Here is a 50,763-nt window from a genome sequence, read left to right on the forward strand (position 1 = left end):
ACAGCCTCCACAAAAAGCTGTTAGCCTGTCAGTGAAACAGTCAGCTTAGCATTCTCTGCATTTTTTCCATACTTTGACCCTATGATCTAACTTCCATAGACAGAATCTGGACTCATCGCTGGACATAACATTCCTCCGTATGTTCAGTGTAAAGGTATCTGATGGTGAATGGCACTGATGGCAGACCTCTTGACAGCCCTATGAGACTGGAGATTGACATGGAACTTGGCCTTTAGTTTGGAGATGGTGCTAGGGCTCATTCAAATTTTTCTGCAACGTGGTTTTGCTAAACAGCTTGAAGTTCTCCAGTATCACAGACGCTATCCAGATCAGTCAAGTATTGCATGCTTGGAGCAGGCACCAACAGATTGTTGTAGCTGGGTCTATGCTAATCACCTGTTAATCAAGCACCAGATTATCAGCACCTGGGTTACCAGCAGCTCAAAACATGAGTAAATAACAGAATGAGTTGGTCGGCACTGACAGAGAACATTTGGCATGTTTTTAGTGTGCACAACCCACAAATGCATTTTCCTTACAAATGTGGCACCGTTTAAAGGGAAATAAAATGGCTTTCCAACAGTACGAGTTTTATGGTATGCGCCAATGAAATAATCATTCAAACACAAATTTACTTACTTTTGTTTATTCAAGTTTCTTTGCTACCTAGTTTAAGGTATGGTTAACAATGTGTTTATATATACTGTTTCGTTGTTCATTATTATTCTAATTATTATTGTTGTTCTTGTTGTTGTTTGAAACAAACTATTAGTTACTCTTCTTTTAAGCCAACTTTTTTCTGATTGGCTGCTCACTCCCAGAGTTGTATGGTTAACCATATTAGAGATCTGTATCTGGAGGTCGCACAGGATCTTACCATGGTCATTCTCGACCACCCTAGGGGCATCTCCCATTTTGTCCTCGGGACTTCCAGGCCATACGTGGCACAGATCTTCCATTATACAATCCCGGCAATTTGGTTTTGGCATTTCATACATGCCATGTACACTGACTTCATTTAATTGCCCATGTTTAATCACCGCTGTAACAGTATATCACAGAATACTGAAAAGCATAATAGGTCACCTTTAAAAAAACTATACTCAAAATGCTGCAATCATAAAGAATTGTTTTTTTATTTTTGTTTGTTTTTTTGGCTTCATCTATTAATGTGATGGGTGTTTTTATTTACCCAAATACATATCTGATGTTTGGGTGTAATATTTGATGTCTAGTTCTAGTTGAAAAACAGTTTGGAAATGAAAACCTCAAGGTGCAATGTACTCTATGAACATTATCTGAAAGTCATTGTAAAGCTTTCAATCAAGAGGAAGCTGTTTCAAGGAAATTGTTGTGCTTTGTCACCCGTTTTATCTCTGCAGATCTCCCATGAAGGAATGGGAGATCTTTTTCTTACTATGTTATTGGTACAGCTACTGTTTATATCAATATTTTAACAATACGAGCTGAGCTTCCAGATAAATGTAATGTGTTATTAAGATTAGTTTAAATTCAGGTTTTTATTTATTGAAAGCTGGTATTTGTCTGTATGTGCTAATCAAGATGAGAATTTGCTAATTAGTGAGCCAACACCACACACCACAATACACATGTGCCAAAGTTATTTTGACAATATAATCTGATAAATGTAGCTATGTGATTGACTGGCATGATTGACATGAACCTAAACCAGAATTGTCAAATTAGTTTTATATCATGGGTCACGTATAGGATACTTTGATCTTATGGGCCGGACTAGTGAAAATAAATAGTAGTGATGTACATACTTCATTAGAATATACTTTAATACACTTTAATATTTCATATATTTATTAAAATAGCAGCCAATCACCATTATTGATACTATCAGGAAAGTGCACATATTATTTAAACAATACACTTTTAAACAGTCTTGTAATATTATTTGGTAACACTGTTATTTGTTGTATGCAGAATTACTGCTTTGATTGGTGCTGTTTCTCTTGGTTTTATTGGTTTTTAAAGCATTTAGTTATGTTGGAAAAAATGGTTTGTGTTAAAATACATCAGCTACGACTGAGATGTGGCAGGCAGCTGTTCATTTCAAACAGCAATTGTTCCATAACTTTAATGTCTTTATTGTTGTCCACGTGATACTGAAAGTTTTCTCTTTTTAAACAGAACTATTTTTCCTACATCTAATCTGAGAGAATGGATTGTATTCACAAAGATAAGACGTGTTGTGGACTTACTCATTCGAAAATGACAATTAGCACTTATTTTTATTGTTGATTGTCCTCATAGGTGGACAAAAGAATGCTAAAGTCCTAAAGATGATTACAGTAACCTCACATATCAGCTCTGAAGGTGTTATTTTGTGATCAGTGATGTATTACACTATTACTCCACCCCCACTGCCTTTTGATTTTTGTGAAAAAGCAATAAGTATTTAAGTCCACCAAATTCTTCCATAGCTGTTTTCACGTGCACCGTAGCCCTTAAGTTTTCTCAGTATTACCTTGCAGAGTTGTGTGTGAGAATGAAAAAATGCACATCAGAATCAGAATCAGAATCAGAATACTTTATTGATCCCTGGGGGAAATTATTTTTTGTTACAGTGCTCCATTTTAAACCAACATTAAGACAAGACAGACAATACGCTAACTAAGAATAGTACAATATATACATATCATACATACATACATAAGTCACTTATAAATAAATATTTGGAAAAGAAACATGTGTAGTTGTAGCAGCAAACAGTGTGTTAAGTGGATGCGTTGTACAGGGAGATGGCCACAGGCAGGAATGATTTCCTGTGTCGTTCAGTGGTGCTTTTCGGTAATCTCAGTCTCTCACTGAACGAGCTCCTGTGACTGACCAACATGTCATGGAGTGGGTGGGAGGTGTTATCCAACATTGTCTTTATCTTGGACAGCATCCGCCTCTCCGACACCACCTTGAGGGAGTCCAGCTCCATCCCCACAACATTGCTGGCCTTACGGATCAGTTTATTAAGTCTGTTGGCATCTGCGACCCTCAGCCTGCTCCCCCAGCATGCAACAGCATAGAGGATCGCACTGGCCACCACAGACTCATAGAAAATCCTCAGCATTTTCTGGCAGATGTTGAAGGACCTCAGTCGCCTCAAAAAATAGAGACGACTCTGGCCCTTCCTGTAAAGTGCTGTGGTGTTTTTAGCCCAGTCCAGTTTATTGTCAATGTGTACTCCAAGGTATTTATAGTCCTCCACAATGTCAACACTGACCCCCTGGATTGAAACAGGGGTCAAGTGTTTCCTGGTCTTCCTGAAGTCCACGATCAGTTCCTTGGTCTTTGCCACGTTGAGCTGCAGATGATTCTGCTCACACCACGTGACAAAGGAGTCGACCACAGCCCGGTACTCTGTCTCATCATCCCTGCTGATGCATCCAACCACCGCAGAGTCATCAGAAAACTTCTGAAGATGGCAGGTCTCTGTGCAGTGGCTGAAGTCTGTGGTGTAGAGGGTGAAGAGGAAGGGGGAGAGGACAGTCCCCTGTGGTGCCCCTGTGTTGCTAATCACCTTGTCAGACACACACTGTGGGAGACGTACATATTGTGGTCTTCCTGTCAGGTAATCAACAATCCAGGACACCAGAGAAGCATCCACCTGCATCGCTGCTAACTTATCACCCAGGAGGGTCGGCCTGATGGTGTTGAAAGCACTGGAAAAGTCAAAAAACATGACCCTCACAGTGCTCGCCGGCTGGTCCAGATGGGTGTAGACACGATTGAGCAGGTAGATGATGGCGTCCTCTGTTCCGAGACGAGGCTGATAAGCGAACTGAAGGGGATCCAGATGTGGTCTTACTATGGGTCGCAGCTGGTCCAGGATGAGCCTTTCCAGGGTCTTCATGATGTGGGAGGTCAGTGCCACGGGCCTGTAATCCTGGGGGCCACTGGGACGAGGAGTCTTTGGTACAGGGACGAGGCATGATGTCTTCCACATCACCGGGACCCTCTGCAGACTCAGACTCAGCATAAACAGTTTATGAAAGACTCCACACAGCTGGGGGGCACAGGTCTTGAGGACAAGGGGACTCACTCCGTCTGGTCCAGCAGACTTGCCTGAGTGAAGTCTCCTCATTTGCATCTCAACCTGGTATTGAGTGAAGGTGATGGGTGGGGGAGGGGTGTCAGGAATCTCACAGGAGGCAACATGTGAAGAGAGAGGCTGGCACAGTGGTGTGGCTCTGGATTCCAGGCTGACTGCAGGTGAGGTTGTGGGGGTGGGAGCAGACACATGCCCAACTTACTGGATTTTATTTTATTTATTTATTTATTTAAAGTTAACCTGATGGCCGATGTGAAAATAATGTAGGTAATAGTGTTATGTGTTCTGCCTGTTATGCAGTTTTATGGAAAAAGGCCAGAGAGGGATGAGGAGGAGTCTGTCTGAGGGATGATGCAGAGGCTGACAAAGCAGCATCTTTGCCCTGAGCAGACAAACTGTGTGCATGAGTTACACACATAACCCATGTTAAAATGGGTTATGTGTGTAAAATATCCATCCATTGATCCATCCATCCATCTTCTCCCACTCAGGGTCCTGGTCACAGGGGGAGCAGTCTGCACAGACACCAAGACTTCTTTCTCCCCAGCCATCTCATTCATCTTTTTCAGAGGGAACACCAAGCCAGTTGAGAAATGTAATCCCAACGTCCCGACTCTGCCCTGAGGCTTCCTCCTAGTAGGACATGCTCAAAACACTTCAGCTAGGAGGCACCCGGGAGGCATCCAGGTCAGATGCTGTAACTGGCTCCTTTTGATGAGGAGAAGCAACTCTACTCTGAAACCCCATTGAAGGACCAAGCTCCTCACCCTGTCCCTAAGGGGGAGTCAAGACATCTGTTGGATTTTTTTTTTTTAACTGTTGATTTATCAGTCAATCTTTGTTGTTATGTCCCTATGATCACAATCTCTGGGTAACTTAAGACTTTAACAATCTAATGGGTGCTGAAATTAAAACTAAAAACTAAAGCTGGAGTCTCTGTCATGACAGCCTAAACACGAAAAACATCACACATTCACACATTTCTCTTGACTCACTAGTGTAATGGTTGGATATCTTATACAGTTTTATTTTAAACAGGAAAATTGTTGTTGTTGTTGTTGTTGTTGTTGTTGTTGTTGTTGTTGTTGTTGTTGTAACAACTAATGAGCTCTAGATGAAGAATAAAAAGCACAGCTTGATGTTATCTTATTTAACCACAACCTAAAGCAAATACACTACTGTTAGTCTGAGGACATGAATCTGACTCAGCTACATCTTTGGGTTCACCAGCACTGGACTCAAGAAGGCTGCAAAGAAACGTCCCCCTGAGATGGTAAATCAACTGGTTCTTTTCTACTGGAACACTCAAAGCTTTTTATACTACATGTTTCATTCACCTATACTCAAACAAGTGCTTTCTAACATTCACACCCATTCATCCTCCGATGGACAAATCAGAGAGCAACTTGGGGTTGAATATCATGCCCAAGGATATTTTGACACACTTCTTACATGTTTGCATCACAGCATGTGGCATTTGTAATTCAAAGCAGCTGAATGAAAATTAAATGCTTTTCCCATGCATTAAATTTGAAGGTAAAAGAAGGTGCTGGGTGAAATTAGCCTTACCACTAGTTGCACTTGCAGTCCATTGACCTGTCTCTTTAAGAAAGAACTGAAACTAAAAACTGACAGAGAAATTGGAAAAGGTGTCCACAGAAGAGACAGACGAGTCAATGAAAGGCATGGATGTTGCATTTAAATATAGTCCTATTGTATCATTTTACTGTTAAGATGTACTGACACAAATTTGATCCCGATCCTTTTCTCAGATTCTGTTCAATAATCCAAACACCAAAAGGTTTGCAAAAAACCCCCACATAAAATAACATTTAATATAACTTCTTTTGACTTTTAATACCAATTATGTTCAATATTTCATTCTAAAGTTTTATCTTCAGATCTTTTCAGTCCTGTGTTCTTTAGTTAAATAGTACGTAAAACAGGGACAGAGAAGAAGACAGAGGGAGGGGAAAAAAAGAAAAAACTGACCCAGAACCTCTGGGCATGTCACGAAGCCATTAAAATTAATTTGAGACTCAAATACGTCTCCAAGCCCATCATTTAACTCTCATTGCCATTTATGTTCTTTTCAATTACATGAAGGAGTTTTAAACTGTTATTAATCTAGAACCTCTTCTCCTAAAAGTTTTTTTTTTCTCTCTTTCAGTGAGAGGAAAGCTCCCCCAGAAGATTTCACCCTCAGAGGGCCAGTACCAAAGATAGTGAGGGCGTTTTTAAGCGTGTACCTCCCATCTGATCTGATCTAGCAGGTTTGCAGTGGTGAAATTGATCCCAGTGGTAGATGCGCTGACAGGCCTGAGGAGCCAGTGTTCAAATGAATTAAGAAAAGGAGAAGAAGATGGCGAAAGGCTTTCTGTTGTTCGTCCTCTAAATAATACAGCGCAATGATAGCCAGCAAACAAAAGCATTTGTGCTGTGAAGGAGCGATACTGGGGATAGGATAGAGGCAGAGGAATGCTTGAATTACAGACGAGAATGGAAACATCTTTTTTTATACGTTTTGTTGTCTGTTAAACATTAATGAGAGAGGATGGCGACAGCGTTCCAGTGTCTGACCATCCAAAAGAAAAGCTAGTGAAAAGACTGGAAGCCACTAGGGTGCGTTCCCAAATGGCCACTTTTTTAATATTTGCAGCATAAAATATATATATTTTTATACTTAATTTTATAGCTTGAGGGTGAACAAAATAAATGAAAGGCGAGCGATTGTATCCAAATTCCCTAAAGGTGATTAAACTTAAATGTGTAAAGTCTCGGCAGGGAGATTTAGCCCTAAATAATTAACAATGCCGTATTATATTGCTATAAGAATAATTCTGCCTCAAAAATGCTGCATGTGTTTTATAACATTCATGCATCTTAAAAATAATTGAAGGGCCTGTGCGCTACTTAATATTTCATCCCCCTCTGCCTTTTTCCAAATTTTCACAGGCTGAACGATGGCTTTTGCACCCCCAAAAAAGGATATGAATTTTTCAGGCTTTTTAAATAATTAAGCTCAAAGTGTTTGGGGGGGGCAGCAAAGCCCTGATAAACTAATCTGAGATGGAGGAGCAGGAATAAGGTCTGAGAGGGACATTAGAAATTTATTATTTTATCAGCAGCTATTTATTATTAACATAGAGAGATCCCATTAGCATTCATAGACAAAGGGACTCCTGGGAGGATGCCCTGTGGATTTCAAGGTGATACATTAAAAGAGAAAAGTTTAAGGAGGGGAAAGTGTCTGCTCCAGCCCCTGATCTGCATATTAGCCAACATCTTTCAGTCAGTGAAGTCAGCAGGATTTCTCTTGGTGGATTTTGTGAGTGGATGGCAGATTTAAGATGTGGAAATGAATCGTTCTGACTTCACAAAGTCAGCTACTGAATACTTGATGGTAGAAACTCAGAAGAAGTAAAGAAACAGGGCACAGAGCCCTTTCAGATCACTGCCATCACAGTGTGTACAGATGTTTTTGTTACTATGATGATAAACCTTAAAGACTGTAGTGAATTTACACCACCACTACCAACAGGTCTCCATTTTTCTTGTTAACATTTTAGCATGTATGTATGCTAACGTTCAGAGTAGATCTAGAAGACACATTTCACCTTCTCTTAATCCTGTTACACCCAACATTGATTGCAGTTCAACTGGGGTTGCAATACAGGCCCTCAAGGTATGAATGGAGTCAAATGACTAAAATTATTATTTACACCTGCATCTAGACGAAAAACCCCTTTCTTTGTCTTTTGCACATATATTATTAATAATATATGCAAATTTCTGATAAAATAACAATTATGTCCTTCAGTTTTTTTCTTACAGGGAAACTGATTTTGCGCATTGCATTAAGCATTTAAGACAGAACACACTAACATGATGGTTCAGATACAATAACTAGATGTTGGAAGCCTGATTGTTTATAATGTTTTGTACAGTCACTATGCATTGTACTTGTATGACTACGCATCTGACAAAAAAAGAACCTTGGATCTGATTAAATCAAAATACTCATTTTATTGAATACACCTGTTCAACTCCTGGTTAACACAAATATCTGTCAGCCAATCAATCAGCCAGGAAAGGTGATTTAAGTGACTTTGAATATGACGTGGTTGTTGGTGCAAGATGAGCTGGTTTGAGTGTGGGCCATTGTGGCTCAAGAGTTGGCAGTTCGCCTTGTAACCAGAAAGTTGCTGGTTCAAGCCCCGGCTCTGACAGTCTCGGTCGTTGTGTCTTTGGGCACTTCACCCGTTGCCTACTGGTGGTGGTCAGAGGGCCCGGTGGCGCTGGTGTCCAGCAGCCTTGCTTCTGTCAGTGCACCCCAGGGTAGCTGTGGCTGCAATGCTTGCCATCACCAGTGTGTGTGGATGACTGAATGTAAAATGTTTTGGGGCTATATAAATACAGGCCATTTACCATTGAAGAAACTACTACTACTGATCTAGGATCAAACCTTTAGGAAGGGCTCAGCCTTTAATCATAATATGCATATATTGTCTTGCTATTAATATTAATGGAATATGCTGCTTGCAAACACATTCAGTCCCTTTCACCTTTGCAAACCTAAATTCAACTGGGTACACATTAAAATGTTGCAAATATTCAAAAGCAATCTAATTAGTTGACCTACAGTAGTGTATAAGAATGTTTCAGAATAAATAATGACAGTTTTCAATATAGCATTAATTTATTAATTTAATTAAAAAATACACACACATACATTGCCACTCCATCTGGACAAAATGCAAACTAGTAATAGAATTTCTTTCACATTAAAGTTTTCTAACACATATAAATCCTCCCTTTAATGTACAGAATTAACTCGGCATATCAGATATGCAGATATGGGGTGAAGAATAGATTTGTGGTCTGTCACTTCAACATAATGGAAACTATCCTGTTCAAGTCAATGTATAATGAAATGGATCCTGTTAAATGGTACCGTTCATATCAATTCATATGTTTGGTTTAGAGTGTGAAAATATTACATCTTTATAATTTTGTTGACTTTTATTCCACTCGTACCTGTTTCTTTTTGCTCTCTCTCCTTTTGCTGTCATCCAGCTCTCTTCTAACCTTTTCGATCCTCCTCTTTCAAGCTTTGTGCTGAAACCAAAAAGTAAATGTAACAGTGAAACAAAATTTACCACCCAATAAAAGGCTCATTTATAATCACTTCACTAAAAATATTCTTACTGAACTAGACTGCTGCTGGCCACTGACAGGTAACATCACTCTGACTTAATCTCTAGAGATCTGCTGTAATATAAACAAAAACTGAAGCTCAATTCGAGCAGAACAGGAAGCTAACAAAGTACACCTGCTCCTTGGTTTGCAACTAGTGATATACCAACAGACTTATAACTTAGAAAGCTTAATTAGCTAATAATCTCTAACAATCTGGCCTACATTACATTTTTGGTGCTATTTATAGAATAAATATATATAACCAAGACTGGACTTATTTTCATTGTAACCTGTTTCCAGTGGACAAGTTGGGAAAAGATAATATTAGAAGACAATGTTATTTTTCAGGATGCTATATATCTAATTTTGGGATGATTGAGCACTCACCAATGTCCACTGGGATTTTTCCATACAGCCACCTCTATGGTTGACAGACAATGTTTGGTAAAAGAGGAAATATCCAGTAAGTTCTCTGGGATCTTGTTGATACCAGTCATTACAACCAAAGTATCCAGAACAGTATCTGTGAATGCACTACACATCAAAGCTTGACGCAGCAGAAGACTAAATCATCCGTTCTTAAACTTAGAATTTACAAAACGGATTCAATATGACTTGAGATGAGTGGCAGAGCTCATAAACTCAACAGGAAAATCTTTACAGGAGAGAGGTGAAGAAGAAAGCGCAGGAAGAGCGGAGTGGGTGGTGACGAGCGTCAGGGGTGACTTGTGAGATAAGGATAGCAGCAAGTGTGAAAGGGAAGGTTTACAAGATGGTAGTCAGACCTGTTATGATGTATGGTTCAGAGATGGTGGCAGTGACAAAAAGACAGGAGGTGGAGCTGAAGATGCTAAGATTTTTGTTTGTACTAATCAGAATGAACATGATTAGAGAGGAGTATATTAGTGGTACCGCTCAGTTCAAGCTGAAGAAGAAGGTGATAATATTGGGAGCGATGGCAAAAAGTACAATCTTCACTTACACAGAAATATATATATTGTGTGAAAAATACTCAAGTACTTATTCAGTGAATCAATTTCCTATTCCCGACATTTTAGTTGAATGGCTTTGCCTCCCTAAACATACAAATGAGCACAGTTAGGTGTTAAAATTGGATTTGTCAGATGGAATCCAAAGTTTAGCTGCAGTGGGTCAGGCAGGTAAAAAAAAAACAAATAGAAATAACTCACAATCATTTCTATTTTGAGCTCCAGCAGCGTTTCTTTGTGTGCAGGTTGTCATCAGCTGACGTGTGCTGCTACCATTCTGAGATTTACTGCTCTTTTGTGGATTTAGCCAACTGAATTTAACAATCTATAAGCTGGCAATACATGAGCTATATCATGACTGCTTTCCAAACCCTAGTATAAAGCTAGTGCAAAGGTGGAATTCAGTGAGTGACTCTAACCAACATCATCAGCTTACATTCAAATTATATGTCTGCTACTCCTAATGTAAGCTAACATTGATTATGAATACCACATCTTCTCTGTACTAGACCAGCATAATGCAACCAAAGTACAAAGTACAATGCAGTCCAAACCAACCTGTTTGGCCTGCACTAAACTGCCTAGTATATTCATGCAACCTATGAATAACACAGAGTCCAAATACTTCGATTTGTTTTGCAAAACATTTCACAATATGAAAAAAAACCCTTCAGCAACACATCATGTGTAGATATACGTTCAAAAACCTTTAAAATCAATGAGGACATGTAAGCTTTAAATTCCTAGTTTATCAAATGTTACTGAAGGGTGTTTACCTTTAAAAATAATTTCCTCTTTTCTTCTCCTCTTCTGTCTTTCTTTATATTTAGAAACCTCGGATTCTTTTTTCTCCCTGGGAAACAACAGCAGCCATAACTTTAGCTAGCAGACATGATGTGTGACAAACTGCACACATTGTGTTTGTGTAGTGTGTTTGCCGAAATTTGCTGATCAATTAGACATTTTGCATTTGAAATTACCTTTCAACTTTAAAAATGTTACTCCCTGTATGCTTGCACTTCTTCTGTAGTGCTATTTAAGTGCTTCTCTGACTATTAGACATAAACTACTGCAAGTATAAAAATACAATTATTTGCTAAGATGTTTACCTTAATAAAGTGGTATTAACAATTATCTCTTAATCAATGTTATGTTTACAGGGTTTTTCTGTTTCAAATATTTTTATTGAGAGCAAGTATCATGATTGTAGTTTTTACAAATTGACATAACATAACTTATGCTCCTTTTTTTCTAAACTAACAAGGCAAATAATTAAACAACACCAACAAAAAAAAAAAAAAAAAAAAAAAAAAAAACCCGCAGTCACCCATAAGGGGTCCCAATACCCCGGCTGTCGGCAAAAGGGAAGAGAAACAAGTAAACAAAGTTTTATATTTTCCCAAGGTATATGAGTAAAGGGTGCCAGATTAATTCAAACTCTTTTACATTGTCATTCATACTATATCTTATTTTTTCAAGGTGAAGAGTGTTTATAAGTTCAGTAAGCCACATTTTTAATACAGGAGTCTCATTGCCTTTCCAAAGCTGCAGGATCAATTTCTTTGCAATAATCAAAGCATATGCCATAAACCTTTTTTGAGAGTGTTGTAAATTTTGTGTTTCGTTGGAAATCCCAAAGATGATTACTGTCGGATTTGGTTCAATCTTACTTTTAAAAATATTAGACATATAAGTAAAAATATCATACCAAAAACCCTGAAGCCTTGGACATAGTGCAAAACAATGTAACAGATTTCCATAGTGTATCTTGCATTTTTCACAGAGGGGGGAACACTCTGGATACATTTTGTGAAGTTTTTCCCTTGAATAGTGTAGTCTGTGTATAATTTTGTACTGAATTAAACAGTGACGGGAATTAATAAAAGGCGTATTTATGTTGTGTAAGGCCTCCTGCCAGAAATCTTCTGATAGGAGAGTCCCAAAATCTTTTTCCCACTCCTCTTTGATTGAAGTAGTTGAAGGTATACTCATCTCCTGTATTGAATTATAAAATAATGAAATTCTCTGTTCAAACCCCCTTCCATCACTAAGACATCTGTCCAAAGGATCGGACGATATGTTTTCAAATTGTGGCAGGTATGTACGGATATAGTCTCTTAGTTGAAGATATCTAAAAAAATGACTGTGAGGCAATCCAAATCTATCTTTTAAATGTTGGAATGACATAAAAGTATCATTTAGGTATAAATCTTTTAATTTACAAATTCCCAATTCCTGCCATATATTGAAAGCTCCGTCTACACATGATGGAAGGAAAGAGGGGTTAGCTGTAATGGATGTACACATTGATAGTTTTTTCAATTTGAAGTGCTTAATTATTTGTCTCCAAATTTGTACGGTATTATAAATCACTGGATTCGAATTGTAATATGAGTTTGTCAAAAGAATAGGAGAGAGTAGTATTCCACCAACACAGTAAGGAAGGCAATCCTCCCGCTCCATCTGTAAGCCGTTAGGGAGTATTGCTGTGTCATCCAATAGAAGGGAAATTATTCTTAAATTTGATGCCCAGTAGTAGTACATAAAGTTAGGTAGTGTAAGTCCACCAAGGGATCTATGTTTGCATAAGTGGTCTTTTTTTATTCTATGTGTTTTATAATTCCATATAAATGGCATAATGATGGCGTCCATCTTTTTAAAAAAAGATTTGGGCAAGAAAATTGGGATGTTTTGAACCAGATACAAATACTGCGGGAGGAATACCATTCTTATTGAATTCACTCTCCCTATTAAAGAAATAGGAAGTGTCCTCCAGTACTGAATGTTATTTTTAAGTTTCTCCAGTAAGGGAAGAAAATTCTCTTTCATTAGGGAGCTGTGTTTTTTTGGTATTGTAATGCCCAAGTAAGTGATTTTTTCATAGGTTATTTTAAATGGGAAAGATGTAAGCCATTGTTTATTCTCTAATTTAATGGGCAGTATTTCGCTTTTTCCCCAGTTAATCTTGTAGCCTGCGAAAGTACTGAATTTATCAATCACGGAGAGAATTGCTGGGAGAGATATTAATGGTTTTGTTATGTATAATAATATGTCGTCAGCATAGAGCGATATAGAATTAGAAGTGTATGTTGTATCATAACCGTGTATATCCATATGGGTTCGAATTGTCTGTGCTAAGGGTTCCAAAGCCAGGGCAAATAATAATGGACTAAGAGCGCATCCTTGTCTTGTACCTCTGCTGAGTTTAAACTGAGTTGATAATGTCTGATTTGTAAGAATTCTGGCTGTGGGATTATTGTAAAGTAGTTTTATCCAAGAGATGAAATCTTGTCCCAGTTGAAATTTTTCTAGGACTGCAAAGAGGTAGGACCACTCCACATGATCGAATGCCTTTTCGGCATCCAAGCTAAGTACAAGTAGGTCCTGTTGTACCTTGGGGGAATAGATTATATTAAATAGACGTCGAAGATTATTAAAAGAACTCCTGTTTGGAATGAAACCTGTTTGGTCTGAATGCACCAATTTATCTATTACTGTATTAAGTCTACTCGCTAGTATTTTAGCCAGAATTTTTTGATCAGAATTTAATAGAGAAATAGGTCTATATGATCCCACTTCCTCCAATGCTTTGCCTTTTTTTGGAAGTACTATAATAGTTGCTTCATTCAATGTTGGAGGTAGGGTGCTCATTTTGTATGCATGGTTATATAATTTAAATAGATATGGACTTAATTTGATCTTAAAGTATTTATAAAACTCATTCCCTAACCCATCAGGGCCTGGACTCTTGTTGTTTTTTAGTAATCCGATAGATTTTGTAATTTCTTCAATTGTGATCTTAGCGTTCAAAATATTGGCATTTGTCTGGTCTAACACAGGAAGATCACATTTATCTAAAAATTCCTGCATTTCATTAGGCCCTGCAGTGGGATGAGAAGTATAGAGGGATTCATAAAACTGTCTAAAGTTATCGTTAATATCTTTGTGTGATGTGACCAGATTTCCGTTACTTGTTCTGATTTTATGAATCGCTCTATCATTTTCTAGTTTCTTTAGTTGTCTGGCTAGCAACTTATGGGGTTTATCCCCAAATTCAAAATAGTTCTGTCTCACAAAAGTGAGAGTTCTATTAATATTAATAGATAATATTTGGTTTAGTTTATATTTTAGTGCACAAATAGTATTATACTTATCTAAAGAAGGAGCCATTGCATTATTGACGTCTAGTTCGTGGATTCTTTTTTCTAAATTTAGCTGTTCTAATTTATTCCTTTTGTTCCGTGACGCTTGATATGATATTATAAACCCCCTGATATAAGCTTTAAACGTTTCCCATAGTATATCTGGAGAGGTCTCAGCATTATCGTTTATATCAAAGAATAAAGACATCTGAGAGTTTATATATTGTTTAAATTCTAAATCGTTCAGTAATTGTGGGTCAAATCTCCAATTTCTGTATGTTTTAATGGGGTTACTAAGTGCAAAGGAGCAAGTAACGGGGCAGTGATCAGAGATAATAATATTATGATAGGTTGCATTTCGAGTTAGGGGGAGCATTTTTCCATCCACCAAAAAATAATCAATCCTTGAATAACTATTGTGTACGTGGGAGTGGAAAGAATACTCTCTACCTGATGGATTTAAAATTCTCCACACATCACAGATATTCATATTCTTCATATATGTTTTAATAAAGTTACTGCTTTTACACGGTGTGATTTTTTTGGTCAAGGATTTATCCAAATATGGGTCTAATACTAGGTTAAAGTCACCTCCAATTATTAAATTACTGTTGGGTATATCCGGAATTAAGCTGAAGACCTTTCTATAGAATTCTGGATCGTCATGGTTGGGCCCATAGACATTCAGTAGAATAATTGGAGTAGTATGCAGCTCCCCAGTCACTAATACATATCTCCCATTCTTATCAACTATAGTGGAGTTATGTTTGAACGGGGTATCTTTCTTGATTAAGATAGCTACCCCTCTAGTTTTGGCGGAAAGTGTTGAGTAGTACACCTGATTTATCCATCTACATTTAAGTTTATTGTGAGCCGCATTTTTCAAGTGAGTTTCTTGTAAAAAAATAATATCCACGTTTACAGGGTTTTTCTGTTGTATTTTGTTTGTTTGGGGGGGGGGGGGGGGGTGATATTTGGCTGGCTTTGCAATAAATTTGCCACAATGTTAACTTTTAAACTTATATTTTCATTTTGTGAGCTACTGTGGTGGTATTTGGATACTGGAACTCATGGCTTCCTGGCTTCTATAGAATCCTACTAGAGCCCTGTGTGGTCAATTAAGCAAATTCACACTCGTAGAAAAGCCTCTGGCGTCTTGTCACAATGTGCAAAGACCAAGTAAAGTCAAGTATAACCAGACAGAGGGGTCTTTAAAAAAAATATACAAAATCTGTGTGTCTGCTTAATGTGTGTGAGAGAGAGATGGATGGAGAAGTCTTCCCATCCTTTTGAAAATCCTATAAGAGACCAGCTGAGAAAGAAATCCAGCTCAGCTTAAACCGGTCCACATATGCCAACACACACACACACACACACACACACACACACACACACACGCACACACGCACCATACATATGGATGGCCTCTATGAAAATATCCTACAGTCAATCAGGATCTGCAAATTTCATGAGCTGTAGCGGTCCTTCTCCTGAATATCTTAGCAGGTTGTCAAAACAATCAAAGAGCTCTGAGCTCTGAATCAGAAAATCAGCTATTCCAGACTGAAATCGTCTCGTCTCTTCTATCACCAAGCCAATCTGTTCTTATCTCACACCCTCACAGCTGCTGTCCTTATACTGTAACCTTGCTGTGTGCCCAGTCCGAAAAATCTCATTACACTTGAAATTTGAGGGGAAAATGTAGCACCATAGGATTACCTCTTATCATCTGCTACTTGGAGGGAAATCGAAAAAGAAGGGAAGAGAGAGAGAGAGAGTCTACAGCCATGCTAAGTTTTCTGCAAAACTCAAAACATACCTCTGTGCTGAATGCAAATGTTAGTATTAGTGGGGCTGGAATTAAAAATTACTACTATTATGAATTCAGTAACGCAAAACCGAATGCTGAAAAGCATTTAACTTTTGTTATAACCACTAAGCGAGACTCAGCTTATTCAAGGGGAAACTGCAAAGCTGAAAGATTAAACCAAGGCAGAAGTACTGTGAAAAGCTGCAGTTCCTCTGGGTGCCACTTGAGGCTGCTTCAAAAGTCAGTCAAACCCAGTAGAGCGTCATATTAAAATGCAGTCTATAGTTCAAAAACGGAAGCTCAAAATCCTGTGCGGGATGCTATAACGGCTATGTCTGTTTTTAGATAAAACACGGTGAGGAGGTCCAGCTCCTGGTCATTATTGACCAATTTAAAGAACACAAAGTGACTATCTGGAGAAACCACAGCCAGGCCTCAAACCACTGCCTATGCAACAGAGACACAAATTTTGTTATTTAAAAAAAAAAATAATAATAATAGCAGGTCATCTTGTAGATGCTGAGCAATCATTGAGCATGAGCTTAAAGGAAATGGTAACTATGACAACATATATGTCCTTCATTGGAGGAAAATATCCAGAACATTTTATAAAAATAAATAAATAATGAATTCTAATTCTGAGAAGATATCGAGAAACACTGAATGATTTTCTTAAGCTCTTCTGGGCCTGTTCCCAGAAAGACTTAATTTTCTGAATAATTATTTTCAAGGAAAAACAATCTGCAGATAGTAGCAGTGTTGAGTGACCTGGACCTGAAGGCAAGGAGAACTTAGCCTTCGGGGTTTTAAAATATATTTTATATTTCAGTTTAGTTAGGGTTAGAAAATGACAACAGCTCAGGTTAAAAAAACAACAACAACTTTTTAACATAATTAATCACGTCTTACAGAACCTGTCTGATAGAAAGAATTTAAGGCAAACTTCTCCCATGTGCTGCCTGGAGTGGTGTAGCTCCTCTGTGACCAAATACTCATCTCCTCTTTCACCCCGAAAGAACCCATTAATATTCCAAATTAATGCAAATAACCTTAAATGATGAATAATTGCCCCCATATCAAAATTCAATTACTGTTAAACACTGACGAACTGCTGATTGAAAACTATGAATAATTTCTTTGACAGAGTAAGTCTCACACAAATGTGTCTCTCTTGTTAAGAAGGACGGAGTGGTAAAATGTGATAACGAAGGTGAGATTTCATAATAAAAGCACAGTGTAGGTCTTTCTTTTTAAAATACATTATCTTCAGCTGCTGCAAAAATGAAATGCGTTTGTTCCATTTCATTTGTTCATGCGTATGAGAAATGCCTGGAAAATATGTGAAGTGTGTGGAAGCTGATTTATACAGAAAGCAGTCTGAAATTACAACTTAAAGGATGTTCATAGAATCAGTGGCATTAATAAGTGTTGACATGATCTTGATTAGAAATGTAAGCTCTTTGTATACTCACTATATAAGGTATACTTGTTCAGCTCCTTGTTAATGCAAATATTAATGACTCAATCATATGAAAGCAACACATTCAGGTATGCAACCATGGTCAAGTTCTAATCAAACAGCAGAATGAGGAAGAATGGTGATTTAAGTGACTCTGAACACAGCATGGCTGATCCACTGGCACAATCTGCAGCAAATGAGTGATGTTATCATGTCAACATGGACCAACATCAGATGGCCACCTCTAAAAATAAAAAGCGTATTAGAGTAAAAGAGTATTAGCAAGATGTGCCAAATAAAGTGTCAGTAATATTCAAGTGCTGTGGATACAAATTAGATGTTATTGCTATGAAATTAAATGAAAAATGCTATAAGGTGTTATAGGTGCATAAAGGCTAAAGTCGGTCGTTTTAACACCTCTGAAATATATCAAAGGGAAATCACAAGAATTCTTTTGCACATGTGAGTGTAACCTTTACCAATATAGTACTTCCACTATTAAGGTTTAGACTAAAAACCATTTACAGTATAATACAAAATACAATAAATGTTTTTTATATACTGAATAGGATTTTTGTTAGTGATTTAACAGAAATAAAATGATTTAAGCATATACCACTGAACTAAACTCAATAGTAAAAAATCTTGTGACAAAATAATACCACAAATGCTAAATACAGTCATATTACCAATACCTGTTAGTTTAATGTTTCAACACAGCTAAAAACTGAGTGCAAAAGATTAATTATAAATTTTTAGTATAAAAAGAAAAGTTAAACACTGTATTTAGAGTGTGTTATGCAAAATTCTCATGTTGCAATGAGGTAGAATCAGCTGTTTACACAATGCATAAAACCTGGCTTATTGCAGCTGTTAGTGTTTTTATGTCCTTCTGTCTAACAAAAAACTACTAAATAAATAAATCCAATATATGTAAATCTAGATTTCAGCAAATTAATTTAGCTCCATGATTATAAATATTGTATAATTTTGTATTGACGATATAAAGATAAAGATGTCCTTTTCAGATAAATTGTTTTACAAGAGGACATATTTCTGTGATTTTTAAGCTAACATTTACAGAATATTAAGATTGTGATTTATGTTCCTTTAAATATGATAGTCTAATTGTTTTAAAAGGTTTAATATAACGAGTTACCCAGTATCCTCCTGTTCTCTCCATTAGCATGGATGACACATTAGATAAACAAGGCTGTACTTGAGGACAGAGTGGCTGCTTCATGCCTCTGCACACCTCGCTGGACTGATTTCCTTTCACATACTTTTTGGCACAGTGATCATAAAAAACACAAGTTTCAGCTTTTACACTTCCCAACCATTAAATTCATCCAGTTTGCTGCAAACTGGCTGTTCTTTAGCTGCATGGTAAAATGTAGGGCGTTTTGCATGAACTTAAAAGTCAGTATCACTAAATGAATGTATTTCTCTTTTCCCCACATTTCCAACTCACTCCCCCTCTGGACTGAAATCTGACAACATGGTGGTATTATTCATCTCTCTGTGCGCTGCACTTTCATGGAAACACCCGATGTAAGTGTTCACTCTGTGGGTGTATGTCATGTTTTTGCATCAACAAGAAGAATGTCCTCTGGGGGACATTACTCACCAAGCAGAGTGGCTACAAGGCCAAAGGGTCAATCCACCACACACATGATGCAACAGCGCCATCTCCAGGCATGGCATCTGCAGAACATCACTATCAGTCCATTCGTGGAATTTAGCAACGGGTATAATAAACGTCTCCTTGCCAGTGTACTGTTTGTTCTCACCATGCATCTTAAAACGATTGTTTGACTGTTCATAACCAGGACAGCTCGGCAGTTGGTACTGTGGACTAAGTAAGAAGTAAGAAGGTTCTGGTTTGACTCCAGGAGCCAGCTGGGGCCTTCCTGTGTAGAGTTTGCATGTTCACCCTCTTCCCTGCATGCTTTCTCGAGCTTCCTCTTACAGTCCAAAGACGTGCACATAGGTGTTAATGGGACTGTGAATGGCTGTCTCCCTATGTCGGGGATAAGTTCACCTGGAGTTGGGTAAGTGGAAAAAGTAGATGGATGTTCATGTCCACTTGGTAGAGCCAAAGCAATATTTTTTTAGAGTGAATATGTAGACTGGTTAGTATCTGTATATATTTGTGGGTGGTTACATGATACAGATCATACTTTATTGGTCACTCCATCTTTGAAGTATTTCAAATTAGTGTATTAGTGTTACATGATATTATAATAAAAGTCTGTTTTTATTGCAGCCTTTTAATCAATAAATGTATAGTACAGATATAGATTCTGAATTTTGACAGTGTGTATAAAAGTGACACTTATCTTCAGATGTTTTACAGTAACCATCATACAACAATACATCAATGTGTTGCTTTTTTCTAATTAAAAAAATAGTAATTAATCTTTGTTATAAAAGGTGGTGGCCACGGCTTTTGCAGTTTGAAGCCAGAAATGAGGAGACACTTAAACAGAGAGAAGACATTTAAACAGGTGAATTTAGACATTATTGATTATGTGACACTAAGCGGACTTTACTAGGACACAACTAGAAAACACTCAACACTAAACTCAAAACACCAGAGTCTTCGGCTTTTCCCAAGGGAACTCCTTCCTGCCAAAATGACCGTAGCAGGCAGTGGCCTGGTAAATTGGCTTCTTCAGTCCCAGCTCTCTGTAAAAGCGAAGTGCTACACTGTTAATAAAAGAATCTCTTATCTTTATCAGATGCAACTAGGACAAACTGCACATACTTCACAATCACTCCAGGCCTCAGATCAAAGTTCTTCTGTACGATCTGCAGCAGCTCGTCTTCGTCTCTGTTAGATGTGCCGTAGTGAAACACTGAGATGGAGAGTGGATGGCTCACACCAATAGCATAGGAGATCTTAAGAGCATGGCAGAGTGGACACCAATTATCACACGTTAGACACAAAAACAGTGATGCGAATAAAGAGTGAAATACTTTCTTTACACGTTGATCCCCTTAATGCCATTCGATTGTCACCTGAACGAGAGCTCGCCTGCACAGTCCAGCCTTGACAAGTGACTTGGCTACCCAACGTGCTGCATAAGCTCCAGACCGATCTACTTTGGAATAGTCCTTTCCAGAGAAAGCCCCTCCTCCGTGCCCACCCCATCCTCCGTAGGTATCCACTATGATTTTACGTCCTGTGAGTCCCGCATCTCCCTGTTGATGTATAAAACACGTCAAAGGCATATCATTCATGCCCTCACATCGGATGAAAATCACAATTTACTACAGGCTTTAGTCATTCCTAACCTGTGGACCCCCAAAAAGGAATTTCCCACTCGGCAGCAGATGGTAGATGGTGTTATCATCCAGGTACTTGGCAGGAATGACAGCCTTCACCACCTTCTCCATTAGGTTGCATCTGATCTCCTCCAGGGTGATGTCAGGACTGTGCTGTACTGAGATCACCACAGTGTGGACACGCAGGGGCTCCATGGCTCCCATGTTGTCTCGATACTCCACGGTGACCTACAGAAGAGAAACCAAAAAGCAGAGAGGGTATAGTTTCATCCATAATATTAAAGGAAAAACACAAAAAAGATGAAGTGTGCAAGATTTTCCTTGTGAAAAAGCTTACCTGTGATTTGGAGTCTGGCTGTATCCAAGGACAGTCTCCATTCCGCGACAGCTCCTTCATCCTGTAGTTTAGTTTATGAGCCAGAAGCAGGGTCAACGGCATGCACTCCTCAGTCTCATCCGTGGCATAGCCAAACATCAAGCCCTTAAGGGTGAAAGGCCAGTTACATAACAGTTTGTATTTAAATCTTTAATTGCAAATATTTACAAATTATGTCTCTGAAAAATATGAAGTGTTTTGCAAATAAGTTGTTGCTTGGTTTGCCACTTGAATATCTCAACAAATAAGCTTACACAGTCATTCCAAGTAAATGAAACCCTGTAGTGAAGGTAATGCCTTGACCCCCTTTTCCCATATTTTTTATTTAGTGCTAAAAATCAAGTTTTTCAAACAGTCCTTCGGTGAATACACCATTTAAAAATTCTAAAGGGAGGCGAGGGAGTAGCGCCAATCATCAGTTTATTCACGATTTCTGAAAAACTGGAAATTCCTTGTGGTTACATGATATACACACACACACACACACACACATTAATCTTTTATGAATATTATAGCAAAAAAATGTAAATAATAATTTACTTGGGAAGAAATAGTTCTACTTCATTAAAGAGATCAGAGACAGTAAGAGTTACACAAAAATATGTATGAAAGTTGTGACGTCGTTTCTTATGGGTAGTTTTCAGTATTTGAATGTCAAAAGAGTTACAATCAGAATTATGACTTTTTTCAATATTTTCATCTTTAAATTACAAAATTGTTGATTTATGAATTTCCTATGCCTTTGCTGCTGAACCAAAAACATAAAAAAAGGATTAATGTGTTTATTATTGGCCTCCTAATCCTAGCCCCAACTCCAAAATACTTATTCAAACATGGTGGCTGAAAATCAAATACTGAACCTGGTCCCCTGCACCGATATCCTCCTGATCCCTGCCTTCGAACACACAGTCTGAGATCTCCGCACACTGCGGCTCCAGAGCCACTAGTACATTGCAGGTCTTGTAGTCAAAGCCTGCACATCACAGTTGAAAAAATATCAGCAACACTCTTTGACTCTGACTTTCTGTAAAACCACGTAATCAAAAGAATACCAATTTCATCCATAGTTTACCTTTTGAGGAGTCATCATAGCCAATCTTCTTAACGGTGTTTCGCACAACTGTCTGGAGGTCTACCGTGGCTTTGGATGTTACTTCTCCAACTAGTAAAATCATGCCAGTCTTTGCCACACATTCTGTAAAAATTGAAACGAATACTGTGAGCGAGTCTCAGGAAGAGAGGAAGAAGATGGTTTGTTATCTGAAACTGCATTTATTTCGTCATCCAAGAGGAACCCAGAAGAAAAATGCTGACCTGAACTTTGATCTAAAAGGCAAACACTGTTTAATTATTAGTTACCAAATTAGCCTACCTTTGCAGCTACATTCAAAACTAATTGAACTTTATTCACTCTAAAGATCTGTTAGTACTATTAGTTCTGACACACCACGATCCATGCTCCATACTCCACCAACAACTCTCATCGTTCACATAACAATAGCAGATGATTTGGAATTTCTGTGTTGAATTCCTGACGGAAATCTTACTAAGTAGTGAAAACGTTATCACGGCAATCTAATAAAACTGGAAACTTACCACAGGCCACTTTAGAGTCAGGGTCTTGACTTAGGTACGCATCGAGCACAGCATCACTAATCTGATCACACATTTTATCTGTGAACACAAAATCAGTATGTAAAAAATTCTAATTGGGCAACAATAAAGTAAAGTGAAATAAAATAAATACATTCTGCAGATTTGTATTCAATTTGAATCCTGATATGTTGTAGAAGGATAATAATATATAAAATATGATAACAATGTTTATTTTTACTTTTTTTTTTTTTTAAATTTCGCCTGTCCCATTTGGTTCTTTAGCCATCAGAATTGTTGTCTGAAGACCAACAAGGATACCCAATGGATTTACTTTGCCAAATGGATCATCGTGGCATTGCCGTATTGGTCCATTTGGTCGATCTTTGTTTTTATTATTTATTATATTTTATTTTCAGATGTTACAGACGGGACAGACATGAGTGAGAGATAGGAAAGGGAGAAAGAAAGAGGAAGGAAAGGAAAAACAGAAGGGGAGAGGGACAGTGAGAAAGGGGGGGGAGAAAAAAAATAAAAATCTCCTGGATCACCTGTTGAGAGAAGAATAGAAAACAAGCAAAAAAAGACAAAAAAACCCCCAAAACAAAGCAACATACTAAACACAACACCATCGCATTAATCTAGCTAAGTGTAAACAGCAGTAAATACTAAATATTCAATGTTGTTGTGCAGCACGCAGGACAGATGTGCTTCGAAGTAGCAGCCAAGAAAGGTGTAATTTGGGTCTACGAGCAGTGAACACCCGTGTGCATACAATGTTTATTTTTACTAAGCGATGTATTAAAGAAGTGTGGGTCAAAATTCCTCCACAATGATGAAAAATTAAGTCATAGATTATTTCAAGTCACTACTAATAAAGGCGATTCTACAAGCTACTTAGTTTGCATCATAATTGTATACTTAATCATACCAAGAAAACCACTTAACATATTTTCTAAAATGCTGAACTTTTCCAATAAATATTTTTCTCCTCCCACCTTTTGAGATTATCATGCTTTCTTTTCAAAGATGTTTAAAGTATGTTTAGTATTGAAGCTTCAATCTTGTTTAAATATTAAAACTACTTTAAATAAATTTTTATGTCACATTTTTGGCAATTTGCATATTTAATTTCAATTTTGGTTTAAATTATATTTCACGCTCTAGTGTTAGTTATAAAAAACATCTTAATTATTTAAGGTTCTCATTTTATTTATATTTAAAAAAAATTGAATTTAGGATATAACATTTAATTATTCTGCCGCAAAAATAAATTTTTGAATATTTTAACATTCATATTCTCATTTAACGGAAATAACTGAAGTGTTAATTGACCATCATTATTTGCCCCCAATATCAGTTTTGAGTAAAATGATCTTCCATACACTTGTGTAGTTTGCTAACATCACGGCTGTGGTGAGTTACAAGGACAGACAATGTATGTGTGCATGTCCAGACATGTCCAAGTGTCTCTGATACATCCATGTGTGAATGTCTAGCTGGACATTGTTCGTTACACTGTGAGACATGAGTACAGCACTAGCCTACCGGAGTGTCCTTCTCCAACAGACTCCGACGTGAACAGGAAAGTTTTCCCGCTGCGGGTTCCGCTACCTTGGTTCATCTTCTGCTCGTCGACAGTCGCTGCAGAAAAGTTGAATTCAGCGGGTCAAAATGAAGCAAAGGGCAATCGTACCGATGTAGGTTTGCTTTATAAAGTGAAAGCTGCCTGTGATGTTCGCCGGCGCCGATTATATAAAGCAATGATTAACTCTGAAGGTTGAAGATAACTGTGATTTAGAAACTCCAGAAAGCAACTGATGAAACCTTTCATCAGTAGTCGTGCAGGAAAACACGATACATCAGCACACCGTAGAAGTAATTTCCGTTTCAGGATCTGCAAACAGCTGTAATGGCTGAAGAAGGAATGTTTGCAAGCTCGGGCAGCCTCAAGATGGCACTGTTGGGATGCATTTTCTTTTTTATATTGAACTTGTCACTCCCACTCCACCTAAAATGATGACAGAGGTCAGTAATTTGCACCAGAGGTACACTTCAACTGTGAGAGACAGAATGTGGAAAAAAAATCCATGAATCCACATGGTAGGATTTGTAAAGAATTTATTCGTAAATCAGGGTGGAAAATAAGTATTTGGTCAATAACAAAAATACAACTCAATACTTTGTAACATAACCTTTGTTGGCAATAACAGAGGTCAAACGTTTACTATAGGTCTTTACCAGGTTTGCACACACAGTAGCTGGTATTTTGGCCCATTCCTCCATGCAGATCTTCTGGAGAGCAGTCATGTTTTTGGGCTGTCGCCGAGCAACACGGACTTTCAACTCCCGCCACAGATTTTCTATGGGGTTGAGGTCTGGAGACTGGCTAGGCCACTCCAGGACTTTCAAATGCTTCTTACGGAGCCACTCCTTTGTTGCCCGGGCGGTGTGTTTTGGATCATTGTCATGTTGGAAGACCCAGCCTCATTTCATTTTCAAAGTTCTCACTGATGGAAGGAGGTTTTGGCTCAAAATCTCACGATACATGGCCCCATTTATTCTGTCCTTAACACGGATCAGTCGTCCTGTCCCCTTGGCAGAAAAACAGCCCCATAGCATGATGTTTCCACCCCCATGCTTCACAGTAGGTATGGTGTTCTTGGGATGCAACTCAGTATTCTTCGTCCTCCAAACACGACGAGTTGAGTTTATACCAAAAAGTTCTACTTTGGTTTCATCTGACCACATGACATTCTCCCAATCCTCTGCTGTATCATCCATGTGCTCTCTGGCAAACTTCAGACGGGCCTGGACATGCACTGGCTTCAGCAGCGGAACACGTCTGGCACTGCGGGATTTGATTCCCTGCCGTTGTAGTGTGTTACTGATGGTGACCTTTGTTACTTTGGTCCCAGCTCTCTGCAGGTCATTCACCAGGTCCCCCCGTGTGGTTCTGGATCTTTGCTCACCGTTCTCATGATCATTTTGACCCCACGGGATGAGATCTTGCGTGGAGCCCCAGATCGAGGGAGATTATCAGTGGTCTTGTATGTCTTCCATTTTCTGATGATTGCTCCCACAGTTGATTTTTTCACACCAAGCTGCTTGCCTATTGTAGATTCACTCTTCCCAGTCTGGTGCAGGTCTACAATACTTTTCCTGGTGTCCTTCCAAAGCTCTTTGGTCTTGGCCATGGCGGAGTTTGGAGTCTGACTGTTTGAGGCTGTGGACAGGTGTCTTTTATACAGATGATGGGTTCAAACAGGTGCCATTCATACAGGTAACGAGTGGGGGACAGAAAAGCGTCTTACAGAAGACGTTACAGGTCTGTGAGAGCCAGAGATTTTCCATGTTTGAGGTGACCAAATACTTATTTGCCACCCTAATTTACGAATAAAGTCTTTACAAATCCTACCATGTGAATTCATGGATTTTCTTTTCACATTCTGTCTCTCACAGTTGAAGTGTACCTCTGGTGCAAATTACTGACCTCTGTCATCATTTTACCACAGCTTTGGGCTAACAAATGAAGACTTTTCTAGAAAACACATTCCCAGCTTCTAAAATTATATGGAATATATTTAGACTGAGCCACTTAACAGGGCAGGGGCGGATCTACAGGTGCCCACCAGCTGAACCCACCCCCCACTTACAGTTTTATGTCCTTAAAAGTTACTTTAAAAAACTAACTGTTTTAACTTACCTACCTAAAAATCGGGTTTGTTTTCTTAGAAGAGATTATATTAGAATAAATCGTTTTAAAGTGTTTTTGTGGATATTTTGTTGACTCCACTTGCATAAAGGGGATTTTTACTACTTCACTGAAGAGACGTGCGACACTGCCTAGACCTCTTTGCCCCCAATGTAAAGTTTTCTAGAGCCACGTTTTCTAGATTAATTGTTCATCATGTAATAATAAAACTACAGACAAAACACTGGTTCTATAAAAGCATGCGCTCCAAAGAGAAATACACAGAGGCAATTTACTCAAATCTCTTACTGTGTGTAACTCAACTAATTATGAATACTTGCTTGCATTGTGATTGTAGCTGGATAAGCCTATTAAGACCATGGATACAACTTTTTTTAATGCTTCATATTAAAGAAAAGAAACATAATGTTTAGTGATGCAAAGACTTGTAATATTAGTTTCTTCTGTGATTTAGCTGTTCAGTATTCACTCTTTTAGCTTCTCCATCTGTCCACCAGATGCCATCAGACTTTGCTCCTCACCCAGTCACCTGATTCACTTATCTGCACTAACCCATGATCTGTAGCCACACCCATTCACACACCTGCTTCCCTTTACCCCTCAGTTTGCAGTCCTACCCATTACTTCATCTGGCAAGTAACCGACCTGTATCTGTCCTCTCCCTTTCAGCCTAAGGCTACCTTTTTTGTACCAGTGACTTCAAGCAAGCCAGCATTGATGCACACTTAAAGATTTGTCTTTATTATTTCCACTTCAGTAATCCACAGCTACTGTTAGTATTTGGCAAGCATTCTCCCTCTCAATGATCAGTTCCCACAACTCACACCCAGATCCTCTTTATTAGAGAAGTACATCCTGAGCTCAGTAAATAGAATTAATGGTTGAATGGCTTCAGTATTTATGTGTTACTAATGCTTTATTTTTCTTTGACTGCTACACAATCTTCAGTTATTCCTTGTCCTTTCAGCAGAAAAATGACACACAAATGAACACACATGCACACAAACACTACTGTGTTGCACTGTGGGGGAAGAAAGCTGAAACAGCAAAAAAGAAAAAAAACTGTAAATGAAGCACAATTTGGTGTGAAAACAAGACATACAAAACCTACACACATAACATATCCAGGCCCCGCAGGCTAACCCACTGTGTTAATCTAACGGTTATATTGTTAAAATAATATTCAACTTGTATCCCATATTGCAGCTTTATTTCTGAATCACCGAAGACGATTTAAAAAGGCAAAGGCCATGCAAAAATGACCAGAAATAGATATGATACATTGATGAGACAGCTTACAGACACTGGTAAATAGTGCGTCTTGTGACCTGTTTTATATAACATATTTTCAAAAGTTTTCTAGTAATTACATAAAAAGGGGCTAACCTGCACTAAACCGACGCTTGAATATGTTAGAATGAAGCATAATTTCACAACAGAACTTTGAAACTGTCATGTGTGGGCTGCTACACTGGTGAAATAACAAACTGCACAACACAGGATGAGGAAATGAAGTGGAGCAGCCGAGTGAATACACCCCTTTATTGCCTTGCAAATATCCCTCTGCCGCAAACACAGAGTACTTTGCCCAGACATATCAGCTCAACACTGGCCTGCATTTACCACTCTGACAGCTGATGGTATGTAAACCACACAGAACTAAAACCAGTAGACACTTATTTACCAGCTTAACTTCAATCTTCTTTGTCTGTAATAACTAAACAGGGTGGCTGTTTTTGCTCTTATGTAGTGATCATATAGCGGCCTAGTTCCTCAAAAGCAGGAAATGAAAGTACTGCATGTTCATGTTCGACTAAATTTAGTTCTCTCTGGTGATGGCGACTTGTTCTGGTAAAACAGTGAGACTTTGATTGCGGCAACTGTTAGTTAATAAGTAACTGTGAAGAGGTGCAACCTTCAGGAAACGTTTGTCCAGCTTTTGCTGTATGACCCGAAACACAGATCTCTATGTTTGTTTATTAAATTAGTTGGACTGAACTCGTCTGAAGATTTCCTTTTTTTGTTCGAAGCTGGATTTTGCTGTTTTGACCAGGAAACAGTGTTGCTATGGTAAGTCGATGTTATTTTTAGACTATAACTTCATTTTTGCCTAATATACTGCTCTTCTATTGATGACTGAGGGTGACTTGATGTCAATCTTGACATTATTGAACAATCCCGTATCAAAATTTTGAAAGTAAAATTTACTTTGTGACAATGGTGCTCATCTGGCAGTGACACAGGCCTTGGTAAACTTACTGACACTTGACAGCACTTTTTCCTGTTAGCACAGTTGCAGGAAGTAAGGTTTGGTTCTTAGAAATAACTTATACAGGGACTGTAGCACCGCCATTTGCCCGGCAGACCTGTAGTGGCATACACATGGTAGTAAATGTTTGGATAAGGGACCAACAGCACTAAAAGTGAATCAATTTCCACCATTTTTCACAGGCTGACCAACATTCTCAGCCAACTCCCGCTGTTCCGGCCTCTAAGCTTGACCAAGTGCAAGGTCAGGTAAATGAGGTTAAAGTTATTCTGACAGACAACATCAACAAAGTGCTGGAGAGAGGCGACAGATTAGATGATCTGATTGGCAAGACGGATGACCTGCAGGCGTCTGTAAGTATCCGATCGTGGGCCTTTTAGGAAGAAGCTTGAATCCATTTTATCTTTTATCATATATGAAGATATTATGTTTAGCTGTGCTACAAAGCATATTTATGCTTTTTGTTCATAAAGTAAAGCTTTCAGATACTTTGAGTGATTTCATGATTTCTGGGGATAGTATGGTATGTTTGTAACTAGACGGGTTGAGATTTAAAAAGAAAATCCTGCTCCTGATACATATAGTCATAATAAAATGCCTTATTTGACACTAAAGCAGTTTCCTAACCTTTACAGTTTGTCTGATTAGGGAAACGTCCCTAGCAGTTTCCAGTTCCCCTATAAACCTTTGTTTTCTTTTGCTTTCATTTACAGACCAAATTTGTAAAATAACCCACACACCTGTTTCAGCTATTCAACTACATTTCTTTTTTACCGCTCACCCACTTTTAAATGTTTTATTGTTACTTTTAGCTAGGATGTTTAAACAGTTATACACTACTGCGGTCACCCCTTTAGTTTAGTATCTATTTCATCTCAATTATTTATATATGTATGGTAACTTGTTCTCACTAGATACTTAATATTTCAGTATTTCATGCACATTTACATCTTTGCAATACATGTAACCATCCTTGGGAAACAAAAACTCAGTTTGTTCTTCTAGTATTTTAGGGTCCCTGTTTTAATTATCCATTCATCATTCTTCATCACTTTGTAATCACTCAATCAGAAACCTTCGTGTTCATCTCTAAAGCTTGCAAATGGTTGATGCTTTATAGGGCTTCTGGAGATTGCTTGTCTTTAAACGACGCATGTGCTTCCTCAAATATCAGGGTTTAATTTGGCAGTTTTTTTTCTTTTCAGGCTGACTCATTCCAGAGAACATCCACAAGGGTGGCCAGAAAATACTGGTGGAAAAATGTTAAAATGATGATCCTAATCGGTGTGATTGTGCTGATCATCATCATCCTCATCATCCTTGCTGCCACAAAAGTTATATAAATTCCACGTTTACCTACTCAAGGCTGAAAGCTACAAACATGGCGCTTACCGGCATTTGAATTACTCTTGCAAGTGATCACTTCAGCTTAAGCAAAGACATGTAAATTTAAAGGGCTAATGATTGTTGATTATGTTATTTTGTGACAACATAATGTGAAAAAGAAATTGAGAGCAGCAGAGATTGAAGTGATATGAAGTTAGCTGAAATACTTTAACACTCCAACAGTCTTACGTGTGTGACATAAAACCACTCTATTAATGGAACAGAAATTCAAATGTGTTTATTTTTATTTGTCGCATTTCTTCATGTCCAATACACTGTATATATATTGTATGTTTATGACTGTCAAACTCTGTAATAACATATTTAATATATGATTGATGAATATGATAAAGATAATGAATTGTAATAACACATTTTGTATCTTTGCTACCACATTACTGAATATGTGAGTGATTTGTTCCAACCAATGTTACATTTCAGTCATGGAATATATGAAGCAGTTCACAAGTTAGCATTTGGACATAAGTACAAAAAACGAAGGGATGAGGAAAGCAAACTGATCAAACATTGCAGCAATCCAAATAAATGCATAACAATGAAATACTCAGTAGGTATAGGAGAAAATGTACTGTAGGTCTCGGTGTTCTTCAATTACTGTCTTACAACTAGCTAAGTAATCTTTGCTGGATGCCATCATCTCTCTGGCCAACGCTCCAACAGCGCACGGTAGACTTTCATCACTCTGAAACCTATGAAAAACAAACAACAATAAATCAGCTATAGACAAACAAAGAGGGTAAGATTGCAAAACAATAGGAATCCCCTGTGTTTATAATGTCCAATGTAATAAAAAAAACTATAAGAAAAAAACCAAACTGATTATTTTAACATATTACATAAGTTAGAAAGTTAAGCTAGAGATCTTGAAGTGCATTAAATTGAAGAAGTCAAAGCCAAAATACTAAATGGAAGAAATGTTCAGATTGGTCAAAAATACACATTAAAGAAAGCATTACATGCAAATTTTCTGGAGATGTAGTGACACTTTGATTCTTCTCATTTTACCAAAGGTTATAAGAGGAAAATTTGTTACAGGAAAATTAACAAAAGGAGGAGCCTTTTCCATCGCTGTGAGTAACACAAAACAGAACAATACATGTACACAAATTAAAGCACTTTATCCCCCAGCACAGTAGAGTCCAAATACGAACCAGGTTTTAGCTCATGGACTACTGGCTACAAGAGCTAAATAAAGAAACAAGCATTTTAATTAAGATTAGGGATGCATATATTAACATTAGGAACTGGAAAGTCCAGAGAAAGCTGTATGTATCCTTTAAAAAACAAAGTTATTTTTTCAGATTTATAATTATTACTTGTGGGGGAGTAAGGGCCTGTAAAAATGACAATTACATATGTATATTTTACGTTTTACATTACAAACAATTGCAAAGAAATTAAAAAATTGAAAGAAAGATGACAAAGCTGGACGTGTCCCATATTGTTTAGTTTAGAAATGCTGATACAGGATGTTGGAAGACCATACCAAATGGCAGCATTCGAGAGCGTATGCTTCTCATACCCGGTCCGCATTGAGCGGGCCCTGAGAGTATCTGGGAGTCAGCTCATGGCCTGCAAGGAAGCTCCGCTGGCAGGTACAAACAAGGTATGTCAGAGTTAGGAGACAACATACTTCCTTCTGTTTCCTTGCACATCCTTAACTTTGGCATCCATTTACTGTAGTAGCAGTACATTACCTGTTAACTTTACAGTTTAAAAAAAAAGAGAAGATGCAAAAGAGGCAGCAGAAGCCGGCTGTTAAAATAATCGCCACAAGAGCGTAGCCTCTATGTTACCACTACTGTAAAGCACTTCAGGGTGCTGAGAAAAAGAAATTTATGGAGGAAATTATGCATAATGTTACCAAACATCAAAGTAAATATAAAACTACTTTAAGTTTAAAAGCAAAAAAGTATATATGTACTATTACATACCTATTTCAAGAGGAGGGTTTCCCCTATTAATACGGCTTGTAACTGTTCGTGTGACCACCACGTCGTGGCGACTTGCCATAACCACCAGATTGATCTGCACATGTGAACAAAGTGGAAATTTCACACGTTTGTATTGTTTCAAAAGTAGAAAAAAAACTGGCCGTAAAACTATACTCACTGTTGTAGTCACCATAGCCATAATAGTTGTTGTAACCAGAGTAATCATAGCCACCATATCCTCCATAGCCTTGATTACCGTAACCATAGTTGCCATAATTTCCATAGCCTTGATTCCAGTAGTTGCCATAACCCTGGTTCCAATTTTGATTTGGGCCTGAAACAAAAAACAGACACCAAGTTGACATAAACTGACCTGTGTTTCAAACTAAAAATGAAACTGTCAAACCTCATCTTCTATTATTAAATCAGACTGTTAGATTGAGAGCAGACTTAACTGCTAATTTTGTGATTTACATCCCAGAAATGTAAAACAGTTAAGAATTTTGTATGTGTGTGTTTTTAGTTTGTTTGTTTTTTAATTACTGTTTTACCATCACATTTACATAACAAGCCTAGCAGAGGAGAAAGCTTTGTTATCTTTAAGAACAGAAAACACTTTTTTGCACAGTTTGTACAAGTAAGCTTTATAAATATCTTTACCTGCAAGAAGTTATGCAAAACAGTCTACACTCACCACCTCTTCCCCGAGACCTAGATGAATATCCTCCTCTGCCACCCCAATACTGCTGCTGTTGGTACTGCTCCTTAGACATCGCCACTTTTATTTCACACTATAAGAAATTACCAGATTAAGTCAAATTAAGGTCCCATAATTCACCACAAATTCACACAAGTCTTCCATGTTCGTACACATTTTATATGTATATATATACATAAATCTCTCTCTCTCCATATATATATATATACATACCTCTTGCAGGTATGTATACACACACACATTTCAATTTCAGTGTCTGTAGCTTTAAATTAAATTAGGATTGGTTGTGCATCCGCCCCTTTAAAGAAGGGTCTGTGAGTGACAGTTAGAAGCAGCCAATAGGAGCAGCCCAGCTCATTTACACTATACTGCTGTCAAACAGACCAGAATGAGACACACTGTAGCTTCCAACTTTCTCCCTGCACACCACTCTTACTTTAAAACACAGCCAAATTGTCTGCACGATCTTTGTTTTTTCACATATATAAATGCAAAGTTTGTCCAACAAAGTGCTGCAGTTACAAAAATCTAAATTTCATTGGTGGGGAGCAGCCTCTTGGTAAACAGCTCTCCGTTAGTAATGGACCACATTAAAGTCAATGTTTCAAAGTAGTTCTCTTGTCTTACAACAGAATCCAAAAAATATACCCATGAGTGCACAGTTATTGTAAATTTGAATGAGTACAGAGATTAGAAAAGAAGCAAACAGATGTAAATGCTAACAGAAAGCCAGATGAGTTTAAGTGCACTGAAGCATATAAAGTAACACCCACACAGTACTTTTTAAAAGGTTACTAATCTGTCTGTAATAATTCCACAAAGTCACTATCCTCAGCATTTCTTTTTCCCCAGAGCTTTGACACGCTTTGACTGTGTATACAGTCAAAGCTAACAATTATGTTAGCCACATTATCTACATTTGAAAAGAACAGGGCTGCTTTAGTTGCTGTCACGTCGCTGCTGTGTGGCTCTGGTGTTTAACACCTTAGTTTGATTCATAATTATCATGTTAAAACACCAAAGTCACATAAACGAACCTTTTGATCCAGCAGTAAAGCAACAGGTTGATCAGCTATAAAATTTATAAGTGGAGTCTGGCTGCTTTGATAAGACAATGAGAGTGGCCTCAGTTCAGGTAAACTAACGGGGTTTTTTAAAATTAATGTATTAATGTTTCATTTATTTATTTGTAATAGAGACAGAACGGTAGGGAGAGACTGAGTGAGAGAAGACATACAGCTTTTCAACATATGCATCGCAGACTTTTTTCTACATATAAAAAGGGGGGAAATTCTGAAAAATAAAAACACATAATATAGGACCTAAAAGAAAAGGACTGTACCTTGCTTAATCCAATATTGTGGTACTTTTTTTCCATAATCTTCTTTACTGGCTCCTCCTCCTTGAATGTGATGAAACAGAAGCCTCTCCTTTTGTTTGTTTTGTTCTCCATGGGAAGCTCAACGGACTCCACCTGTTCACATTAAGACATAATTTAATGGGCAAATAGGAGCCCTGCAGAGCCACACAGAACAAGTGGGGAAAAAGATCAAACAAAATCTAATTTTCACAAGTCACTCACCTCTCCGAAGGCACCAAAATACTCTCTGACTTTCTCTTCAGGAGTGTCAGGAGAGAGACCACCAACAAAGATCTTCTTTACTGGCTCCTTGCTCTTCATGGCCTTGGCTTTTTTGGGGTCAATCACCTTCCCATTAAGTTTATGTTCTTTCTGTGAGGCAACCTGTAAAGCAATATAGACCATTGACAAAAATGTACATACGTGAATATTTCATCTTTCATTTTGATTTAGCGGAACGGATTTTTGATTGTTTGGGCATCATTGAGCTCAAACTTTATAGGTTGTATTCATAAACCGCGCAGTAGTATAGTTACATTCATTCTAATTTAAATCCAAATTGCCAAAAAGGCCAAATATTAAAAATTTCTGCTAATCATTAAATAAAACTGAAAAAAAAAAGCCACCCACACAGACATGAAACTGCACAATCACAGCAAGTTCATGTCTGTTAGAAAAGCAAATTTACTGGTAATTAAAAAAAAAACCACACACATCCCCTTATGTGAACAGGATAATACCTTATCAACACTTTCAGGTTCTTTGAAGAGCACAAACCCAAAACCCCTTGACCGTCCAGTCATGGGGTCCAGCTTTAACGTGCAGTCTACCACTTCCCCAAACTTTGAAAAGTAATCTTTCAGGTCCTTCTTAGTCGTGTCCCAGCTGAGGCCTCCAACAAACATCTTCCTGTTGACAAATCACACAAAAATAAGCAGGTGGTGTCTATGTGTTGAGACTGCTTTATAAGATCTCTACAGTGGGGCAAAAAGTATTTAGTCAGCCACCGATTGTGCAAGTTCCCCCCACTTAAAATGATGACAGAGGTCAGTAATTTGCACCAGAGGTACACTTCAACTGTGAGAGACAGAATGTGAAAAAAAAAAATCCATGAATCCACATGGTAGGATTTGTAAAGAATTTATTCGTAAATCAGGGTGGAAAATAAGTATTTGGTCAATAACAAAAATACAACTCAATACTTTGTACATAACCTTTGTTGGCAATAACAGAGGTCAAAACGTTTACTATAGGTCTTTACCAGGTTTGCACACACAGTAGCCTGGTATTTTGGCCCATTCCTCCATGCAGATCTTCTCGAGAGCAGTGATGTTTTGGTGCTGTCGCCAAGCAACACAGACTTTCAACTCCCGCCACAGATTTTCTATGGGGTTGAGGTCTGGAGACTGGCTAGGCCACTCCAGGACTTTCAAATGCTTCTTACGGAGCCACTCCTTTGTTGCCCGGGCGGTGTGTTTGGATCATTGTCATGTTGGAAGACCCAGCCTCATTTCATCTTCAAAGTTCTCACTGATGGAAGGAGGTTTTGGCTCAAAATCTCACGATACATGGCCCCATTCATTCTGTCCTTAACACGGATCAGTCGTCCTGTCCCCTTGGCAGAAAAACAGCCCCATAGCATGATGTTTCCACCCCCATGCTTCACAGTAGGTATGGTGTTCTTGGGATGCAACTCAGTATTCTTCTTCCTCCAAACACGACGAGTTGAGTTTATACCAAAAAGTTCTACTTTGGTTTCATCTGACCACATGACATTCTCCCAATCCTCTGCTGTATCATCCATGTGCTCTCTGGCAAACTTCAGACGGGCCTGGACATGCACTGGCTTCAGCAGCGGAACACGTCTGGCACTGCGGGATTTTGATTCCCTGCCGTTGTAGTGTGTTACTGATGGTGACCTTTGTTACTTTGGTCCCAGCTCTCTGCAGGTCATTCACCAGGTCCCCCCGTGTGGTTCTGGGATCTTTGCTCACCGTTCTCATGATCATTTTGACCCCACGGGATGAGATCTTGCGTGGAGCCCCAGATCGAGGGAGATTATCAGTGGTCTTGTATGTCTTTCCATTTTCTGATGATTGCTCCCACAGTTGATTTTTTCACACCAAGCTGCTTGCCTATTGTAGATTCACTCTTCCCAGTCTGGTGCAGGTCTACAATACTTTTCCCTGGTGTCCTTCCAAAGCTCTTTGGTCTTGGCCATGGCGGAGTTTGGAGTCTGACTGTTTGAGGCTGTGGACAGGTGTCTTTTATACAGATGATGAGTTTCAAACAGGTGCCATTCATACAGGTAACAAGTGGGGGACAGAAAAGCTTCTTACAAAAGACGTTACAGGTCTGTGAGAGCCAGAGATTTTCCTTGTTTGAGGTGACCAAATACTTATTTTCCACCCTAATTTACGAATAAATTCTTTACAAATCCTACCATGTGAATTCATGGATTTTTTTTCACATTCTGTCTCTCACAGTTGAAGTGTACCTCTGGTGCAAATTACTGACCTCTGTCATCATTTTAAGTGGGGGAACTTGCACAATCGGTGGCTGACTAAGTACTTTTTTGCCCCACTGTATGCAAGCTTCTTTAAACAGCTGGGCTGCTCAAAGGTCCCCTCATTTGCTACAAGTAATCTATGTAACTTGCTTAGTAAGTAATTTATCATCAATTTACATCCAGACAATACAATATCAAACACAGCAGATTCCCCATTCATTAGGTGACTAATGAGGACCTGATTTAATCTTTTATGTGCAATCAAAATGTGAACACATACAAGGGTTTTTCTTAGCTCAAAATGGGCCTTCACATATAAACATGTTTTGTCCATATTAAAATAGGGCAAAGAATCTGTTCCCTTTCTTAACAGAAGCCTGTTAACATCTTTCTGTTGTTTATGACCATTTGATAAAGAGAAATGTATTTATTCTTGAGTAAATTCAACTATAATCATGAAACGTGGGGTAATTGTTTTGTTATTTTAAAGTGATGGTGATTTTTAAATGGTGTAAGTCCAAAACCCCTTTCTATATCAGAATCAATCACTTTATTGCAAGGAAAACCATGCATATAAATCCACCAGTGAAGTACTGTAGACCTGCAACCAACCAGTGCAGTGTTATTATCAAGAAAGATGGTTTTGTTTACAACTGCAGTGATAAAATGTTAAGATATTCCCTAAATTGAACCTGTTCTAATTCTTTTTAATTAAGGGATTCAGTGACCAGGTTGATATAAAGGACTGTGACTCACAGCTGATGGCGATATATATATTTTGTAAGTCTTGTGACTTTATTTTGGGTTTTATTTCCCACCTTTCCTAAAAAGGGAAACAAAATCCTGCACTGTAATGTATGCTCTTCATACAATTTTGGAACCATTAGCTCCACTTTTGATTGATATTGCCAACACTTAAACATTTGCTAATTATTAGCCAATATCAATGATTGGTAATCTAATGCAATCTTCTTCTTTTTAGTGCTCCCATTGGACGTCGCTAAAACGGATAATTTGCCTATACTTCACCCTATTCTTTGCATCATTTTCTGTCACACCACAGGACAATAACAAACCAATACTCTGTATATGCATCCATACTTTGTGAAGGTTCTCAGTCATCCAGGTCATCGTAGTCAAAGGAGCTTGCAAAGAAAAGCGTCTGGACTTCTTTAAGTTACTTGAAGACGTTTCACCTCTCATCCGAGAAGCTTCTTCAGTTCTAAGGTCAATGGTGGAGAGTCCCAGATATAAACCTAGTGGGAGTAACCCCCACAGAGGGACAAAAGGACCCCCTGATGATCCTCTAATCGCCTGAGCCAAGGTGTGAAACTGGGTGTGGGTCCCAATCAGCCAGAGTTTCGGGTGAGTTCATTGTGAAACCTGGCCCCACCTTATGCGAGGTCTGGGCATTCCTCGCTGCACTGTACAGCGGTTGTTGTTGCGTCTGTCTGAACATTGTCATCCCCTATGTAGCCGGTGTATCAGAAAAACTCAGGAGAGTTTTCTCCAAGCATGACATCCCGGTGCATTTCAGACCCAGCAAAACGCTCAGACAGAAACTGGTTCACCCGAAAGACAAAACGCCAAAACACAAACTTAACAATGTGGTGTATGCTGTACAGTGCAGCGAGGAATGCCCAGACCTCTACATTGGAGAGACCAAACAGCCACTTCACAAGCGCATGGCACAACACAGAAGAGCCACCTCCACAGGACAAGACTCAGCAGTCCATCTGCATCTTAAGGATAAAGGACATTCTTTCGAGGATGCCAATGTTCACATTTTGGACAGAGAGGACAGATGGTTTGAAAGAGGAGTGAAAGAAGCCATCTATGTCCACTGTGAGCGACCATCTTTGAACAGAGGCGGGGGTTTACGACACCAACTCTCTGCCATCTATAATCCAGTTTTGAGAATCCCTTCCCAGACGCCTTAACGCCCACTCACATCCTGGGCCATCTGATCTCAGGAATTCGCATAAGGTGGGGCCAGGTTTCACAATGAACACACCCGAAACTCTGGCTGATTGGACCCCACACCAGTTTCACACCTTGGCTCAGGCGATTAGAGGATCATCAGGGGGTCCTTTTGTCCCTCTGTGGGGGGTTACTCCCACTAGGTTTATATCTGGGACTCTCCACCATTTGACCTTAGAACTGAAGAAGCTTCACGGATGAGAGGTGAAACGTCTTCAAGCAACTTAAAGAAGTCAAGAAGCTTTTCTTTGCAAGCTCCTTTGACATCCATACTTTGATTTTCTGAACAACAGGCAAAGCTGTTTTTCTAAACAGAAAACTGAAAATAATAACAAACATTCAAAAGTAAATGATATTTGAAAATATCACTTACTTTAGTCTAACATTTCCTTTTAAAACCCAAACTTTTAAAATAGCAAACCGGTAACACTCAAACACCTCGGAAATCGTTCTAGTGTAATGTTTAGTTTATGAATGCTTGTTAAAATAATCACCCCTCCTAATGAATTAAAGTAGTACCAACAATAACAATGCCAGTCCTGCAAAAATCCGGTCCTGCAGCTACAGCATCTTTTCGATTATCAACAGTGAACCCTGAGTCTATCCACCCTTCACCATCACCATACCCTTCATCCTCCTCGTTTTACTGCGTCGATCCTTGATCCTTCGGCCTCGCCCCCCATAAGGCCACAGTCCCCCGCTGCTGACATCGGGTCGTCACTGTTCGCCTCTCCATCCTCCTCCATTCTCATCATGTTCGGGTCGTCGCTTAATTCATAATCATCCGACATGTTCGGGTTTTTCTGGAACAAGACTTAAACTAAAGCTTCACCCCTAAAGGGCTCTGAACTCAAAGCTACGTCAGAATATGGAAGCTAAGCTAACTGTCTGGCTTCTGTCAGCTAACTGATGACAGGCTAGTCGCTGGCTAATATTTTGATATCATATGCTGTTAAATAAAATGTCCGTCGCTAGTTAGAACAAGCTAACTGGTTGGGTTACGTGAATCCAATGTGGGGTTAGTATGAATTTGGAGGAAACAACGCTCGTTAGAAAAAAATTAGGTTGAAGTTACCGATAATATTGAGAGGTGACTTATGAGCGTCGCTTTTGTTTTCGTCGCCGTCATCATCTTCTTCGTCGGTTAAAAACGGCTGTCAAACCGACGTGAAGCTAGACCGCGCCCCCTTTCTTTATGTAACAAATAGTACATTTTGGGCTGAATTCCCTCTTTTTTGTAGAGCCGTTTGCAAAAATACAGATGAAAAAAGGAAATAATTGAGGCAAAAAGTAAGGAACAGAAGCAAACCCAAAAAAGCAGAATTATGTAAAAGACATTTTTCAGTTAGTAATTTATACTCTGAACAAATTTTTTGGTCAATAATACACCAAAGACAAAAAGTAGATTCATCATGATGATGAATCACATAACCAACCCACCCATCAGCATGTTAAAGAATATCATAAGATGCAGAATCTAACAGTCCCTAAATTGATTAATTAATTAATGTCATGACTGCAGTACTGTGCAAAAGTCTCACCCCTCATTTATTTATATTTTTCTTCCAAGGAGCAGACTTTTGTCATTCTTTAAGTAATCTTGAGCAAAACTTGAAGGTTTCTGAAGACGCATGTTTCTGCTGCTTGTTAAAATCACTTACCTATTGGGACAAACCAGTGTTATGTTGACACAAGCTAACTATCAACACCAATTTTAAATTGCACCTTTAAGGGTTTTTGTTTTCCTTTCTTTTTTGTGGTTTAGCCATTTGTAATCCCTTACTGTTCAATTTGTGAAGCACTTTTTAAAACAGTTTGGACTGAAGAAGAAGTAGTCAGGCTTCTGGGGGAGACAAGGCATTTATTAGAAGTCCATTTCCTGAATAATACCAACAATGTTTCACACAAAGTCTGGCAATGTTTCAGTATTTTCACTTCCCAAGATCAACATTACAAATGAACAACAAGTATGGCACATTTAAATAGACACCATCACCTGTGAGGGGGATTAATTAAGACATTCAAACAAAGTTTCAAATGAAGACTCTCATTCTGCTGAGTGCATCTATACTGTAATTATACTTTCTAAAACGAGACAGTTCACTCACTGCACAGGACTTCATACGTCTGCGACACATTTGTTTGGGTAGAGAGGAAGGAAAATGGTACATGAACATTTACAAAATGGTTAAGAAATACAGTTCACGCATATACATTTGGAGAGTGGCAGTCAAATACAGTTCATCTAAAAGGTAAAAAGCTAGTCTCACATGTCATGTGCAGTTTCCTTCAGGCTTGTAAATGTAAAGCAACAGCTTCCCATTCAATCAAATGGTCCAATGACATTGAAGTCCCATTTGTGTTCCTATAATGCTTGGTGCATCCGTTTCTATTGATGAGAAAAGCATCCTGAAAGAACTGGATAGTGAGCCACCTTTAAAGACTGGAATTTCATAATCAGCCCCATTGATTGCCAGCAGTGCCAGCAGTCCCAGCAGCATCGCCAGTCCCTCGTCACCCATCAATGTGGAAGAAAACCCCCCCCAAAACAATAAAACACTAGAATTGCAAAAAAGGTGGGGGCAAAATAAGAGGAGAGGTCATCACGAAGTCATCTGTCTACGCACTTTGTTAAGCATGTCCTGTAAGCTGAAGTTGGCTAAAGGAGGTAATGAGGTTATAATGGCCCCTCTCCTCATCTGTCAGCTCCATGTTTCCAGGCCTGACCACCACCACAACATTAATGCCGGCTTCTTCTGCAGCTTTGGCCTCTGCAATGACAAATGCAGTCACGTTAAAAAAGTACACAGTTTTTTGCCCTTAACAGAATATTATTATCAAGATGTGACAATAAACAGAAGTGGCCAATAGGAGTCTCTTTGAAGACGGGTGTCAGACGGATTCAAAACCTCAACACAAAACGACTACTTTGAACATTTCAGTGTTTCACAAAGCCTCACTTTGCCGATCACTGCCTTCGTCCCACCGATCTATTCATCCTGGTAGTCTTTATGTTATCTTACTAGCAGACAAACACCAGACCAAACGGAGAATATTATCATTGCTAACATACTTACCCCGGGTGACGTCTGTCAGGAATGTGATTTCCTCAGGCTGACAGCCAATCCTCTCTGCAATTCTCTCATAGCTCTTTGCGTCCACTTTAGCCCCTATACTGGTGTCAAAGTGACCGTCAAATAACTGAAAAGAAAAAAAAATCAAACCATCAGATTAGACAATATCAATAACAAAAACAACAAGAGCTTACAATTTGTTTTAGCCATTAACAGCTCCTCCAATACAAAAATGTTACCTTCTTATAAAAAAATAATAAACAAAATTAAATAAAATAAAAATAGAAACTATGTGTAAGCAAAGGTTGTGTTTGCACTAAAGTAGGAAAGGGGAACAAACTTCTAGAAGATCTCCTTCAACAGAGTATCCAAATAGAAGTTTCTGTGCCTCCACGCTTCCAGAAGAGTAGATGTAGACTTTCAGGCCACGTGCTCTCCATGTTCTGATAGATGGAACTACATCCTGATAGACCCTGATTTTAAAAAGGGATGGGGGAAAAAAAGCAGCTTATTATTATGTTTTTGTGGGGTGGCGGTGGCGGGTTATCTCTACTTCTGACAAACAAACCAAATTATGACCCAAACCCGAGTAAAAGCGTATATGAATTTCAAAAGTGAGGAAAATGATCAGTGTACTTACTCGCCTTTGATTCTCCCAGATGCATAAGCTGACCTCCACATGTGACCCTGAAACTGTTTGAGCGCTGTGGACTTCCTGTCTGCTGCCATCTGCCACAGAACATTTTCTACTACTTCCCTAATGGCCTTCTCCTCATCTGTGTGAACTGTCTGGTCCACAGTGTGCACAGGACACGCCCGGTTCTGTTTCATGTCCTCTTCAATCTGCCGTGACAGTCAGCCTTTTTGTTAAAAGAGCACTAAGGGATGTTCCCTGGTTTACTTGGTGGATTAAAACAGGTATGTCAATATTCATTAAAAAAAAAAAAAAAAGGCAAGCAATTCAGAAAATAAAGGATAGAAGCTGAATATGTAAGAATTCTTCAGTACCCAAATAAAGGTTTTCCCTCCTTTGTTCACTAGCTGCTGATAAATAACAAACTGCATTCCTGCCAGGCTGAGTAACAGCCTGGATTTCATTCTTCCAGTAGGGAATCACACTTAAAAACATGTTTGCTAGCTACCTGTTTCTTTAGTAGATGAACATCTTGTTTGCACTCGTCTTCTTCCCAGTGAGTGGACAGGTAATCCTCAAGATGCTCTTTGATGTACGGAAAAAGGATATCCTAGAAATGAAAATATGGACACGTGACAGCAAAAATAAATAAATAAAACATAAAACCCACACTAGAGCCTGAGTGATTGTCAGCAGATCGAGATCACCTATCTGCCAATCCGTATTTATAGCAGCGAATAAATTTTAATTTTAATAACAGAAACTACAGAAGAGATGGGAGAAACATCCTTCAACCAGAGTTGATGTCCATAGTTTGTCCACCAGGGGGCCTTACAAAGACTTACAAACAAACAACAACCAACTGATCCGAGCAGTCAGGCAGCATACATGAGTAAATAAATAACAACATACAACAAATGTTAGAGAAATGTGATTGTTTCCCGTGTTGGAAAGCCGATGAACTTGAAAATGGGATTGTTAAATCACCATGTTGTTCTTAGAGATCTTATGCTTAGGCTCTAATTCAGTCTCTCTAGTTGGAAAATACCAACAGAACAATGTTTATTGATTCCTGTTTTAAAAGCCTTTTCCTTCATTTATGGTACAGCTGTTGTGTCTGTTTGCACAGACATTTGCCTACCCAGAGAAGAGTTTTTTTTAACCTACGCAAATTGGTTCAATGTAGCTCTTGGAAAAACCCAACAGTGTGTAGCTCAATGTTGATGAGCATTGTGAATGGTGACTTCACATGTCCATGTCTATTTCTAACGCACTTCCGTATTCTAAGACACAAAGCAAAGAGGCTTCCATGAAAGTAAAAACATTACATGAAACTGCTAATTACAACACTTCTTGTGTGACATGAACGCAGCGTTAGGTGTGTTAGGTGTGTTCGTTGTCAAACGGTATTTCTGGTTATATAAAGCAAATATAGACATTTGTAGAAGCAAATCAATAAAATTGCATTATATTAAGGAGATAGAGAGACCCTGTGAAGTTTTGTTGGTTTAGATGTGTGCTACCGGTGACAGGCAGCTGTTAGCATAGCTGCACAACCGTGCAGACTTCGTTTGCATTTCACGCTGCTTACCTTCACAAATGTAATCGGTGTGGTGGTGCCTTCAATGTCGAGCAGCAGGGCACTACTGCAGGCAGGAATAGAAACAGTGGCCATTTTTACTGGGTGAGTCTGCAACGGCTCTTGTTAGCTGACGTTAGCTTACTAATTAGCAGCACCGCGGTGGAAGAACCAGGCTGGACCCGGTCCTCGCTGTTTTTACAAGACTAACAGATCAAGCAGACTACAGATTATGCACGCGCTAACAAATATATCTGGTGGTAAGCCACTAACTAGCAATCACTTCACAGCTAACAAACAGGGCAGTAATATGCACACATGGCCAGCTCCGTCAGTTCAGACTCCACGCCAGTAGGCGGCGGTACCTTAATAATGAACAACAAGTAAAACAACAATAAGAATTTGTTTATTTGTTTAAAACGTTATTTAAAATCGATATTCCAACACTCAGTTTACTTGTCTGTGCCATTTTATTAAATGAAAGCATGTTTTGCATTTGGTATTATTTATTGGTTAACATTTATGTCAGTATAAAGAAATGTGCGAAGACAACAGGGGACTATTTTATATGAAAGTGTTTTATTTGTCCTACCAACAGCAATACTGAAACTATGCCAGAGCAACACTGTAATGCAGAGGTAGTAGTATAAGGTACACCTGTTAACTGATCATTAACACAAATATCTAATTAGCCAAGTAAGTAAACTAAAATTTTATTTGTATAGCCCCTTTCAAGATAAAAAATTACAGGGCTATAAAAGGGCTATCTTAAATAAACCAAACATGAGTGAACAAAGGTGAATAAGTCTGCACAGAGCTGATGAGCTGATTTTAAGTCTCTATGAAACTTTTTCAACTCATATACACTTTCACCAGTCTTATAACTAAATACTGTGATGGTGGTCTGAGTTTGACATGTAATGAATCAGCTATTATTGTAATGTTTTAATGTAGTTAGTACTGGTAAAACTAAAATAGGACTTGTTGTACATTTCTATTTTATAGCCACAAGTTTGGTTAATATGTTATTACAACACATCTCATTTTTGAAAAGCATCTCCAAACTTAAAGGCTGGACAGGAACAATTCAATTTATTGGTGACACTTACATAGTGCAAGTAAATTCCATCACCATTAAATGTTTAGAAGTATTCATCTTCAAGATCATGATGAAGGGTCAGAGTGTATCTTTACACTTTCTGTGAGGATATTTTAAGTAATAAGTAATATATGATGTAGTGTCTTTTTGTTTTGTTTCAATTTCACTAACATGAATGTGGAAGTGTAAAGAGTGTGCAGCACAAGAGACTACAAGATCTCAGTTATTGAAGCACTGCAGGTTAAACCACGGCCACTTTGGCCACAGACACCCTTATCCATGCACATGTTTAAACTTTCCATGCACCTTTAAATGCACTCCAAAGTTACCTATGTAGATCACATGTTGATCAGACATTGCAGAGATCAGTAGATTCCTGGCAGGGTGATTAAAGACAAGCTTTTCATTGCTGATTTCAAAAGAAGGTGGCCAGCTCTCTTTTCTGAGCGTGAGATATTGTTATCATTATATTGTCTTGATTACTCCATTAAAAAATAAATAAATAAAAAATTGTAAAGTGTTCAAATTTTTCATGAATATTCACCCAGAGCTGGAAATTGCAATTTTCAAATTGGATCTGCAGTTAAGAAAGCGCACCACTCCCACTTCTGATTATTTCACATTGTTTTAACTAAAATGAATCAGAAAATAAAAATGCATTTCATGGATTTCATTGTTGTTATTATTTTCCTACATCATATTGTTGTGGTCCACCAAATACTTTTTTCACATTTTACTGTAATTCTTAAATGTTTGCAGGTGGAAGCAGAGTTTGCCTGCATCACCACTGTCCTACATCCAAATTCATGCAGCAGCTAGAATTCTGTGCGGGTTATTTTTGGGTGCTATAACTTTTGGTGTTTCTTCCTGTTATTCTTTTTATAATAACCTTTTCTCACAAGATTTTGTTTACAAAGTAAGTAGATTTGGAAAAATCTCCCTAAACCTAAGATTTAAACTGTTTAAAGTGATACTTTCAGCTGCAGAAACTATTAAAAGTTTTGGGTATTGTGGACTTTTCAGTGATTACTTTTTGTGTTTCTTACTGTAGTTGTTTTTTTACTAGTGTTGTTTACTGCATAATACAACAATAATCTTACACATCGCCCTCTTCTTTGCGGCAGTAAGATGCCATTTAAACTAAAAGAGCTTGTGTACTGAAGGTGCTAATTGTTTATCTCAGTGACGACCCAGAAACCCTCATAAAGGAGAACATGATAAGTTTAGTGGCCTCTGCTTTCCACAAATTTGCTTTGTGGAAGCAAAGAGAATGTTTTTGCAGGTTTGTGTTCTGGCTAAAGATTAATTTCTTTTTATTTTGAGAACAACCATTAGGGAATGCACCAGGTCCAGAACCCACAGACAAACTTGAAAATGTTGGGCTAATCATTGAAAGTGTTGAAGTGCTCCATGACCTTGGTAACATTGCAATTCCAGTTGCCATTTTGTTTGGCCTCATTTACTCACTGGTCTTGAGCTACAGTTGAGCTACTTGAGTTCAGACAAGAAATTGCAAGAAAACAGAGGAGCACTGAAAGACTGTTAAGTGTAACTTTGAAATGGAACTGCAGAACACTTGGAACAAGGGTTTTTGTCCGCAACCATCAACAGAACTGGAATGTTTTTGATCCAGACATTGAGCTACTAATGGTCTTTGGAAACTATGTCTGAATATGTTTTAGCAGCTTTCAAATTGTTCATATGAGGTTTTTGTTTTATGTCAGTCAGGGAAGGGGGAAAAATAAAAATGGCGTCATGTCTGGGTGAGTTGCAGTGCTTCTCCAGCAGCTCTAGGTATCCTCCCCCATGTGGAGCCATATTAGCCCAACTATTCTCCACACCTGTTGGCAATTCAGCTGACGGTATTTAAGACCAGCGCTCTCAGTGAGTCTTCACCAGAATGTCTGCTAACATTAGCTAGTGCTGGGCCTTCAATTTGTGTACTTGTCGTTATTCATTCTTGTTGCGTTAACTTATCGTTTCTTGTGTCAAAGTACCTCTCAGACCATTCACTCATCTGTGCAGTTCCTCACCTACCTTTTCATTGCTGGTCACTCCGTCATTCAGATAACCTGCTCCACCTGCCTGCCCCCCCTGCTGTCACCTCTGGTCTTGGAACACTGTGGAACTCTGAACTCTCTGGATCACAGCCAAACGGACACTCACCCCGAACCCGCTGGCAGTTTCCCCCCCACGCTTCCTCCGACCTGCTCACAAGTAAGGCAGAAACTTGTTTCCACCTGTTTACTTGTCTTACCTCCTCCTAAATACAGTTAAATAACTTAATAGAACTAAATTCATGTTTTTATGCATTAATTAACACATTTAAGCATTTTTTTTTAGGAGGGGGTACTTTAATTAGGTCATTGCAGAGTGTACAGCCTGTAAGGGTTTTATAAAGAATGAGTTCTGCTGTGGGCCTCTCATTGCCTGTTTGTGGAAATAACAAATGATGAACTAAAGCCATGTCTTGACATTTTAAATTCTTAATTTATCTGATTATGTCATGATTAACATGGATGACATTTTTATTTCTCATAGCTGAGCTGGTGAGTCCAGTCAGTCTACGTCAGATGGTCGTCACAAATTTGAGGAACCAGCCTTTAAGCAGCAGCCATTTGGACTCTATAAACAATCAAATCCTCTCCCTTTACCATGACCTGGTTACGGGGTCCAAGGAGTTTCCTCATATTGCAGTCAGGGGATTGTTTCACTCAGAGCAGATGACGACAACTTTTACTGCTGTGCTGAAAAGTCAGAGGGAGAACACCACTCCATCTCCTTCTACAAGCTCACCAGCTGGTATGATGGTGCTGCCTGCAGGGTGCCACTTACATTCTCAGATCCTGACTCCTGTACTTCCAGACAAGGTGGATATTTATGCACTGAATACAGACCGGAGGAACTGTGTCCACACCTTGGTGACGGCCTCATCGTCACTAGAGTAATCTCTGCTCTTGATCGCACAGAAGACAGTGAGATGACAAACCACTGGAGAGTCACGGACTACAGCTCAGAGGCAGAGTTATCATGTCGGAGTTCTGCCAGTTTCTAAAGACGTTTAGACAGGGTGCGAAGAGAGAGGCTACAGAGGACGAGAGCAGGAGCCCCACTCCACCAAGGAAACTGAAGCCTTCCCTGGAGAACTTATTTTCTCAAGACTCTTTAAGTTTTAAGACTTTGGCATTGATTCCATCAACTGCGTTGGACATATGGCAGGGCTGTGACTGGATGTTGAACCAGGGACATCTATTGTAGAGCCAACTGTAAATCGGTGCAAAATGAAGTAAGGATCCATAAAGACAGTGCCAAGTGGATCGGCAAGAATCAAGAAAGTGGTGAGGAATAAGTAATGTTTAATGTTGTCTCTAAAATGTCCCAAAATGTTAGAAAACATCTTTAAATTTTAACTTTTATTGTTGCTTTTCCGCTTTTTGCTTTTAAAAGTCAGAAGGGGAAAAAAGAGAAACCACACAAAAGAATTTCTCTCATTAAATTACACTGATTTTTTTTTTTATATTTTTTTTTATTAAAGATGCCAGCTTTTCATTTTTCATTTCCGGTTCTGGTCTCTTCACTGTGCTGTGCTCCACCACTCCTGCAACCTAGAACTGGTCTAGTAACTTGTGTCTTACAGTAACATAAGTGCTACATAGGGGCTTTAGCTGTCTAGCTCAAATTTCTCTCTACGATGTAGGGTTTGGATTTTCTCTCCTAAACTGATCGTCTGGCAGTCTCCGCCGGTCGATCTGCCTGAGTGTATGTTTTTCTGTTTTGTTTTGGCTCCCCTGCCTTCTCCTGTATGTGTGTTTTCCAGTGTGCCAGTTTATGGGCGTCATCAGGCCAGAAGGTCTTTCCCACGCTGAAGCCAGCCACACCTGTCTTTCATCTAGATTCCAGGTGCTGCTGATCACTTTCGCAAAGTGGTTACTAAACTGTTTGACTGAGCTTGAGTCAACGCTGGATCGTTCAGTTATCGAGTTAGTTATTTGGGTCCTGTTCTCACCACGCACCTTGACATAAATAATAAACACTTTGGTTTAGAAACTGCATTTTGTGTTTAGTTGTGTTATCATTGTCTAATATTTAAATTTGTTCAATGATCTGAAACACTTTTTTTTTTTTTTTACACCAATGTATGGACGTAGAAGTTCTGTTCAAAAACCATCAACAGAATCATTCCAACAATGTGAACCTGAAGCTGTCACTGCAACTCTACTAATGCCCAGTTTGTAACAACAGACATGATGCCTCATGCTACAAAACAGCCCTAAGAGATGCAGTTAAATGTGGCCTCAAAGTCCAAAAAACCGCACACATATCATACAGTTGGGCAAACTTGTCGACACTGTTCTTCAGAGGATAAAGTGCTGGTGCCGTGTTCCACCACCAGACTTCCAAACTATGTTGCAGAGATGTGCAAACCAGGAAAGCACAAGAGCCTTAAGGCCATTTTCAGAACTTTTTTAAATTGTAATTCTAAGAATCGTTTGGCACATGGTGTTTTGGAAATGTAAATAATGATCAAATGATAACTACAACAGCGGCATTAATAATAATGTTACTAAGAGTTATAGCCCTTCATTTCTTCTAAATCTGTGTGTAGAACACCAACAGATTCATTAAAATATACATGAATCACTGACTTGTGAGACTGTTTCAGTTTCTTTAGTTATATCTCCTCCTGTTTTTTTGCTTTAATGATGCAGGCTTACACTATCATCACTTTCTCCACTTCACCTTGAGGTAAACTTGCTTCTTTGCAAAGAGTAGTAGAAGCATGGCACTATATGGATGATTCAGAGTCTCTAACAAACACAGTGGCATGAACAAAATTTGCACAGGTTTTCTGTAATTCTGTGTGCGCTTGTGTTTTTTGCTCAGGATAACAACGTTTCCATACACATACTGAACGAGGCCCAATGTTTGTTTGGTTTTTTTTTTTGGTTTTTTTGGGGGTTTTTTTCACAGAAAAACTGGATCTACGTAGTTCTGCCTGTATTTTCTTCACATGGCTACACTGCTACAATTACACAATTTTAATGGTTTAACCAGCTATAGTGGGAATAGTGCCATCCACCTTGGAAGATGATGGCCAATTCAAAGTTTTTATATTTTGTGTTTATTGGTTGTTGGAATGTTCAGAGAATCCCCTGACCACATTATTGAGGCTTACAGATACAGTGACATCTGTATGTACACAGCTGTGCTACAGTGCAGTTATGTGGAGCCTCAGCAAAGATGAATACTGTCAGAAACATCAGTTTTATTACTTCACTGAATTTTTTTATTTATGTATTTCATATAACTGAAAATGAATAGGAAACCTATAAAAGATAATAAAACACATTAACACACAGAGTGCATAATAACACAAATAATCATACTGGCAATGATTGCTAGTACCAAGTCAATTAAAATCCACCAAGAATGCAGTGTTTAAGGTTTTGTTTTGTTCATTACACTCTCAGGTGACGTGCTTTTCAAACATTACCTTTAAACTGTTTAATGTAGTGGCCATTCCATCCACTCACCTTTTATCTTCAATATTTTT

General features: G+C 38.6%; 3 protein-coding genes and 1 pseudogene across 5 annotated transcripts; 1 reads left to right on the plus strand and 3 right to left on the minus strand.

Annotated features, from left to right (window-relative positions):
* Positions 1-19,910: 19,910 nt before the first annotated feature.
* Positions 19,911-24,870, minus strand: LOC113017481 (S-adenosylmethionine synthase-like). The gene is made up of 9 exons (XM_026160630.1): positions 24,480-24,870; positions 22,935-23,012; positions 22,411-22,533; positions 22,199-22,311; positions 21,300-21,443; positions 20,972-21,190; positions 20,696-20,878; positions 20,442-20,575; positions 19,911-20,362 (listed from the first exon to the last, which is right to left on the minus strand). The coding sequence occupies exons 1-9, from the start codon at positions 24,553-24,555 to the stop codon at positions 20,260-20,262; spliced, it is 1,173 nt and encodes a 390-aa protein (XP_026016415.1). The 5' UTR covers positions 24,556-24,870; the 3' UTR covers positions 19,911-20,259.
* A 3,307-nt stretch (positions 24,871-28,177) lies between these two features.
* Positions 28,178-30,673, plus strand: LOC113017483 (vesicle-associated membrane protein 8). Of its 3 annotated transcripts, none has more exons than XM_026160633.1 (4): positions 28,178-28,286; positions 28,635-28,716; positions 29,098-29,268; positions 30,121-30,673. In XM_026160633.1, exons 2-4 carry the CDS (start codon positions 28,714-28,716, stop codon positions 30,256-30,258), a joined length of 312 nt encoding a protein of 103 aa, XP_026016418.1. In that variant the 5' UTR covers positions 28,178-28,286; positions 28,635-28,713; the 3' UTR covers positions 30,259-30,673. The 3 variants fall into 3 exon arrangements, with proteins under 3 accessions (XP_026016418.1, XP_026016419.1, XP_026016417.1); XM_026160634.1 differs by having other exon boundaries at positions 28,677-28,716; XM_026160632.1 differs by lacking the exon at positions 28,178-28,286 and having other exon boundaries at positions 28,293-28,716.
* Positions 30,674-30,973: 300 nt separating this feature from the next.
* LOC113017482 (heterogeneous nuclear ribonucleoprotein D0-like) lies at positions 30,974-39,853 on the minus strand (annotated as a pseudogene).
* Positions 39,854-40,664: 811 nt separating this feature from the next.
* LOC113017484 (enolase-phosphatase E1-like) lies at positions 40,665-44,470 on the minus strand. The gene is made up of 6 exons (XM_026160635.1): positions 44,123-44,470; positions 43,040-43,141; positions 42,538-42,740; positions 42,238-42,370; positions 41,901-42,024; positions 40,665-41,594 (listed from the first exon to the last, which is right to left on the minus strand). The coding sequence occupies exons 1-6, from the start codon at positions 44,204-44,206 to the stop codon at positions 41,455-41,457; spliced, it is 786 nt and encodes a 261-aa protein (XP_026016420.1). The 5' UTR covers positions 44,207-44,470; the 3' UTR covers positions 40,665-41,454.
* Between the last annotated feature and the right edge of the window lie 6,293 nt (positions 44,471-50,763).

The sequence above is a fragment of the Astatotilapia calliptera genome, unplaced genomic scaffold (assembly GCF_900246225.1).
Source record: "Astatotilapia calliptera unplaced genomic scaffold, fAstCal1.2 U_scaffold_134, whole genome shotgun sequence".
NCBI classification, from domain to species: domain Eukaryota; kingdom Metazoa; phylum Chordata; class Actinopteri; order Cichliformes; family Cichlidae; genus Astatotilapia; species Astatotilapia calliptera.

Excerpts from the sequence above, each read along its gene's own strand:
- LOC113017483 (XM_026160633.1), top strand. Across the intron at positions 29,269-30,120 it reads CGGATGACCTGCAGGCGTCT|GCTGACTCATTCCAGAGAAC; the intron begins GTAAGTATCCGA and ends TTTTCTTTTCAG.
- LOC113017481 (XM_026160630.1), bottom strand. The coding sequence starts at position 24,555 with ATGAACCAAGGTAGCGGAACCCGCAGCGGGAAAACTTTCCTGTTCACG. Across the intron at positions 20,879-20,971 it reads TCCTTTTTGGGGGTCCACAG|GGAGATGCGGGACTCACAGG; the intron begins GTTAGGAATGAC and ends ATACATCAACAG. Across the intron at positions 20,576-20,695 it reads GCAGGCGAGCTCTCGTTCAG|ATCTCCTATGCTATTGGTGT; the intron begins GTGACAATCGAA and ends CATGCTCTTAAG.
- LOC113017484 (XM_026160635.1), bottom strand. The coding sequence starts at position 44,206 with ATGGCCACTGTTTCTATTCCTGCCTGCAGTAGTGCCCTGCTGCTCGAC. Across the intron at positions 42,371-42,537 it reads TCTGGGAGAATCAAAGGCGA|GGTCTATCAGGATGTAGTTC; the intron begins GTAAGTACACTG and ends TTTTAAAATCAG. Across the intron at positions 42,025-42,237 it reads TTGAAGGAGATCTTCTAGAA|TTATTTGACGGTCACTTTGA; the intron begins GTTTGTTCCCCT and ends TTTTCTTTTCAG.